A 72,089-nucleotide genomic window follows, 5' to 3' on the forward strand; every position below is an offset into this window, starting at 1 on the left:
TTGACAATGAAAACAAAGTGATGGCTACATAGAAGGCTATTGCTTGATCCTGAAAATCTTATCAAACATACATAAAAGTGATGCCAATACCAAATAAAAGATATCAAAATTTTGTGTCACATTTATCCCTCCCCAGCAGATCCCCAAGCTTTCCTTGGGGTTCTATTGGCCTGGTGTTCGATGATAAAAGATCATCACTTGGTACTTATTGGGCAAATCTAGGAATCTCTTGGCCATCTCCATCTTCCAATACATAGGTGTTATTTTCAAACTTTCCTTTACCCTAAAAGGGCCTTCCCAACATCGTAGAAGTTTCTTATCTAGTCGCTTCTCTATACAACCATAAAACCTCATGACCAAGCTTCCTTCCTTGATTTCTATCTTCTTCTTCTTCTTTGTGAGAGTGTCACAGTTTCTTCTCATCTAGTCACTTCTCTATACGACCATAAAACATGATGATCATGCTTCCTTCCTCTATTTCTAGCTTCTTCTTCTTCTTCTTTATGAGAGTGTCATGCCTTACCTTGCGCTGTTGTTGTGAAGCTTCCAAGTTTTGAAGTGCTTGAAGCCACACGTATCATCCAAGGTCTCCAGTTGCACTAGGCTTTGGGAAAAGTTTCTTTTTCATCATTTGATCATGCAAACGATGTGCGAAGGCTTGTAATTTCCAAGTCTATTGGCAAAATGACCTTCATCCCATAAACTAGTTGAAAAGGCATAAAACTAAGAGAAAGCTTATGAGTGGTTCTATAAGCCTAGAGGACCTCTAGCACATGCATATCCCACTTCCTTTTTGTGGCATCTGCTCGTTTTGACATAGATTATCTTCATTCACATAACAAAGACCATGTGGTATGCAAAGACTTGGCCGAGGAATTTCTGATAATTTCCTATTCCCAACATGAATGTTAGGGAAGGTTTTCAGAAGGGAGACCATGTAGTTAGTAAGGAAAGTTTAGTAATAAGGTATCAAGTACTACATAGTATTTGTTACATGAGACATAGGAATTTCTGATAATTTCCTATTCCCAACATGGAATGTTAGGGAAGGTTTTCAGAAGGGAGACAATGTAGTTAGTAAGGAAAGTTTAGTAATAAGGTATCAAGTACTACATAGTATTTGTTACATGAGACATGCTTATAGACGTTGGAAAAATAATCATGGCACATGGATACCTACGGATTGTGATGTAGTGGACACCATAGAGGTAGAGATACAAATGCCAGATGGTGAAATCTATTGTCTTGAGGTTATAGATCATTGGAGCTTGAAGCACATTCGAGAATATATTGCTATCACCTTTGATGACAATGACTTTTTCTTTACACTGAATGGAAAGATAGTAGTAAGGTGACTTGAAGTAACATCAATGCTCGATAAATAGAATCCTCTTTGAACCTTGGCCATTCATATTGGTATTGAATAAATTTAAGAGTTTTTGAAATGTGATGTCTTTTGTGAAGTCGAAGTTCATGATTTTTGGATTCTGTGCAATGAGTTTATATTAGTTTTTTGAATCTTTTAAAGGGTGATTTCTTTGGAAAAAGGTCATGGAAAAATATTCTCATGCTTTATAGTATCTAATCATGGTGATAAATTTCAAAATTAGTTCCTAAATGCACTAGGAATAAGCTAATATATTTTATCGCCCAATATTTTATTACCCATATTATATAAAACGTCACCTTTGCCTTTTAAGATTGTTTTAAAGAGTCCAAAGTCAACTATATAAAGGCCTTAGGGCTAAAGATTTCCTTTATTGTGTTTATTTCCTAGACAAAACCTCTTCAATGCCAACTCATACTAGCTTCCACAAACCTCCAATGGCTACCCCCCGTGAGGCATACCACAACTTTGTGGCTTCTACTCGTTATTCAAGCAGAGAGAGTTACATGAGATTTTTTATCATGAGATAGATGTGATGGCCATAGTCTAGAAGCACATGGATCTTTTCAGTGACCTTGGCCCTTCTGACCAACATTGTCTTTGCCTTTGCGTTGCACTAGCTTCTCAAAAACACCTTGGGCTTACAACACGTCCGTTCTATCAGCTTTTGATATTGTCTCAAACATCCGTGAGCAGGTTCCATGTTTGTGCAACCTAATTGACTTGTACACTTGAACGACGCCATCGTATCAGAATGGCATATCCTACATCAACATACTCATCTCGAAAAACATTAGCACATCTTTGCAACCAGATATTCCACAAAGCATGGCTATGGATTTCCATCCAACTCTTCTGCTTTCTAGACGGCATATCACCCAATAGGATATAAGCATTAGTTAAGTAGGATGGCAACAACTTGGCTGCTAATGAGACTCCAGATAAGAGTGGGAACAGTCCAGGAATAGATGTGGGATATCTTCCAAACCTCTATGGCATCTCTTATATCTGCCTTCCCCCCGGCCAATCATCCCAGCTCTATTAGAAGCCGAAACTGCCTTGTGCACTATCAGCCAAAGTAAGCACCCATGTTTCTCAAGGATAGTCTTGGTCCAAATTATATGAAGTCTCGTAGCCCACTGTGCCATGGAATCACTTCGATGCCATCTTCTACTAATAGTGATAACTCCTCTTGGCAGTCAACGCTCAGTGGAACAGGTAAGAGCTTGTTCATACTTGCCCACCTAAACTCTTTGTGCGTCAAAGGGAGTCTACTCCCCATCCACACCAAGGCTTCCCTATCTTACAGCCACCTTCTCTCTTGGATAAGTAGCAAGGGTCAAACCTGTTGAGTTTGTAGTCTCTTTTGAACACTTGATCATCTTTTTTGGTAGCACTAGTTCTATCCCATAAGTCTTGCCAAAATCTAATCCCTTTTTTTGTTTAATCTTAGAGCCCCTTTAATAGATGCTTCCTTAAGAGCAGTATTCCTCCAAATTAAAGAAAACCAAATAGAATCTTTGCTACAAAAAGTGCTCGTCTTCTTGGAAGAACCTTTCCAAATCAATTGAGGCCTTAAGATTTCCTGGGCTTTCCACACACCCTTCCATAGCTCCAAACCTTTGGCCACACATGGTTCAACCCCCGTCAGATATAAATGCCCTGGTCACCACAAGAGGTTGCAGATGGAAGCAACGGAACAGATCAATTACCATGGTATTGCCGGAGGCAAGATTTTACCAAGTCCATCGGATGCACCTTCAAGCCCTATCATTGTCAATGTTGTGTTCCACCTACACTTGGTGTATCCTAAAGAGGAACAAATCTAGTGATCTCATGTTTTTGCTCAGACGGTCAATCATGTTTTGTCTCAGTTGGCTGTCTCAAATCTCCCTTTTTTGGATGCAATGGGACAGAGTAATACTTTTGTAAAAATCAAACGTTTTAATAATATAATATAACTCCTCTTTTCACGAGGGGAGGGGAATAAGTTGAACCACTGACCCCGACCCCACAAAGATGAGTTCTTCCAATGGTGCTCGTGGCTTAGGAAGGGCCATCCGCTTTGAGAGATTTAGTGGAACCCTGGGAAGTAATTTTACAAGATAGAAAATGTGGAATTCTTTTCATATACTACTCGAATCAACGGGCGACTGCAGTTGGACGCCCAAAACCATGGAGCGCCACTAGGTGGAGCAATAGATCAACCATGGACCAACTTCCAATCGAGGAGATCTATTTTTTCTCATGTTGGCCCACGAAGGCCTACCATTGGCCATTGGCTAGTGCAAATGCATAAAGACGAGAGCTGCAATATTGCTATGCACGCGACCTAGAGATGATAGCAAATTGCTTGTGGAGCTACCATCAACCCAAAGGATCCAGTTGGGTTCTCGTAGGATATTGGCCACATTACATGTGCTTTAGGGCACAGGACTAGCTCAGGAAGCTTGGGAAGGCTTGGGGCTAGGCAAGGAATTCTCGGGTTGAGTTGCAAGGGCGCAAATGGATTAGGGTTCGAATTAGGGTTTTTGTTATTTTTAGGGGTTCAGTTTTCAGTCACGCACGTCAAAGCAAGCTTAGCTCTTCCTTGCTAGTCTGGGTCTTGGATCGTGTTGCAGACCCACACCTGCTTCCTAAGTGTAACCCAAGACCTAGCAGAGGATCCAAGGTCTTCGGGCGCACCTAGTGGTATGGGATGCCAGGCTGGTTGGGACCTGGTTGGGAGATGTGCCAACGGCTCAGCTCGTGGCTCCATCCTAGTTCTCAAGTCTCATCCTCACGGACGTCATGGTTGAGTGGTGAGCTAGCCTACACCCATCTTTGTTGTTTCTATGGTTTCTTCTTTGTGTTTGTTTGCAGGTGCGAGATTGCTGGAGCCTGGGAGGACGTGTCAATGGTGAGCTGGCCTTATCTCATGGACATCCTTCTCATTGATGAGGAGAGGATCACTAGTGAGGACCTCCTTGACGCCTCCCCGACGGCAAGCTTTCTCCTCCTAGGGGCTGTAATTGCCGAGCACCACAGCAATGCCACAAGATTTCTCCTCCTGGGGGATGTAATTGGCAAGATTCTGGCAGTCCTATCACTGCAAATTAAGAGCTGCACTACCAGACTGAGGCAAGCAATACTTCCTTTGCGAAGTGGAATTGAGTCCACCAACACCATATGAAACAGATTTGTCCCCTTCAAGTCGACCTATTTAGAAAACAATCAATATTTCTGCGGGAAACAAGTTTTAGTGGTGATGATACACAAAATAGCCTTCATGCAGTTACAGAGTAGAAAAAAAATGTTTCGGAACAAAAAGCCCCATTCATCTCTGAGTTGAAGAGAAGACAACCCTCGTAGCTTTGTATTAACAAGCAAAGTATGTTTACATTGTCAGATTTGAGACCATCGGGTAGCAGCACCTGCTTTACTGGGATTTGGATATTCTCTGTTGGTTGGACCCTTGGTTTTAACAAGACCCTGTATTGCTCTCAAAAAACTCATCTTATATTGCAACCTTCTTATTCAATCTGAAGGTTAAACACGTAAGCTCGTGCAAGTGTTACATTTAAAAAACTAAAAATGTGCAGACATCTGAATTCTACATACATAAACCTCCGCAGGGATCCCAAGCCAGCCAGCACAGAGAACAGATAGACCAATTATATTAGACTTTGAAGGGGCTACTGATTGCTACAATGGGCAATGACCTTTCCTGTTCTTGGCTTGCTCTTGACAGCAATCCAAATCATACCATTCTTGCTGTAGCCAAAGGCAAACTGCTTTCAATTAACATCTGCTTGGACAAGGATATGTCATAGCACATATTATGCAGAATGGGGCTCAGTGCCATCATGCAGCGCACAGCAAACAGCTGCCTTGTGATGCCCTTGATAAGTCCTTATTGCATCACCAGTTGATACATCCCAGAGTTTTGCAGTCCTGTCAGATGAGGCTGTAAAGAAGACTGGACAATTTCAGCAAGAAAGTAGTCATACAAAGCAGAGCTTTTGAAGATTGCAGCAGGGTTACAAGTGTTAATTCATTATTCACCGCTCACTGAACATACCAGTGACAAGGTAGGCACCGTCTACAGAGAAAACACAATCCCATACCCAACGTTGATGACCTGCATCATCACAAGTTGTTCAATACATGCTATGTGTGATCAATCAGAGAAAATGTATAATAGAATATACCTGAAAGAGTCCGTTCTAATGTAAATCCATCAACATTCCATATTTTGACACTTTGGTCCGAGGAAGTCGTAGCTAGATAACTGCATCAGAAAGTAAGCATGAAAGCCCCCACAATACTGCCGAAATTGTAAAACTCCATTAAATATAGAACTACTTTGCGGTCGATAACATAATCAGATGGCTAAAGGTAGCAAGATGAGAAACCTTACCGATTCTCACAAAACTCTGGAGACAGAAGGCACTTCAGGATGTAGGCTTTGTGAGCTTGCAGCTTGTGCAAAGGCTCAAAATTGGTCATTGTCTGCACTAAAACAAATACGTATGTTCAGAAAGCATGTGCCAAAAGACCTTCTAGAATCCAGTCAAGATCCTGGTTCTTGAAAAGGCTCCACCTGATTCTCTGTTATGAATAACAGAAGATACATGACACCTCTTGGGAAAACTTGTGAGGACCACCAAGCTTTTGGTCGATTCAAAGGAGTACATCAATGTGGAAGAGAAATTTAGGAAAGTACATGCACCTGATTCCCACGAAGCAAACGCCAAACATAGCACGTGCCGTTATTGTTTGCTGCAACTACCAAACTTCCATCCCACATCACTGTCAACGATCTAATGGCTGTGTCCACTTCTGGAACCTGCAGAGATCAACACATTCAGACCTAAATTATCCAGAACTTCACTAAAGTTTCTAAGTATCCTGCCAGCTACGAAATGTATTTTGGTTTGGGATCATTCGAACTAAATACATCTCAAAAAAAACATGAAGGATTTGCTTTTGCATTAGCAATGCTAACAATGTTTCTCTACGAAGCTCACAATGGTTTTGTAGCTTGGTGTGGGCACCATATGTGCAAGCGAAGGAGGGTGTGTCATATATGCAGAAGTGAAAAGAGAGAGAGAGAGAGAAGAAGAAGAATATATTATCGTCCTCTGAAGACCAAAACCGGCCTATCGGACCTGAGCAATACAATATCACAAGTACATGAAAGCTCCTCCCGAAGATGGGAGGGTGGAAAGAGAAACCACCTTCTAGGATTCAGGTGGATTCCTATGCTTGAAGAGCTTATACACAAATGTTCCTAAAGCTGAAGGTGACCCTTTATGCAGCAAATCAGCCAGTTTGTTATGTCCCTCAAGGAGGTGATTGAACTCTTCCCTAATGTGTGCATAGTGAGGGCATATCATTACCATGTGTTCTTCTGTTTCAACCATACCTTGATCAAGGAGGTGATTGAACTCTTCCCTAATGTGTGCATAGTGAGGGCATATCATTACCATGTGTTCTTCTGTTTCAACCATACCTTGATCACATAGTTGGCATATTCTACTCTCCCTTGGCATCTTTTTCCATCCCCCTGTTTCTATTTGCAGCTGGTGTGATCGGGTGCGAAGTGAGGCTAAAGCCCTCCGTTTATGCACTGCTATAGGTGTACATATGTACTTCTGCGTTGTTGTCTCCCTTCCTGTATAAATTGACCAATATTCGGGGTTGATATATGTGCGATAGTACTCAAATTTATCTTTGTTTTCTGCTGTTTGCCATTTCCTGTGTAGTGCATTCAGCAGGTCATAATGAAAAGCCTCTTCATCAATCTCCTCTGAAGAGTAGTTTAAATACTCTTCTACTTCCCACTTCTTGAACCATTTTTTTAGGTCCTGTGCCCATCCGGATGTCAAAATCTTGCCCTTGTTTGTCTTTTGAAGCTTCTGACTTTCATTCCATGCTCTCTTTGGTAGCCTTTCATTATCCATGCACTTGACCTTTGTGATGTATCTGAGTACTCTCTTCAGAGCATGTAGCTCTATGGGTATACATCCTGTCTCTAGGAGTAACAAAGAGTATGGTGTAGTAGCCTTGATGCCCAGGTGCCTCCTAATGAAAGACTTTTGCATTTTCTCTATCTCATTCCACGTTGATGGAGATATACTCCCACCCCATACCTCTACTCCGTAGAGTACTGTCTGTATCACATATGCCCCAAAGATCATATTTCGTACTTGCCACCTTCTCGTATTGCTATTGTTGCACTCATTTTCAAATTGGAAGTATTTTGCCCATCCTGCATCAAGTCTCCGTTGCACACAGCTGTTCCATCTATTATTGGCGGGGATTTCAATACCCAAGTATTTGAATGAGTGCACTGTCTCAATGGGTTGTCCTTTATATAAGATTTGGAGGGGGCTGCTTGGCTGTATAGTCTTGACTATCATGAGTTTAGTTTTGTTGACATTAATAGCCATCCCACTCTCTGCACAAAATATGCTGAAGATATCCATCATTTTTTGCATCTTACTTTCACTATCAGTGAAAACAACCACATCATCTGCGTAAAGAAGCAACCAAATCACGAGACCTGCTAGATGAGGGCTGTATAACTCATCTTTACATGCTTCTTCATTCACCAACTCCTCAAGTCTATCAATGCATAGGCCGAACAAAGTGGGTGAGAGCGGACATCCTTGTTTTACCCCCATATTACTATAGAACTCTTGTGACATCCCATCCTTACATTTTAGTTGACATTTTACTTTCTCATAAAGTCTAAAGACAGCAAACCTTATTTCCTCGGGCACCCCTATGCATTCCATTCTCTTAGAGAGAGAGAGAGAGAGAGAGAGTTGTATTAACCTCTTCGGAAGGCCTCACGGGCCTATGAAACAAAGTACAATCAGTAGAATAACTCATACAAGCCACCATGGGCTTTTTTTTTTTGAAAGAAAAAAAGAAAGTTGTATTAACATCTTCGGGAGGCCTCACGGGCCTATGAGAAAGAAAGAAAGAAAGAAAGTTTATTAAAGTCTTCGGAAGACCGATGGGTCTATGAGACAGAAAAACCTGATACAATGAGCTGTGGTAGTGGAGTTACTAAACGAGCATCCACACCAATGCAGAATGCAAAAAATGCAAAATGGCAGTACTAAGTCCTACAGCATAGTCATGTCGATAGTCAACTATATATCAATCTCAGCATCATCGTCATCATCATCATCATCATAATCGTCATCATCCTCATCATCAGCAGCACGACATCAGGATGGATGAGGCAGTGGAGGCATGAGGTCAGCAATAGAGCACTGTCGGCCCCTCAAGGGTGCAGTCCTAGTACGTCTCCTGGTCATAGCTCTACGTCTAACCAGGGCCACTGTGACCCCCATCAATCGGGCTCCGACCCTAAACAAGGAGGGGATGTTCCTAAGTATGATCTGTGTGTCAACCCTCTGTCTGAGCTGTAGAGTCACAGGTTCCGGGTCACGGTTATGTCGAGGTCTCGTCTCATGGGAGTCTATGTGATCTGGCTGAAAGAACTCCGTGATAGCTCTTTGAGAGGCATCAGTCGAGGAAGAAGTCTACTCCTGTCTCCGTGCTCGGAGTATCCTCTCGCGGTGTCTAAGCACCTCATGAATAAAACCAGCCAAACACCACCGGTCTGGGTAGGAGAGGAGACGAGCCAAAACCCCATAACTATCTCTGAAGAGGCAGTAGAAACACCCTCGGATCTCATAGTAAACAGGACACCTGTCTCAACCTCCTGCATGTCACACAATGTGCATATGCACCTCTCCCTGGGTAACCGCTCTGCTCTGCCACTCTCGATACGAAGTCTGTGTGAAGAGACTCGGAACTGCCTGAGAGAGATCCTCAGTAAGTGGGGTAGGCGAATCTGCCTGTATCCTGGTGGATCAATGAAACCCTCCGTTGTGATATGAAAGAAGTGATCTCAGTAGAAGCCTAGCTTCACTGGAAGATCACTCGAGCCCAACCAAGTCCGGAATGTGTGTAGCTGTAGTAGATCCTCACGGATAACCTGGTTGACCTCGTGTGATAGGAGGGGAGAGAACGGAGCATCCATGTTGTACTGGAATGGAAGTAGTCTGTCCATGTGGAGCCCTAGCCCCTCAAACCATCTCTCTGTGCGTGCATACCAGCACCTCTAGTCTCCCCCTGCTGCAAGTGCCATAGAAGAGGACAGTGCTAGCCATGGTATCCTGCTACACCCAGAGGTGTAATCCCCATACTCCCTGACTCGGTACAGGTACGTGATAACCTCAAATGCAACATCTAGCTGTAATGGGGGTGACCCAAACTCCGCCCGAATGATCTGGTGAGAAACAGATGGCTTACCACGGATCATCCGTGATAACATGAGAATCTGTAGCCGCTCCACCTTGGCCCACTCTGTATCCGACAAGTCTAGCCCCCAGCATGGCCTACCATACATCCCTGCTAGGCGGACCAAGGAGTCAAAAAGCAACCCTTTGGTCCGTGGATCCTGAAAGTGAGAGCGGAAGCACTGCCTCTCTAGTCTAGCCAATGAAGCATATCCTCTACTCAGACGTGCATGCATCGCAAGTCTCATAGTGAGGATGGGTCTGAAAAATACGACCCCAAGATAAGTGTATGATGAAACTACCTCAACAGGGGACCCATCAAATGCAAACTCCTCCTGGCATGACGGTTCGAGACGTATTGAAGATCATAACCTTGGTTTTACCCAGGTTGACCTTCAAATCATGAGACTCACAAAAGGACTGTAGTGCGTCAAGGTGTCTCTGGAGCCCCTCTACTGAGGAAGACAAGAGAGCCACATCATCTGTGTAAAGCAGTACCTAGATCAGCGTGCCCGCGAGAGAGTAACCTACCCCCCCTATGTCTGCATCACTGTCTCGAGCTCGTCAATGTAGAGGCCAAACAAGGTAGGTGATAATGGACACCCTTGTTTGACCCCGATAGTGCTCATGATCTCATCTGTCCATCCAGATCCTGTCTGGACTCTGCTTGAAACTCTCTCATAAAGTGCCGTGACAGCCCAAATGATCTCCTAGTCGTAACCCAAATCCTGTAGGCGTCATATGAGGCAGGCTCTCAGAACCATGTCAAATGCCTTGCGGAAATCCACAAAGCAACAATAAATCCTCTGCTTCTGTGCCCTTGCCTCCTCGATGATACATCTAAGCGTGAGAATGTGGTTCATGATCCCATGATCCCGCCTGAAACCGGCCTTCCTGCTACTCTAAGTCCTTGACACTCCGCAAATATGCTGACCTCAGAATCAAGTACTGATGCATAAATCTTGGACATGACACGTCCAATCATAATGGTCCTGTAGTTCTCCGGGCTCATGGGATCCCCCGCCTTGTGAATGGGTGAGATAGTGTTAACGGTCCAGGTGCGTGGAAACCCCAAGTAAATAGCTTCATTGAATAGCTTTGCTAAGATCGGGGCTAGGAGGTTAATCCCATATGCAATGAACTCAGTGCATAGTCCTTCATGATCCTTCGCTCGACCATTATGAAGTTTCATTACGGCATCCTTTATCCATACAAGCCACCAAGGGAGGGGGGGAGAGAGAGGGAGAGAGAAAGAAAGAAAGATATATTAACGTCTACAAGAGGCCTCGTGGGCCTATGAGACAAAGTGCGAATCCAAAAGGTACCTCATACAATCCACTGAGGGCTGAAGCAAAGGGTTCACTAAGACCCTTGCTGAAAACTGAAAGCTAAAGATAAAGTGCTAACATGCTAAACTAGTGAACAAAATACTAAAGTAGCAAAGTAACAGAAGAGTGTCAGGGGCTCAGGGCTAGCACTCCTAGTACATGCTCAGGTTCCATATATCCAGGTAACTTGGTGGCACTCTAATGAGAGATGTGAGAAGCTCTCGTATCTGTGTCTGTCGAGCTGTCTCGCAACGTGGGGGAGGACGTGGTCTCCTCGATCTCTGGATCCGGTGGGCTACATCAAGGGTGATGCCTCATCTTTGGCGGTTGCCTCTGAGAAGGGATGAGATAGACCTGACCTTGATCGTAGGTACTCTGGTCTCTCTCTGTGTCGTACATGGAGTGTGTGTCCCTCGTCTGGCGGCATTGTGGTGGACACTCCTACTGCTGATCCGTGATGCTCTCATCTCATCAAGCTCCTCTCCCTCAACCACACTGGCACTGACTTAGATGCATAGAAGTCTGTAACAAAAGTTTGTGATCTGTAGACGGTGACCTGTGGCATCAGTCCATGCTGCTCTCTGGCCTGTCGCATCAGTGTCTCTCCGTTAGCGCATCTCGAGCAGGTAGAGCCCAACACAGAGCTGATCGTGAAAATGTTTCAATCGTGTGAGTGGACCAAAGCCATGTCCCTCCTGAAAGAGGCAGTGATATCATCCTCGAATCTCATAGTAGACTGGGCAGACACATAGAAAATGCTCCTCCGTCTCAATCTCCCCCATCTGGCATAGTGTGCAAGTCCTCTGCTCTCTGGGTATTCCTGTAGCTCTCCCTGCCTTAGTCCGCAGCTGATGTGATTAGACTCGTAACTGACCAATGGCGATCCTCAATGCATGTAAAACTCTCATGTCCTCAAGATACTGAGATCTGATGACAAGACCATGCTCTGAGATCCTCAGGAAGTGATCATGGTAGAACTGGATCTTTGTGGAGAGCGAGAGCGAGAGAGAGAGAGAGAGAACAGAGTTTACTAATGTTTGTGGAAGACCAAAGAGGCCTATGAGACCAAGTCAAACTTATATCATTTGTAAAAACACCCCTAATTGGGGATCTAGAGGCGTGTGTTAGAAGTACAGATACACTCCATTTGTCGCCACTCATTGCTATCATGTAGCCAATTTGAGCTCCGCGTGTGTGGCTCATCTACTCTTTGTAGAAGACCCCCTTGGTACCATGTGGACCCATGTATGATGAGTGTATACCAGCCATAGCTGATATTTCATAGCCTAATGAATCTCGTAATTGTGTCAGAGTGCAAGAAGGTAGCGTCTAAGGAGTACTACTACGGTCATAGAGGATGAATAGACATACAATGTGAGTAGAACCCTGTTATTATGCGTATGAAACTACTAAGGGGCACCTTCTACAAAGAGTAGATGAGCGCCACGTGGCTGTGGGTACCATGTATGATGAATGTATACCTTCCATAGCTCATCTTTGATAACCTAATGAATCTCCTAATTGTGTCAAGGTGCAAGAAGGGAGCACCTAAGGAGGAGTAATACGGTGGTGGAGGATGAATACACATGCAATGTAGGTGGAACCATGTTACTATGCATACCGACACTGCTCATATACTCTTTGTAGAACGGCCTTGGTGCCATGGGCGGTGGGTGTCCATGTATGCCTATCATAGCTCATCTTTGACAACCTAATGAATCTCCTAATTGTGACAAGGTGCAAGAAGGAAGCATCTAAGAAGTACAAATATGGTGGTAGCCTAACTGGAAATCCCACCAAGAGCCCCAATATCTGAAATCTGTTATGAGGTCCCTTTGTAGCGTGTCCTCGTGGGCAGCATCACGCGGCTTGTCATCAAATGTTGCAATGAGAGTACCACGAATGAGGTATGTGCTCACATGGGTGTGAGTCCAATCTAACTGGGACAGTTCTTTTGCAAACTAACAATCGTCTCCCAAATTAAGTCTTCCTCAGACCTATCCTTCCACTTAACTTTGAACTCCAAAGTTAACTTACTCCTAAGTTTCCTTTCCCCGAAATAAAAACTTTTTCAGCTCATTTGGAACATAGGTCTAATCTTGAACTTCCACAAGCTCTTGGAGCAAAACAAGACTGCCTCCATCCCCCAGTACCTCTTTCGGTTCACTAACATGAAAGATTGGGTGAACTTTTATACGTGCAAGGAAGGGTCCACGGTACCTCGGGGATAACTTTTCTACTAACCCCATCCATAACATCTTTGAATCCTTTGGTATTTGCAAGTATACATGCATTTCCTCATAAAACTTTTTAGGTGATGGTAAATGCCGTCTATCAGCATAAAACTGTACTCCATCCTGAGCACACCTAACAGATTCTTGTGCAGTCACCAACATATATTGCATATCTAGCGAGAAACCTTAACCGCATCTAGCTGAATACCCTTCAATTCAACCATTACAAGAGACTTGGGTTACATACCATATGCTTGGCAATATGTAGGCAAATTCTACTATTGGGATATACTTCTCCCAATCAAATGGCCTCTTGGAGACATATGATCAAAGCATATCTACCAAGACCCAATTCACCCTTTTATTGTTTATCAGACACGGGACAAGGCAACCCATATAACTAAACACCGGCTCAATAAAATGATGATCCAACTTAGTAGCCTTCACGGTTGTCTTTGTAGGTAAAAATCTTGCATTCTTTGTCAATATATCCACCACTATCCAAATAGCATCAAGCCCTCCCTGGATTTGTGGTACTCCCACAATGAAGTCCATGGAAATACTCTCCCATTTGCTTCCATGGATGTCTAGAGGATGCCCAACGTAAAGGCGTTCAGCCTTATTTACTTGACACTGCTAGTGTTTTACCACATATACCTAGATGGATCCAGGAACATTCCCAAACTCATCCTCTAAAAACACAACATAGTGCAGTTTCAATTTCATGATAGTCACTCATAAGGTTGAAAACCATAAACTCCATCACGCATAGCAGGGACTAGCTACTATGGCATCCCCACTGATGTCATCAGCGCCCAACAGTGGGTGTAGACCATAGTATAAAAATATGCTCTCACACATGCAACTCCACACACCCACACATACTTGAGCATCCATTTATACAAAGTCTTCGTACTGAGTTTCTGTCGGCACTCCGGAGATGAAGGGCAGACTAAACGATGACAAAGGCTAGCACGAAAGGAGAAGGCAATCAAAAAGCAGTCCAAAATCTCTTCATTCAAGCTACAACTGCTTGTGAAAACGATTTCATTTTAGTCTCTCCCAAACGAGCATCTAAATCTAGCTGATAGGGCAATGCACCATTTAAGATAAAAAGAATTATCGCAATACCAGCAAGCCGCAACATGGTCAGTAATCTCGTCCCTTCATCCTACGCCAGTTAAACGTCTATTTTACTAAGTCATAGGTTGGCTGAATTCCCAGATGATCTGAGGTTGGAGAGTCATAACATTCATATAGGATCTTTTTCCTAACCTCTATGTCATTAGGAATGCAGATCTTCCCATTTTTTTAATGTAGAACTGACTACCTACCACTTGAACGGCTGGTATAATCCCTGAGTCTTGTTCTATTTGTGTGGAGCTCCCTATCTGGCCCTGCTCCCAATACCGACCAAAATGATTGTCAAATCCTACACAGCCCTCTCAGAGCTTACCTAACCAATCCAACTCAACACAAGAATGCCACATCAATGCCTAGTCGCATTGGTCAGGTAAGCTCCTATCTCGTTGAAGTCAAAGAGCTTACCTGACCAGTGCGACTCAAGCTAATATACAAAATCAATGGCTAGTAAGCACCTTAAAGCGATAAGACTTATCGTTATTCAGTGCAATGAAAGCAGAAATTTATCACAAATTGCAACCCTAAATACATGAAATGGCTTCAGTCTCGGATGAGGAGAAAATTAACATCCATCAGATTTTGCATACCTTCAAGGAACTATCATACATACCTTCATTGGAGAAATATACACATCATGCTACAACAATAAAATACTTCATGAATGAAACTAAGGCCCAAGAAAACTGGGGGAAAAAAAATCTGATGGAAGGTCCTCAAAAGGACGGAACTAACAAAATGAAAGTGAAAACTTCAGAAACAAGGCAACCTTGGTAAGCGAAGTAAACACCTTTCAGTATTACCACACATGCAACATACATCGAACTGAACCTACTATGGAAGGAATACAACCACCTTACTGGGCAATACATCAACCTTACTGGGCAGCAAAAACATTGTAGTAGAAGGGATACACACCAGTTCACAGCTACAAGAATTTGCAGTCAGATCCCACACGCGGATATTTCCATTCTGATCACCTGATATCAGCTCAGTCTGCCATGTTACAAATCGAAAAGCCAAGATGAAGTAAAGATAATTAAAAATCGAACTTGCAATTCACCATTGTCCAAACACAAAGGTACCTTAAATTCTTGACAACTCTCTCTCTCTCTCTCTCTCTCTCTCACACACACACACACACAAACAGATGGTGAGAAACAAAAAGAGATTATTTCTTAAAAGCAAGCAAGTTGAAAGTTTCAAGAAGATAAAACAAAACCTAGGGAAGTTGTTTCAGAAACTACTTGGCAATAAACCTTAGGAGAAGGAAGCCACATGGGAAGACATGATACGCGTCGTCAGAGACCTCTACGAAAGGGAGGGGAAAGAGAGTAAATCATGGCTTTTCCATCAAAGCAGCAAACAACACCATAATGGAAGCACACATAAGAAAAGGGCTGAAAAAGCTAGCAAATGGTAAGGCTCCAAACACACAAAGGAGAAAGAAAGAAAGAAAGTTTATTAAAGTCTACTAAAGACCAATGGGTCTATGAGACTGATAGAAAACCTGATACAATGAGCAAAAGGGTGGAGCCACTAAGCGAGCATCCTACCCCATGCTAGAAAACTGTGGACATAGTCAATGCCATCATCATACATATCACCATAGTCATCATCATAACAGATGCAATATGATCCGATACCATACAATACAATGCAGCACACAGATGGCATGAAATGTCAAGGTATGCCCGTTGACGGGCTAGGCCGTGTAGGCAAGAAGCCCATGATAGATTGCCGTCTACTGTCTGGAGGAGTAGTCCGTCATGCCCTCCTAGCGGCTACTCTACGCCTGACAAGCGCCACCGTAACCCCTGTCGGCCGTATCCCAGGTCTGAAAATAGATGAGAAAGAAAGAAAGAAAGTCTATTAACATCCACGGGAGACCAAAGGTCTATGGGACGATAGAAAAACCCATCTAATACATTAGCTTAGCGAGGGCGCATGGCAGCTCCCAAGGAGTGCATAAAGCAACTCCAATTATTTGGAGTACCTAAATTCTATCCTAACATATTTATGATCGGTTGTACATCATTTTAAGAATGAGAGTGTTCATGATATCCAATAATGGGGCAGCCGAAAAGGCCTCCTCTCACATATATATGTGCATAAGGAGAGGGTGTTCAAGCTGCAACTATGGCAGATTTCACCTTGTTGGGAGGAGATGTTGGAGTTGATGGGGTTTTTGAAGAAGAGAAGGGAGAAGAGGTTTTGGGCCATTCTTTACTGGCCCTATGTCCTGCTACCCCCTGCTGAGTTAACCCCCAATTGGGCTAGGGGTTTCAGCCCAGCTAGGGGTTAGGTGACGAAGGAGAGGCTGCTGTTGTCGGACCTACGTTGACGAGTTAGGCGGGACTGGCAAGGGTGGTAGGCGGAGCTAGGCTTAGGCAGGGGGCAAGTGAGGTAGGTGGGTGAGGTAGGCGAGTGAGGTAGGCAGGTGGCGAGGATCAACGGGGTGGCGAGGATGAGCGGAGGGGCTGAGCGAGTAAGCGCTGAGTGGGTGAGCTGAGCAGAGAGGCTGAGCGGGTGAGCGGAGAGGTTGAGCGGGTGAGCTGAGTGCTGAGTAGGTGAGCAGAGAGGCTGAGCCGGTGAGCGGAGAGATACAGAGAGAAGAAAAAGAAAATGCTTACCAAGCTTATGAATATGGCACTAGAGGAAGGGTTTCCCCCAGAATGGCAGCTCAGCAGAATTGTCCCAATCCACAAGGGAGGAGACAACAAGTTGGCAAAAAACTCATGGTGAGCAGCCTAATGGGCAAGCCGCATAGCACCATTTTCAAGCAAAAAATCAGCAAATGGGCGGAGACACAGGAGTCATGGCACCATCCCAAGCAGGGTTCCGCCCCAAACAATCGATAGTAGACCATTTGGTCGCCATATGGGCTGCATTACAAGGAGCCAAGTGTAGAAAAGAGGCCGTATTTTATTGCTTGTAGATTTCAAGAAAGCCTTTAGCACACGCAAGAAACTATGAGGAAGACTAGAAAATCTACAAGTCCCACATGAACTTAGAGAGGCTGCATACCATCTATATGAGAAAGTATTAGCTGAGCTAGCACAACCACTCGCGTACAGGTCATGCTCCAAAGGAAACGCTATCAAAAAGTAGTGACACTGGTGCCAAACGCGGACGTCCCCTCTCGCCAACTCTTTTTGGTCTTTTTATAGATGACCTGGAAGATTGGATGAGAATACATAGCAAAGGTGTCCAAATAGCAAGTTATGATCTATTATTGCTTCTTTACATAGATGATGTAGTCTTCTTCGCAAAGAGCAAGTAGAGAATGCAAGCACATTTGGATGCACTAGGGGATTTCAATAGACACTCAGGAATGCAAATCAATATAGCCAAGACAAAAGTTATGGTGCCCTTGTCAGATGCAGGGCCATCGCCAAGAGGCCACGACGGACCACATCCAAAAACAGCCGCAGGCGGTCTATCTCTAACCGCATGCCAGCACAACCCCACCCACCACCAGGCCCATCATGATATCCCACTCTCCTTTTGGGGGCTCCACTCATGTGTCCGACTGACCAAAGTTGACATTGGATCTGATTTGATACGATGATGATGATGATGCTCATGTAGTAGCTCCACCCTTTTAGCATATTGTATCATGTTTCTCATAGTCTCATAGACCCATCGGTCTTCTGAAGACTTTAATAAACTCTCTCTCTCTCTCTCTCTCTCTCTCTCTCTCTATCTCTCTCGCACGCGCACATCCTAGATAGAGAGTTCCCAGAGCACATCCTATTGAGATCCGACCTATGGGATCGACAAAGATGAGGGATCACTCTGGACATAGCCCAGAGAGTTCAAAGATTGAGGAGACCGTGTCCCCTGAGAGTTCAGAGATCGAGGAGAGCCATCGCTGTACCAGAGCCATCATTGTACCAAGCTTCAATTTCTGAGTCCCAGCTCCATGACTAACTTGATTCATTTTTTACTTGATTGATTATGATTTTGCTAGTATAGATTAGCACTCAACAAGGGCCCTAACGCGCCCTTTGCTCTAGACCACTGAGGCTTGTATGAGTCTATTTTTGTGTGCACTTTGTCCCATAGGCCTGCAAGGCCGCCCGTGGACGTTAATACATCTCTCTCTCTCTCTCTCTCTCTCTCTCTCTCTCTCTCTCTCTCTTATGAGTATTTTGTGTGCACTTTGTCCCATAGGCCTGCAAGGCCACCCGCGGATGTTAATACATCTCTCTCTCTCTCTCTCTCTCTCTCTCTCTCGCGAACGTTAATACATCTCTCTCTCTCTCTCTCTCTCTCTCTCTCTCTCTCTCTCTCAGGAGCAGTCCTAGGAGCAGGCGCATCTCATACATGAGCAGTCCCACGCTATCCGAGACCAAGCTGATCTTATTCAAGGGCTCAGACAGGAGATCTCGCAGCTCCGACAAGAGGTCACTGCTATACGCACAGTCCCAGGGAGCACCCCAGTCGTGGAGGCATAGATTGGGAGCATGCAATCTGCCATCGAGAAGACGTCCAGATGGGTCGACGTAGCCAAACGGGAACCTGCAAGGGTAACCGTTTCGGCTACCCTCCTGGAGCAACAGCAAAGAGCCAGTAAGGCTCTCAACATCAGAGTACATGGGATCCCACGCACTGAGGCTACACCGATAGCAGATGCGATGGCCTTTGTGACCACTACTCTAGGGACGACTGAGCACAAGATTGAGACAACATGGCGGGTAGGGAGGGACCCCAACCGAGAGCAGTCCCTTATCATACGGTTCCATGACGCTCATGCACGACTTTCGGCTTTACGTCGTAGGTCAGCCTTACGAGACCAGCCAGCGATCTCCATGGATGAGGACCTCACTCCACTACAGGTTGAGGAGAGGCGCTTATTGTTACAACAGCGGGATCAGGCCCGCAAGAAGGGGAAGTGGATAGTAGTACAAGATGGACGACTGCTTACATGCCCCCGTTGGGCAGCCACCTGTCCCCCCACATAGGGGGGCGGGGTCTATGAGACTCAGATATCCAAGACCCTATCCTGCACCATCTGGAATTGTAATGGTAACTTATGGTCAGAACCAAGGAATTTCTCGGAATCCTATACAGGTCACGACATAGTCTTTTATACAGATACACATCAAAGTCCAGAGCGCCCACTACCAGTAGTCAGCGGTTATACATGGGAGTCTGCCTACAGAGACAAGACGAGGAATACAAGAGGGATTCGAGGGTCAGGAGGAGTCGCGGTCCTTTACAGATCCACACTTTTGGGGGCCATCTCAGTGGAGCAGAGAGATGCACATTCCAGGTTTCTTTGGATCCAGATTCGGCACACTGACAGCAAGGATCTGTTTATTGTTGTTTGCTACTTCCCCCCTAAGACCTCCCACTTTGCCCGAGATATTCGAGAGGAGGATGAGACATCTCCATTTGCTGCTCTTTATTAGTCCATTGTTGACTTCTCCAACCGCGGAGAAGTCCTCCTAGTTGGGGACTTCAACGCGAGGACAGGCGCTCGTCAACACCACTCCTCGACTTCAGAATGATTCCACTCTACTGCCAGACATTGACCTTGAGGACACAGGTATGCTACGGGTTTCGGTTGATAGACGAGGACCGTTCACATCTTATGGGCAGCCCCTATTAGACCTCAATAGGATGCATGATCTCATTATTTACAATGGTCTTGACATATGGCCCGCCTCACGTGGTTTCACGTGCTTTCCACATGGGGGAGGCTCCAGTGTTGTTGACTACATCATGGGATCCCCTGCTTTGACATCTCGCATTACTGACTTTATCGTAGCACCTCTCCCCCCAGGGGCTGACCATACTTATCTTTTCTTTGGCATTTCCATTCCCCGTCGCACAGTACTTCCCACCCCGCTGAGTTCTTACTCCCCCTACCATGATATACGCTTTGATCGCGATCACTCACCTACCTACTCTGGCCATCTGTATATACTTCTCGCCTACATTGACTTCATACCCCTATTAGAGGATCGTGCTGCCCTAGTCACCCGCTCACTACACGAGGTTGCTCTTCACGCTTTCCCCCACACCACCCGCTCCACCCGCCCACTACCCCCTGAGAACGTACCCTGTAATAGCTGGTACGATGATGAGTGTAAGGCTTTACGCCGTCAACTCAGATTCAAAACCAGAAACAGTCTTCCGAGCCAACCAGAGACGCTACACGAGTACTGTCGACTGGTACGCAGAAAGAAACTAGACTTTGTTTGCCGGAACGAGGAGGAGCTACTAAACATTCTATTCAGTAACGACTTTTGGCGGAGATTTCTAGAGGGACGGTCTCCCTCACCACTCACTGACACCCAGGTGTGGTTTGATTATGCACACACACTCTATGATATCCCTAACCACCCAGCCCCTAACCTCTCACATATGCCACACCCCACATCCTGCACCCTCTTCACTAGGGGGGGGGGGGGTAAAGGATGCCGCAATGAAACTTCATAACAGCCGAGCGAAGGATCATGAGGGACTATGCACTGAGTTCATTGCATATGGGATTAACCTCCTAGCCCCAATCTTAGCAAAGCTATTTAATGAAGCTGTTTGTTTGGGGTTTCCATGCACCAGGACCATTAACACTATCTCACCCATTCACAAGACAGGGGATCCCATGAGTCCGGAAAACTACAGGACCATTATGATTGGACATGTCATGTCCAAGATCTATGCATCAGTACTTGATTCCGAGGTTAGTAGATTTGCTGAGGGTCGAGGACTTAGAGCAACAGGACAGGCCGGATTCCGGCGTGATCATGGCACCATGGACCACATTCTCATGCTCAGATGTATCATCGAGGAGGCGAGGGCACGGAAGCAGAGGGTTTAATGTTGCTTTGTGGACTTCCGCAAGGCATTTGACACGGTTCCGAGAGCCCAACTCATACGGAGCCTACAGGATTTGGGTTATGGCCAGAAGATCATTTGGGCTGTCATGGCACTTTATGAGGGAGTTTCAGGCAGAGTCCGGACAGGATCTGGGTGGACAAACGAGTCAAACAAGGGTGTCCATTATCACCTACCTAGGGCACTCCATGGAATCCACCCTCGTGTCAATATCAACAGCCATGCACCTGGAAGATTCCAAGCACTCCATGCTGTCCTTCACCTTCACAAAGGTTTCTGACTCCCCGTGCCCCACATATCAATGTCAGATGGTCGGCTGGTTGGCTGCCTTCCAGCCCTATATGCACCTCATTGAGGCACATACCAAAAACCTGTGCAATCCTGTACCGTCCCCTTCTGAATTACAGCATCCATCTGAACATGAAACCCTAGGGCACTCCATAGAATCCACCCTCGTGTCAGTATCAACAGCCATGCACCTGGAAGATTCCAAGCACTCCATGCTGTCCACCTTCACAAAGGTTTCTGACTCCCCACACCCCACATATCAATGTCAGACGTCATCACCAAGCAGTGCCTCTCTAGTCTAGCCAATGAAGCATATCCTCTGCTCAAGCGTGCCTGCATCGCAGGTCTCATAGTGAAGGTGGGTCTGGAAAAGACGACCCCAAGATACGTGTATGATGAAACTACCTCAACAGGTGACCCCTGAAATGTGAACTGCTCCTGACGCATGATGGCTCGAGATGTATTGAAGATCATAACCTTGGTTTTGCCAAGGTTGACCTTCAAATCATGAGACTCACAAAAGGACTGTGGTGCGTTAAGGTGTCTCTAGAGCCCCTCTGCTAAGGAAGACAAGAGAGCCACATCATCTGCGTAAAGCAATATCCGGATCAGCATGCCCGCAAGAGAGCAACCTACCCCCCCTTTGTCTGCATCACTGTCTCAAGCTCGTCAATGTATAGGCCAAACAAGGGTTTCATGTTCAAATGGATGCTGTAATTCAGAAGGGGACGGTACAGGATTGCACAGGTTTTGGTACGTGCCTCAATGAGGTGCATATAGGGCTGGAAGGCAGCCAACCAGCCGACCATCTGACATTGATATGTGGGGCGCGGGGAGTCAGAAACCTTTGTGAAGGTGAAGGACAGCATGGAGTGCTTGGAATCTTCCAGGTGCATGGCTGTTGATACTGACACGAGGGTGGATTCCATGGAGTGCCCTCGGGTTTCATGTTCAGATGGATGCTGTAATTCAGAAGGGGACGGTACAGGATTGCACAGGGTTTTGCTATGTGCCTCAATGAGGTGCATATAGGGCTGGAAGGCAGCCAACCAGCCGACCATCTGGTCGGTTGGTTAGGAACCAACCAGGCCAGTCAGGGCTGCCTGGTTGGTCAGTTTGAAGGGGCCTTGGGCCCTATAAAAGGAGAGGCCCTGGCACTCATTTTGTATCTAGCAACTCAGCAAAAACAGGAGCAGACAGGAGCAGCCAGAAGCCACTCCCTTGGGCCTCATACTAGAGGTGAAGGAGAGTTGAAGGTGTGCTGCAGACTGAGCTCTCTAGAGGCTGAACCTTGGCTGTCTCTCAGGGCAAGTGTTGTGATTTAGATGGAGAGTCCACATACGCTCGAGGTGGAGCAGGCAGGCTCAAGTCTAGAGATATCTGGCAAATAGTAGAAGTACCTTGTGGTAAGATCAAAGGACCACGCTCTGGTGGGACTTTGGATCTATCTCTCTTTTCTATTGTGTCCATAGCTTTGGACGGAAATATATATTCTTTTGGTAGCTTCTATATCTCGCTGGATCATTGTCTATTGATGAGTCTGCACATCTATTTGATGCACATAAGTTTAAGAAGTTTGTGATTCCACTCCCCACACACACTATGTCTCCTGGGCTATTCTATCAGTCTTCCGCTGTGTGTACCCTCTGTTGGTCAATTTCTAACAATGGTTTCTCTATGGGTGCCAACTTTGGTCTCCAAGGCTCAGCAAGGGATCTTGGAAGAGAATGGAGAGAGTGCAAAAGAGACTTATGATAGAAGAATGGACCACATTCTGCTAGTAGAGACAGGCATGCTACCATTGGAAGGAGAACCTCCATGCCAATACATTCAATAACTCGCTACAGTAGTAGCTACATATGGACATGGACAAACCCCTCGCAAGGTGATGAAGGCAACCAAACACAAAGGCTGGTTATACATAATGAAAGCCTGGTCTGATTGAATCTAGACATAAATGACATAATGAAAGCCTAGTATGATTGAATCTAGACATAAACATTTTTTATAGGCATGAGTGTTTCTGTACCCTTCTGGGCCAAGCCTCATGCTTAGACTTTCAAAACAAACATTAAACTGCAAACAAAACTTTCATGGGCCACGTCAAGGTGACAATGCATTTGATGGCATGTCATGGGGGAAAGGTTCTCGAAAGCTGCTTGCAACCTTTTGCATTTCTTCGGCAATCATTTCAGTTTATTTTCCAGTTACAGTATACCTATAGGGGGTGGTAGACATTCTACTTCCATTAATGGATTATTTCCTCATAGGTAAGGGGGGGGGGGGGGGGGGTATGTTTCCAAGCATACAAAAGCTTATGATCTTATCAATATCAATGGCATCTATGTTTAAGCAATTCCACAATCTTTTATTGACTAACCTGGTTCGGATGCAAAACCACTGTGTTAACAGCTGCCCGACTTTCATACTCTCTTTGACAGCCTGGGGTTCTGTTAAGATCATGAGGCAGCTCATTACTCAAATAAACATGAAACGGTAAACAAGTTCGTGAGGATAAAAGGTGTCCCTTAGCTTTTATTAAGTACTACAATGTGATCTCTCAATTGAAAGGTTTGTCTACAAGAAGGTTCCCAACAAAGAATGTTGTCAAGAAAAACATCACCACATAAATTCCTTGAGTAACAGCAAAATCGAAGGCAAAAAATACCGAAGATCCCATATCTTGACAGTACCATCCTCGGAACCTGAGTACATCCACTTTCCATCACACTGAAAACCCACTGCTGTAACATTGTTTGAATGTGAATCATAGCTAAGGACCTGCCAAAAAGTATAAAACACAATCAGACATGATTTGATTATCATTTATACACTCGGATAAATTCGGCATCCAGATGACCCACATGCTGAGTGTTATTTGAGTTGACTTCAAAAAGTCGAATGTGAGGATTGCCTGCTGCAGCTAAATACTGCTTATCAGGAGTAATTTCGAGGCGATTAACTTGCTGCAAAACAAATCAAAACTATAAAAAAGAGTTGAACGCTGTATGTAATATAAGAGGTTCTTTTCTAGGAAAAAGAAAACAAAACAATCAAAAGTTCATGACTCATGTAAACACCACAATGAGGTGAAAGACTAAAACAAAGACATGAATGAAACCCTATTGAAAAGGGGCCTTGTTGCAAAATGGATGCCACATTAGCGGATAACATAGAAATTGCTAGTAAAAGCTTGGTATCAATTTTTCTAGTTCTATCATACTTGAAAGCTTTTATTTCAAAGACTTAATTGAATTCATGCTTTTTTTTTAACAACACCTTAGTCACACACTTGGAGAAACTTGTGACAAGTTTAGTCCTACCTATCAAAACAAATTTCGAAGCTCCATTTAATAAAAATGGCTTAAAACCATAGTCACAAGAAACAATTTGTCTGTTTTGTCATTTCGTCATTTTGACACATTTTGTTTTGTTTCATTTCATCTTTTCGGACAAAACGGATAGCTTTCGAATTGAACTTATAATATACAAGGATAGGGGCAAATAATATATGTTACATTCAAGTTTAGAGTGAACAAAGAGAAATATAAGTCAAGATACCTAGAAAGGAAATCCAAAAAACAAACACATTCTTCAAATTTATTTAAAATCAAGCTTTCAATCTCCTTTCTCAAGTTCGGATAGATTTCGAAATGATACTGAATATATACAAGGATAGGGGCAAATAAGATATGTTTTATTCAAGTTTAGAGTGACAAAGAGAAATACAAGTCAAGACACCTAAAAAGAAATTTCAGAACACAAACACATTCTTCAAATTTACTTAAATTCAAGCTTTCATTCTCCTATCCCAGTTTCAACATCAGACCATTTAATATTTATAGAGTCAAAACATAAAAGCATATGGATTCTATAAAAAATGGGCCCAAAATGTGTATTTTGATTTGGGCAAAACAGAGGTTTCGTTGAGAGCGTTCGTCCTTGTTTCAAAATGTTTCGTCTATTTCACCCTTTTGAGGTTTCGACAAGATGAAACGGGATGTGACTATGCTTAAAACTAGTTTACTCAAGAAGATTTCATCTGCACTAGGTAACAATGAGAACCTTGCAACCAAACACTTCCCTGAACCATTACCAGCTTGCTAATTTATGACTCAAATATTTCCACAAAGAATATAATAATAGTCCAAAGGGATTGTGGAGTATTGATGCACACAATTTACATGTGAATGAGGATGAGGATAAAGTCACTTATCAGAAAACATGTTGGACTACACATATTGAACATTGAATGACAGAGAGACAAATGACCCCGAAAAAAATGGGCTTCTTCCTCCTGCTAGCTCCCTCTCCCCCCCCAACAACTTTCTGTTTGCCACCCCCCTCCGCTCCTTCCGTGCATCCTCCCCACCCTTGGCGCCCTGCTCCCCTCTACCTGTCGTGCACCTGTGTGCACATCCCCCCCCCCAACTTTTCTTCAGCCTATTGCTTTTGCGGAACAGCATCAGCCTGTTCCACTGTCCCCTGAATGGGACCACTAGTGTAGTAGCTCGTGGGGGTTTTCTCCCCTCCCTTCTACTCCTGGGTGCCCTCAAAGAGCCATGGAGGCCCTTTTTTTGCTGCTGCTGTCATCACTGCTTTGGATGCGGCTGGCTGCAAGTCTTTCCCCTGGCACTTGTTGGTTTTGAGTCAGCCTTGCTGTTTGCCAAGTTTGTAGGAACCGAGGCAGCCTGTGCTGCAGTTCCCGAGCCTGTTTCTTGGGGAGGTTGCACTTTGCACCCGCCCCCCGGTTTTCCCCTTCCCCCCCTTGTCTCCTCTTCCTAGAGACCGCAATCCTAGTGGTGACCGTTCTTTTGGTTTGGCTAGAGGGACTCTCATGGCAGCTCCCTCGACTCCCATAGCCGTTCGGATTACTCTTTCCCTAGAGGACAAATAGCAAGTGAAGATTACCATTCAGTCTCTCTAGGACAGAACGTTGGTGGGCAAGCATTGTTGGTATCACGCCTACTACGAGGAGCCAGGTTCATGATTGGATCCAAGCAAGCTTGGCCTTAGAAAGTGACCACATCCAAGGAGCTCACCATCTAAGGGCTTCTTCTCCAACCAAGCTTCCCTGTCAGCACCCAAGACTTGGCAACAAAGTCCATTCTCCTTGGCTCACACCTAGTGTTCTTCATACCATCGTATCACAGATTCACAATTGATGGCATGGACACAACGCCATGTGCCACAATTCCCATTGAAGCTTCCTTTCCCAAGGCTCCCAAAGAATGGGTCCATGTTGTCCCTGAGTTGGCACAATGCTATCGGTTCTCGCAGATGACGGGGTCCCTCAACTCAAAGTAATCATAAAGTGCTCAAAGACCTTGCCGAGTGAGACCTTACTTAAGACATTAGGTGGAGGAGTGCTTCAGCCGAGGGTGGAGATTTTCGGCCTCCCATATCAATGCCTACACTGTTGGGTGTGAGAAGTAATGAAAGGGAGTGGAATGCAAGGGAGAAAATAACAGCTGAAGGAACACCAAGTACTTGCAAATGGATAATGAGAAAGTACACAGGGGTGGCCTATATGGCCCCCAAGTCAACCATATGGTTGACCAATGAAGTCAACTCTATTAGTTGACCTGACCTACAAGGCACATACCAAGGCTAAGTGCTAACAAACCCCCTCCATGGTATGGCTGAAGTATCCTAGAAACGTCTTAGGAATACCTCGAATCTATATCAGGATTGAACACATTCGTCCAAGATGGATATATCAACCTATGAATTTAAAGGAGATCAGCATCACGTACTAAATGCAGCCAAGTGTAAGGCAAGCCGAAAAGCCTCAAACTTGGGTAGCGGCAAAGCCTTCGTGAAGAGATCTACTAAGTTGTCCTCCGTGGGAAAATAGGATAATTGTATGTCTCCACCAGCTCACAGCCGCTCTCGAACATAATGATAATGAACCTCAATGCGCTTTGTGCACGCATGAAACATTGGGTTATGCACAACCGCGAAAGCACTCTGGCTCTCACTCTAGATGGTAGCAAAAGCTGGCTAGCTGATATCAAGATCTGCTAGCAACTTGCGGAGCTAGACACTCTCTATTGTAGCTGTTAAGCTGCCTTGTACTCAGCTTCACAATGGAAAAAAGCACCTGTAGCCTGCTTCTTGCTGAGCCATGAGATGCATGAAGATCCAAGCATGAAACAGTTGCCATTGTGGGACACTCTCGTGTCAAAACAACCTGCCCAATCACTGTCCGTGAAAGCATGCAAGACCAGTGGAGACTCATCATCATAGAACAGTCCCAAATTTTGTGTGGCCTTCAAGTAACGGAAGACCCGCTTCACTACTTGCCAATGCTGCATGTTGGGCTTGTGCATGTATCTACTCAACTGGGAGATGGCATACTGAAGATCAGCCCAAGTATGACAAATAAATGAGGCAGCCCACAGCCTACTAATAAAGGGTGGCATGAAATGGGGCACTCCCATCTTCAGAGGAGAAACAGAAGCCAAGCTCCAATGGTGTAGAAACTGGCTTGCAATCCTGAAACTGGAAGTTGTCTAAGAGTTGTCCAATGTACTTGGACTAACATTATACCCCCCTTAACATATGCAAACTGGATGCCCAAGTAATAGTGCAATGAGCTCACGTCTATCATTGCAAATGATTTCTGCAAATCAGCCTCGAAATCTGCAATTTTTCCCATACCTGGCCCAGTGACAAGCATGTCATCCACACAAAGAATGAGAATTAAAAATTCTGCAGCTCTTTTGGATGAAAGCCACAGGCTGTCAAATATGCATGTATCAAGCTTGGCATACCATGCCAGTGGCAAACCTGATTTTCAAAACCTTTTTGCTCAATGCCATGTGGCTGAGTGACATAGACCTCTTCCTGAAGAAAGGTGGTCTTAATGTCCAACTGATGAGCCTCCCAATGTCTGTGGAATGCAAGAGAAATCATGCACGAGCATAATGTGTGAGGTGGGAGCAAAGGTCTCCTCAAAGTCAACGCCATGTTGCTGTGCATATGCCTTTGCAACCAAGTGGGCTTTGAAGTGGTCAACACTGCCATCAGCTTTCTGTTTGACCTTATAAACCCATTTTGTGCCTATAGCACGCTTGCATGCAGGCAAGTCACACAACTCCCAAGTGCCATTTGCATAGCTCTCATGGCATCCATCCATTCTTTGCTATCAAAAGCATCCTTGTGACATAGAGGCTCTTCATTACAAGCAGAGGCAATCAAAGCTACAGCAAAGAAATTACCCTAGATTTGTTTGTTCGCATGTCTAGTGCGAGCAGGTAAAGGCTCAGTCTACTTGCTGTTCCTAAGGGTGTCCAAAAGCCAACGAGGGACTAATTTTTGTGGTTTAATGACAGCCCTTTCCTCTTCAAATGCCTACTCAATAGCATGGAGATCAACTGGAGGCATATCAAGCTGAGCAGGAGCGACAGGAGGAGGATGTAAGCTGCTTGAAGCATGTTGCATTATGCTCTACACTGGCTGTTCTGTAGGTGATTGGAAGAGGGGCAAGACAGAATCAAAGACATCTGAGCCTCAATGGATGTCTGTTTTTTGCACTCCAGCCAAGGTAAAGGCACATTCTCAGCAAAAAAAAACATCCTAGCTGATGATAACCTTGCCTGTGCAAGGCTGATACAACTGATATCCCTTGCTTTCTGAGCAGTAGCCAATAAATATGCATTTTTGTCCTCAAGCTTATGCCTCAGCTGAGATGGAAGATGTGCATATGCCAATGACCCAAACACATGCTTTCAACCATTGGTGTATGGGGTGTTTAAAAAGAGACTGTATAGGGGACATTTCATGGGGGGTATATAAAACAAATAATTCATAGTTGGGGTGTGTGTGTGTGTGTGTGTGTGTGTGTGTGCGTGTGTGTGTGAAAACAAGTGTTTGTGTGTATGAGATACTTTTTTTTTTTTTTTTTTTGGTGTGGGGCCCACCCCCAACCCAAAGGGTAAGACCACATGGTGGGGAGTAAGCCCCCCTTGGTGGATCCTTCCAAGGGGGCCTAGATTAGGGTGAACCGGAAGAGCCATGCAACAAGGATGCAAAGAATTGTAGACACTACAACCGTCATCGACATTAGTAGGCGAGTATAAGCTTCCCCTTCCTCCTCCCCTCCTCTACCCCCCATCCGTTTCTTCTCCATCTCGCACCCCCCTCCCCTCTGCTCATCCACCCTTCCCTACACCCGCACCCACACTATCGGCCCCCCACTACTGTTCTCTGTGCAACCTGTGGTGGTCACCCTCATTACCCACCCTCCGTCCATCCCATCTTGCCCCCCCTTCTCCCGGTCCCCTATACCTGCAGTCCTCCCCCCCCTCTCCATACAACCTTGTTGCCTCAAACCCAACTAGCTTCATCGACAAAGTGCAAATAGTTCCCTATTATAGGAGATTTTGTCGTATGCCGTGACCCCATTGTGAGCCCTTGTCCAAGGATAGTCAGGCACGAGCTACGTAGGTCAATCTCTCAACCTTAGGTGAAGTCAAAAGTCAAGTCCTTGTTCACTAGTACCCACTCGAGCATAGTTGCCAGCCGAAACGGAAACGGAAGAAACGAAAACGGGAAAAACCGGAGAAACGGAGTTTCCAGTGCCCGCAAAAACGAAAACAGTAGAAACCTACAATTTATATAAAATTTTATTTTTTATACATAATACAATTATCAATAAAGTGCAAATTATACATAATACAATTATCTATACTTGAAGCATCATGCATGCTTCTATGATTCTAAATTTCTATCATGATTGATCTATCTAGTATCATCTATTATCCATGAATAATGCTTCAACAATCAACATGTGTCATGAACTAAATTCTAAATTCTAAATTCTAACTTTCTATCTTTGAAGTTACAACAATCTGAAGTTTGAGAGGGAGGATGGAGAGGTGAGAGGGAGGATGGAGAGGTGAGAAAGGATGGAGAGGTAGAAGGAGGACGGGGAAGTGAAAGAGGATGGAGAGGTAGGAGTCAGAGGAGGATGAGAGATGGAAGGAGGGTGGAGAAGTAAGAAGGGATGGAGAGCTGAGAGTAGGCAGAGGATGGAGAGCAGCTACCAGCCTGCAGGATGGAGGGATGGAGAGGAGAGCAGCTGAGGGTGCCAGGGCCCAGGAATCAAATGACAAAGATGGAGAGGATGGAAAGCAGCAGGATGGAGAGCAGCAACACAGGAGGCGACGGAAACGACGACAGGAGACGACGAATCGGTAAAAAACCTTTTAATCGAAAGAAGGCCAAAACAGTTTAATCAAAAGAGGGCCACAAAAAAACGGGAGAGGGGGGGGGGGGGGGAAGATTACGAAACGACAAAACGACATTTCTGAAAGAAATGGCGTTTCCGTTTCGGCGTTTTCGTTTCGAGACTGGAAACAGTCGTTTCTGGTAACTATGCACTGGAGAACAATAGATTAGTGTTTCCATCTTAGGATTTTAGTATGGTCTAGGTCTCAGCCTAGGGTAGGAGCCCAGACGGGCCCCCAAGGGCTGGACCAAGTTAGGAGGACAGGAGCAGCCAAGGAATGAGTCCCATAAGGGGGGAAAGCCTAATCAACCAAGAGCCAAAGCCCTGCAGTAGTCTACAATCCCAGCAGGTAAGGCCCTCAACAGAGGACAATAGCTTCCAGAAGAAAGAAAACCAGCAGTCAACTCATAAGAAAAAGGAGTCTAAGCCCAAGATGACTCTAGATGAAAAAGATAAAGCAGCGAGCATTACGAGAGGATACTTACAGTCCGACGAATAGAAGCGGTACCACGCAGAGCATCGTTGTTTCCATTGCCACCACATTGCAAGGCATGGAACGAAAGACTGCCCCAAGTGGTTGGTAGAGAAGGCTGCAAAAGCGCCAACTTCTACTATCGCCACTCCTTTGGCACTCCCAGCTCCGTCTACCTCAACTACAAACGCAGTTCTAAGGCCCTCATCAAAGCCTAAGGCATACCTAAAGGGCAACAATTTGTTGTCTTATTTGACATGGGGAGTTCAGAAATCCCCTCAACTAGTCCAAAAGATGGGGTGCACATTAGTACCTCATGAACCTGCGATGTACGGGTCACACCCAGGCTACGCACTCAGATCACGGACAAGGTCGAGAAATTTTCTTTTACACTTCAAAAGGCCTCTTTTCAGTGGGACTTCATCCTCACACCATTATTAGGATGTCACACGATACTGGGGATCCAGTGGTTCTGAGAATATTCACTTGTGCTCGATTGGCAGCAAGTTTCCTTCACAATTGTTGAAGGGCTACCTGAGCCACCCATCACCCGCAAGGACAAAAGTATCTATGACATCCCTCTAATCTCCCACATCCAAGCAGCTCGTGATGTTTGTAAAGGTGCGGTATGCGCATTGGTGTATGTCCACTATCAGCTAAATTCAATACACACAGCTCCTCCTTTGGGGATCCAGGAAATCCAAGATAACATGCTCCGAGACTATTTACCACCACAGCTTCCGCCTCACAGACCCGAGGACCATCACTCTTCCTCTCTTGTTAGAAATGACCCAACAGAGGGTACGCACAGCGGAGCTCACACAGTGTGGTGTGGGGTGTGGAATCACAAACTTCTTAACTTAATGTGCATAGATGTGCAAGCCAGTAGATAGACAATGCTCAAAAACAAATATAGAAGCAACTCTTTATATTTCCGTCCGTCCACAAAGTAGGACAGGATACAATACCAAAAGGTTCTCCTACTAGATGTCAAGCACTTCCAAATCTCTGAGCCCGCGTGCTCCACCTCGAGCAAATGTAGACTCTCTATCTAGATCCCTTCCACCTTGCTGTCCGGAAGCCAGCCTAGGTGGGCAGCACCTTGAGCTCAGTCTGCAGCCCTATGTCAGCCTCCTCCTCCTGTGTGTAGGTCCAAGGATGGGCTTGCTGCTACTGCTGTCTGCTCCCCAACTGCTGCTCCAAGTGATGTGTTATGAGGCCACATGCCTCTCCTTTTATAGGCCCAAGGGGCCCTGAAATGGACCAACCTGGTAGGGCTGACCCCTAGGTCTGTTTGGACCGACCAGTCTGCGCCCTCCCAGTCTGTAAACCAACTTGGTTTGGGGGCTGTTCCACAGACCCGCCTGGCCACATGGCAGCCCGCCATACGTGCAGGCCTCTGCCCTTCTGCTGGCCCTGTTCTAGCCTTGTTACAGGCTCCATACAAGGCCCAAAGGCCCTGCCATGCAGGTGCCTTTGGCCACTGCAGGTCCCGCCCTCTGTCAGGCTTCCAGCAGCCATGTTCTCTGTCAAAGAAGCCTCCGTACAGACCCATATAGTGGGGCCGTACCCTGCTGATGTCAGCGCACCCTTCACAGGGCCCTGTTGCAGGCCGTACGCCTGTCCTTTGCTTTAACAGCTGCCCACATGGCAGCTCATGTGCTGCCCATGTGACAGCCCAATATCTCCAGGTCTACCTCCCCCATGCTCTCCTCATATGGGGGCCTACAGATGGGGAGGTGACCATTCCAACATCTCTGTGGTGCATACACATACGCCTCACACAAAGGTTTAAAGGTCTCACTGCGAATACACAATCATTGCCCGTTGCATGTGATGCGATGGGTCTCACAAATTTTCAAATTGTCCTTCAAAAAAGGAAAAGAGCAAAAGACGGGACAGCGTACCGGTGCTAAAGGAGCTTGATGAGTATTTTATAGTTTTCCAGTGTATGAAGAGCCAAAAAGAAAAAAAAGGTATTACAATTTATTTGTTGGCATACTTTTCTTAAATGATACTCTATTATTTAGTAAAGATGAAAAAGGAGCATAAGGAGCTCTTGAAAGTTGTAGAGACATCTATTGTACATGGCTACTGCAAGCGTGAATTTTTTTTCCCCATTATCCTTAATTTCTTTTAATCGATTCATGAAACCTAGTGCAAACACATTGCTCTAGAGTTTTACTTCAGGTCTTCAGGAACCTAATGAACAAAGTATAAGACTTGCAAAGGGTCGCAAATTTCATCGATAGTAATTGATTACATGTAGCTAATGAAAGGCTTGATTTGGTGCATTTAGACGTATGTGGTCCTATGCCTACACGATCATTAGGCGGGGCTGAACATTGTGACATTCATTGATGATGCAACTAGGAAAGTGTGGGCTTATGCTATAGCTCGGAAGAGCGATGTGTTCCACGTATTTTAAAAATGACTAGCTTTGATTGAAAATCAGTCAGATAGAATACTTAAATGCATACGGACTGACAATGGTGGAGAGTATCTCTCTCATGACTTTCAACATTTCTGTGATACACGTTGGATCAAGAGGGAGCTCACATCTCCTCGTACTCTAGAACAAAATCCAATTGCAAAACAGAGAAACCGCACCATTCAAGAAAGGTTGCAATGTATGCTTTTCAATGAAAGTCTTTTCATATCAAATTGAGTTATATCAAGAGATTTTTGGATTCTCCTTTTCTTGGATGACCTATAAATGAAAAGGGAACGGCAAAAGTGAAAGCTGTCTTGAAAGTGGTTGAGGAATACTGACAGTCTACTTCTCATGACTTTCAACATTTCTGTGATACACGTTAGATCAAGAGGGAGCCCACATCTCCTCGTACTCTAGAACAAAATCCAATTGCAAAACAGATGAACCGCACCATTCAAGAAAGGTTGCAATGTATGCTTTTCAATGAAAGTCTTTTCATATCAAATTGAGTTATATCAAGAGATTTTTGGATTCTCCTTTTCTTGGACGACCTATAAATGAAAAAGGAACGGCGAAAGTGAAAGCTGTCTTGGAAGTGGTTGAGGAATACTGACAGTCTACTTCTCATTTACAAAGTTATTGGTAATCCAAACATAACAATATTATAAGTACTTCGCAAATCGGCGGCGGAGGATTGTTCTATTCAAGGCTGTTGAGTATTTCAACACTTCAGTTGACAACAGCAATATGTTTATCGATTTTCTTTATGTTATTATCATTATTTTTCAAGTCTCACAGTAGACTCATGCTATACGCATATACATGGCAATATGCTTGTTCATTAATTTAAGCAAGGACGTTTTACAATGCAATATTCCCATCTAACTGTTGGAATTCTAGAGCATACAATATGGGAACACAGTTGAGGTTATCTTAAACGATTCACATTTCTCTCATATAATATGTCGGATTTCTAAAGCATAAAATGACAGTGATATTGCACGTAATCATGAAACAAGTCCTCACATCAAAGAACGAAATATAGATGACCAGAGAAGCGCTATGTGATTATCAAAAGACTCTATGACTACCAAAGACTCCTTGCGCAACCTGACCAGGTTTGTAGCAGGATATAAGGACTCAGGACAATTGACTGATGACCCTATCGAGCTGCTCAAAGGACTCACTACACAGACGAAGACACATACAGCCTCGAGGGCTTGGACAAAAGGACCGAGGCCATCAACCCTACAAGACTGTGTAGGATGAACGTCCGCCATAATTCACCGCCATTGAATTCTAGAAGTATCTTCCACGATCGCCAAGGGTCACCATGCACTGAAACCTCTAGATCCACTAGCACTGAAACGCCAATAGCTATGATGCTTAGTCAATGAGGACAAATCTAGATCACATAGTCGTGTGAGTTGGAAGTGATCTCAAAACCCAGTCCATGTTTCTGAGAGCTAAAAGATGATTCCAATCGGTAGAATTCTGAGTTGTTTAGAGCTAGATACAAGCCGTTTAAGTTCCAAGGTAACTGAGTCCTAGGTCCCAGATTAATTAATTATGTGCATGGGTAAGGGGGTCAAAAGGCAAAATTTGTAAGAAACCTAATTAAAGTATTCAAATAACTCTTAAAAACTATTCTAACATAGAATAACAAATCAAATACTATAATTAGGAAATAAATTATTAGAAATCGTTTTTTCAGCTTTTTCAGCCTAATTTGGGTGTTTCTCAGCTTTTTGTAGCTTTCTTCTTTCATCCAAGGTCTATATAAAGTTTGGGCTCAGTTCTAAGCACTCATAATTGCTCTATGCAAATTTGCACCCTCTCCCGTCTAATCTCTTTTGCAAAATCGCCCTCTTCCTAGCCATCCTTCTGCTGTCCAACTTGATGAATTTCTGCTTTAGCCTACCTTTCTTCCTTTCCAGCACCCAAGACTAGTCACAATATAGTTGCCAGCCGGAGCAGAAACGGGAGAAACGAAAACTGGGAAAACCGAGGAAACGGAGTTTCCGACTCCCGCCGAAATAGAAACGGAAGAAACGGCAATATGGTACAATTTATATGTAAAGATTTATTTTTTTATACATAATACAATTGTCATAAACGGAAACAAAAACGGGGTTTTGTATTGAGGAGGATGGAGAGGAGAGAAAGGATGGAGAGGTAGAAGGAGGATAGGGAGGTGAAAGAGGATGGAGAGGTAGAAGGAGGATGAGAGGTAGGAGGAGGATGGAGAGGTAGAACTTAGAAGCAGGATGGAGAGGTAAGGATGGAGGGATGGAGAGGATGGAGAGGTGAGAGAGGATGGAGACTCGAGAGGTAGGAGGAGGATGGAGAGGATCCGAGAGAGGTCTCTCAGGTGAGAGGGGATGGAGAGGTGAGCGTGAGGTAGGATGGATGGGCAATTGCAGCACAACAAGCAACAACAAACCAAGGCAGAAAAAGCGACGAGCAGGCGCCATTTCGCAAAAAAAAGGCAATTTGGGGGTATTTGGAAAAAGAAGGTATTACGAAACGGCGTTTCTATTTCGGAGGTTCCGTTTCCTAGCCCGAAACGGCAGTTTCATGCAACTATGGTCATGAGGCAAGTATTCTTCACGTTTCACTTTTATCAATCACTACACTTTCTTTTACCTGCAGTTTTTCTCGCATTCAGTTCCGTTTTTTGTCGTTTAGGCTACCAAAAAGCGACATTCAGATTTCGTCTTTCACTCATAGGGCTTTCTAAAACTGATTTTATTTATACTGAATATGTTGCTTAGGTTCTAACCTCGTTTAGGTTGAAAACACTAACTGCTTCTGTTGTGGGCTATGTGTTCCAAAGTCTAAGGTTTCTATGCTAACCCTAACGAGTAGAATCTGAGTTTCCTATGTTTCAAGGATAAGTGGGACCAAGACCATTTATGAGGCTTTCTCCACCTGGTACCATGCCAAGGGTTACTTTCTTTGATGATTCTTGGTCATATATACCTCTGAGTCCCAAATTGAAAAGGAAGGTCATTGTAATAGTTCTAGATTTGAGTCTTGGTCTAGAACTTTGGATTTCCTAGAGCGAGTTTTGTCCAAAGATCTGTGCTACTATTGTATTGATGCTAAGCATCATTGAATATTTAAAAAAATACAACTGGGTTTACACAGTTGGGGGGAGCAGGCATTATTCTCACCTACTCGGGTGCCGGTGTACTTGTCTCTATCTCTTTTATTTTCCTGTTGTTATGTGGTGTGAATGCATTTAAAATTGTGGTGTTTTTATGTGGAAATTACGAAAGTTCTAAAATTCTAAGTCTATTAAGTTATTCGACTGGAAATCATGCTTCTGTGCAAGCACGACTCTGACAGATTCACATTTGAACTTGGAGAGATTAATTTTAATTTTTATCCTTACATCTTTATCTGATGCAGAGTACCTTTAGGTTCAGTGGACTTAACACTTTGAATATATTATTGAAAAGTCAAGACTGCCTTGAGATATGCTGGTAATCCGTTATATTAATTAAATTTCTGATATAAGCCATCAGCATCAAGACTGTTGGCTTTCCGTCCAAAACATGACTCAGAGGCTCATGTCTTAGCATGGATGCATGAGCAACTCAGAGGTCTAGAAGACCAATGCACCAACATCCTGGAACCCATATGCCAAGCCTGATAACTAGACCTTATCAATGCCAATACATGGCTCCCACAGTACATCCCCCTCTTGACTCCAGGGACTAACTAGAAACATGGAGTCACACACCATAAAAGAAATACATTATTTTGGGAGGGCAATCCAAGACAAAGAACCTTTATTCACTCTTCAAACATTCTTTTTAGAGCGACTACTCAAGGCTAAGAACCTTTATCTCAAACATATAAAAATATATAAAAGATTTCATTCATTTTATGCATAGCAAGGGCAAAGAACCCATGAGCCCGAAGTAGCTACCGCACAAGAGTGTGCACATCCTGATGCAAAGAGGTATGTCGATGAAGAACCAGGCGAGGATGCCCTCAAATGATGTGTCAATGAAGGCCATAGGAGCAGCTACCAAGGGTGATCAAGTCATGACTCTCAATGTGCCGATCGGAGAGTCGCCGAATGCGAAGAAGAGGCTCAAATTTGAGCAATTATGCCCAAAGAAGGCAAAATGCCTAAATGAGTGTACAAAATTAGAATGAGGTTACATGAATTTGAAGAAAGCCCCAAAAAATTTACAGGTTACAAGTTTCAATGATGCTCAAGAAAGATGCCCAATTGGAGAAGCAAATCGTGGGCAGCTCAAATCATCTTCATGACCACCAACAAGAGCCCGAACGAAGACGGTAGCAGTTGCAATCTATGGCAGAATCAAGTGCATATTTTGGCGTGGATTTCGAGGGCAGGAGCGGCTGCAAGTGGCGCTGCAATCGAGGTGGTGGCAGTCCCGAGGGCAAGCAGCAATGGCGGGTGTGCCACATCAGTATGGGCAGGCTGGAACTGTCCGTACTGTACAGAACAGTCAGTACAGCCTGTACGGCCTGTACGACAGGCTGAACGGCCTTTACGGCAGTCTTGTACAGTGCAGCAGGAGCAGGCAGCAGTCCCCACGCAGTACAGCTTGTTGAACGGGCTAATGGCGCCACTTTTGGCGAGGCATTTGGAGCTGAAGGGGTAGTTGATGGCAAGGTAGATCAGCTCCAAATCAGCTCCCGAGGTGAGGAGGCTAAGGAATGGAAGGGAGCTCTACCTTTGAGGAGAGGGGAGCTTCCATTTGCCGGCTTCTCTCTCCTCTAGGTAGAGTGAGAAGAAGGGGAAAGTGGGAACGAGGCTCTGATACCACATGAAGGTACATGGTGGAGAAGGGAGAGAGAAAGGGTAGGCTAGGGAGAGAGAGAGAGTAATACTCAAAGAGATACATAATGAATTGGAAATGAAATGACTAAGCAATGAACAAAATGAGATTACTCACATGTAGACCAAAGAGCTTGTATCTTGATACTTGATTTATTTGACACTAGACAAGTACAGCTATTATATAAGAGCACACACACACATATGAACACCTATACATTATGGAATAACTCCCAATGTGGCACGTGGCATCCATAGGACACACTAGACTAGAACTCACACTAGAACACACTAGAACACACCAAACTGACTCAACTTGGCTTCATATTCTAACAGTACCTTCATTAGTTAAAATTGCATTTGAAGCAAAATCACAACAGATTTGGCATTTACCTAACTGCTTTCTAGGGCAAAATTTCAGCTCCAGGTCAACTAGATTTGCAGCACGCGCAGCCTTTCCATCGTGGATCATGTAACTACTACTTCAAATTTGAAGCTGAATCCTACTATTTAATCAAATTTTTAAGGGAAAAAACAAATGAGTAAAAGAGTGGACATGAGACGCGACATAGGGTCCGTTAGGACCTGATCCTCCCTGCAAATGTCAGGGGTGGTGATTTATTATTGATTTTAAGATGTTCATATTTTAGAAGCTGAAGTCCAACAAATACATGAATAAGGCGATACAATAACTAATCCTCGTTGCAGTTATACAATATTGTCACATAGACTACAACCATATGAATAAAGGTGTAGTCATCGTTCAACCTTGCATCCATCTTGGATTTCTTTGCTCCCTCGTATCTATAACATGCATTAAACGAGAGGAATGTTGTAAGAAAACAAGAAATTTTGAATCGATGAGTAATTGAAAATACTTATATGATAATATATAATATATAATTATTATGTGTGGACGGGGAGGCGGCGTGCTTCCTTTCCCAAAGAGTTATAAATTCGAGGGAACGGGCCGTTCCCTAGGTGCCAAGATAACGCTGAGAATATTAGCGCCAAGGATAAGTAAGAAACAAGCATATTACCGGAATGTCAATAGTCGTAATTGTAGTCAAATGCCGATAAAATCACTACGAGCTAGGCAAAATTTAAATTATCGTCTTTTGGCGATTTCTTTGATCTTAGAGACAATATCTCAAAAACTTGCCAATGTGAGCCTGAGAGGCTCTGTGTGTGTCCTTGAGCGGGATGTTTCCAACATTCTCAGATCGTTCAGTAGAGTCTGGAGAGTCATTAGAGGAAGTCCGAAGTAGAGCACGTAACATTCCCACTCCCCACTTAGCCAGCATTACGTGCCTCTCCAACCTCGGGAAAATGGGAGTTTGAACACCGTAGTAAGTCGAGCTTTTAGGCTTGTGAGAGTAGAGCATAAGGTCATCGCGAGGCTCTCCAAAGCTTCACATGCAAGGCTATGCCATGGTAGCCTTCATCTCTTCAAGGCCCTTGCTAAGCTCCTGCTTAAACACAAATCCATCTTAGCTGCTTGTAGCTGCTTAACACCAAATCCTGGAGGCTCGCCGAACCTCACCACAGTGTGTCCACTGTAGCCAACGTGACGGATTGATAGACATATAGATAGATTGATCAACATCATTCCCATACAGCTCTAATCTTTCAATTGTCTCACAACCTCAAATCTATAAACAAAAAATACTGAATGCACATTGAGACTCGGAGAGAATCTTACCTCGGAATCTTGGTTGAAGACACTCAAGCAACCAAACCTCTCCACTGTTGCTTGAAGACACAGACAATGCTGACAATCATGTGCTTGTTATAAATTATATAGATTTATGGAAAAAGCACTTCTATGCTTTTCTCCCGCCCTTTTGATAAAAAGCTTAACTATGCTTTTGCACCTTGCTTTTCACACCGTTAGATTTGCTTGAAATCAATGCCCATGATTGTGACAAGTGGCTCAAGGAGAGCTAAAAAAACTCAAACTTCCCCTTAGGCTGCCTACCGTAAAAATTATGCAACAATTTCATAGAGCTTTGAATCACGACGACATCGTGATGTAGATTTTACAGCTAGACATCAATTTGGTGAATTATTCCCACAAATTGCAGCAAATCATCACTTTTGTTTGCATCCAACCAAGGCCAAAATGCAGCTTTAGACCAAAAAAATTCACCACAAAACCTTAGGGCTTATAATGGGATAACAAGGCGATGAGATTGATGTAGAAAACACTCAATTCTAACAACTTTGAAAATTGGGTCTGTCTATTAACTCGCACGTGTGCGATAAGCTCTAGAACATGTGCTCCGATTTCAACTAAAAAGGATGAAAAATCCCCACAATTTCCCATGATTTTGTGCTCTGATACCAATGCAATAGGACTGGCCCTATTTCTAGTTATATGTTACTAGTTTGGCCTAGGACTGAACTATTCCCTTGGCAATATTTAACGATGGGATAGATCCCAAATGCCCCATGGCAATAAGTAGCTACTTATTAAAAGCCTACTAGCTAGCTAGCTAGATAGCCTACTAACTAGCGCCTTTGTTACAGCAATGCTGAGGACATATGCTCTTGAATCATAAGAAGGTCAACAGAGCGATCCACCAAAGCTCACTGCATCTTTTGATGGATGTTGCTAACATGCCTAGTCATGTAGCAGTGCATGCTCCAACTCACCATGGTCTTGCTCATGGGGAGGAGGGGGTGTGGCAAACAAGGCCCTCTTATGCGTGGAAGTCTGTGTAACAATCGTGGACTTATAAGAACTTCTGTGAGTTTGGTGAGGGTTGGATAGGGAGTAATTTGCATCCGTGCCACAGCATGCAAAAGGCATAACTCCCTCTGTGCCCACCTTTAGGACTCACTGCATCAAGAAGGAGGTCTCCCCTCCTAGTGGGCTAGTGCATTGGGGTTTAGCGCCATGTGTGTGACTTGCTTAGCTGATCCTCTACCCCTAAGTGGATCACAGCTCTTGGAATGCCCTCCTATGTGTTGAAGCTTATGTGATGATCGTGGACTCCTTCGACTTTGGTGGGGGTTTGGATGGGCGTAATATGTATCTTTGTGAGCGCCAAGGGCATAACTATTTCTATGCCCACCTTAAGGGGCCACTGCATCAGGAAAGACGTCTCCACTCTGAGTCGGCTAGCGCACTAGTTCAGGTGCCAATGTGTGATGATCCTACCAGCCCCAAACGGATCATCAATGGAATCAATAATACATACAATACACAACTAACAGGGTTGAGCATAAATGTAATATACGCAGCTGAGATAATGTTTTTGTCACAATGTCATTAATGAGATCCTATCCCAGGGACATCAGCAGTAAACCTAAAGGTGTTCCATAAAAGTGTACAACTTCTGTAAGAAGAGAGATGGGGGGTATCAGAATACATCGTTCCTGCTCCCTTTCACTTGTATGCATTCGTAGCACCTCTTCATGAACATAGGGCTCTCCTGAATTTAAAGGACCCTATCTCGTGCAAGTTTCTTACAACATTTATTTGCAAGGGCATCTGATAATCTTAAGTGCAGTAGGGAAGGCGAACTCGGTTGCCTTTCAATACGATATGGACAGACATAAAAAATGACTTTTGAAACAAATTGCATTCAATGTGAAGGAATCATATGCCAAAAATAACAACTTTGCAAAATTGTGTAAGGCAGTGCTAAAAAGAAGAGACAGGATGAGTGTAAAAGCCGAACAAATGGCATACTGACAGTACCGTTTCGACGATCAAGCTCTTTGGACACACCTGCTGTTTAAGACTTCAAAATTTTGAACTATCAGAAAGATCTCATGCTGGAAAGCTTACTGAATCTGGATACTGAAGAGTACGATAACAGCGACCAGTTTGGGCCTCCCAAAAGCGGATAGTGTGATCATATCCTGCAGTGGCTAGCACTACTGCAGGCTGTGGCATCTCTGCAATGTGCAAATCGGGCCAGCCCGACTAGATCACAACCCTTTGCTTCCTTTTTCACAAGGGGCACATCGAATTCGATTCGATCGAGCTACAAGGTCTTTGGTCAGGACTCACTGTAACCAACTTACACTGGAGCCTGCTACAGGAGCCGATAGTGAAGGCACGCTTTGAACTTTTTTATTGGGAAGTCAATTATGAAACAGAGATTTAATTTAATTTGGTTTGCGTTTGGACAAACAAGTGGGTGTCCTGAGTTCAGGACAATTCAAAAAAAAAAACCCACAAAAAAACATTTGGGTATTGTTTTTTCACCTCCACTTGGGAGGTCTAATTGGAGATTCACATTTTCGAGAAGCCAAAAATCAGATTTCCGAATTTCTGTTTCACTTGTAAATCTTTTGTGGTGTGATTGGATGAATGTATGGTGTAGATTTTTTTTGGCCCAGCTGCAAGTTCACTCGCATCTTCTGCTCCCCTTGCTTCTCCCATGATTCACTCCTCCACCTTCTTCTTCTTCTTCTTCAACATAAGTGGCATAACATTCAATCTCTCCTCCCAGGCAAGCCTTATGAATGCCATTCAAACTTGTTAATCTTCTATGGGAAATGTGCAAGGTTTTACTGAGCCTTAAAGGATGCTCATTATAATTTTGGTGACCTGTTGGAAAAGTTACGAGGTTGGGAAGTTGGCATTAATTGATGCTATATGCCCATTGGCTATTTGGTTTAGTTGCTTGGCTTTGGCACTTGGTTGTTGTTCGTTTAGCTTTCTTCTTGGTGCTAGTCATGTACACTGCCTGGTCTCTGCGCTTCCCTCTATGATGTTGCTCAAGCTTAGACTAAGACAAAGGAGTCTTCCGCTTGGTAAGTGTGAATGGATATGTTGTTTCAATTTGAGTTGTGTACCTATCATCTGAGTTGAACGAAGGAGGTATCTTTAGAGAGTTCATTCATAGTCTACAGCTCTTTGTGATTGGTTGAGGGCATGAGGAAGTGATTCGTAGAATGCATCAGTATGTGCTCAATTGAGGGGATGCTCGTTTCTTCAGTAAGTCTAACAAAGGGTCTATTTCTGAGAAGTTGATATTGATGGTCACTAGTCTATTCGATGAGTCCAACAGGGGATTTGTTTGTTGGAACTAGATTCGCAAGTGCTATTTTGTTGTCACTGTCTCTCCCGAGTCCAAGTTTCGAGGGTGTTGATCACCTACAATCATGTCGTGGCTCGTTGTTGTATCATAGGTATTCACAAGTGTAGCATAGGTCCTCGGGTTGTATTCCAGTGAGAGGTGATGGCTAAAGCATGGAAAGTAGATCTCATACGCGCGTGGGTGAAAGAAGACTTGATCACAAGGATGGATGGAGGCTCTTGCCTCCATAGGGGTTCAAGGGTTTAGAAGGGGATTGCAGGATTCAGAAGGGGTATAGGCTTGAGAAAGTTATCTAGGAGTTCTAGGGTCTAGAGAGGGTTGCAGGGTTTAGGAGGAGTCCAAGGTTAAGGAGTGGAGAGCTAGTCTCCTTCACAACCTTGAGGGGTAAGGGTTGAGGAGGAGGGACAAGGGAGTAGGAAGGAGGAAGGAGGAAGGAGGAGGATGGAGGAGGAGGAGGAGGAGGAGGAGGAGGTGGGGGCAGGAGGAAGGAGGAGGAGGAGGGAAGAAGGAGAGAGGAGGAAGAGGGAGGAGGAAGGAGGAGGAAGGAAGAGGGAGGAGGAAGGAGGAGGGAGGAGGAGGAGTAAGGAGTGCAAGGGTAAGGGCATCCTAGAACACGATAGTGAACGGGAGCATGGACACAATGGAGATCAATTATATGAACACAATAGTGAGCTTGAACACTGAACGCCAAAGAGTGGGAGCTTGATTCCATTGAGAGAGATTTATACATGTTGGTCTCTACACAATCCGTACGTACCTCCAAGGTGGGACCTCTTTTGTAGGGGACCTTTGGGAGTCCCTCCACTTTTTGGGGGGACCTCTTAGGTCTCTACACAAAGTGGGGGGACCTTTTGAGTCTCTACAAAAAGTGGGGGAACCTCAAGATTTTGGTTATCCTCATCCTTTAAGATTCATCATACCATCTTTTAGGCTCAAGATAATACAAGCATAGCTTTGCTATTGCTATTCTACACACACGATGATATGATCATCTAGACTGCACTTCTAGCCCTTGTTGCCATAGGGTTAACAACTCCCCCAGACCGATTTGATTACTTGTCCTCGGGTTATGGTTGGGTCTATAAACAATATTGTGCTATGGTAGTTTTTACCCAATGAGTATGGTAAAGATGGCATCAGTGATAGATAGATTGGTCTTGTTGTCGATCTTTTCCTTGTAATCCATGAACACTGCAGATTGTTTGCTCAGTTTTTAAGAAGCCAATGTCAACCATTTCTTCAAACAAACACATATACCACCCTTGAAGAGATATGGCTCTTTGAAAGAGGCGACTAGTTGTTTGAGCATCTTTTTCTTGATTTGGGTTGAAACTAAGCTTGGGTAAATGATCATCAATGGTGAGAAATGAACAAATATGGAGAGAGGAGAGGAGAAGAGTGGAGATGAGGAGAGAGGGCATAGCTAAAGAGCACACCACAAATGACTAACTATACACTAGATTTTGTTGAAAATAAAGAATATATACAAACCCCTTTAGATATAGGGTTAAGGTTAGGGTTCTAGCCCTTTCCTTTTTACCACTCTTTTGGGTTAGTGCTATGCACAATATCGAACATGATGTTGAAATGAATCCTCAACACTTTCCTTAAGATCAACATCATGAAGTAAGCCTTCCCTAAAGATGATGATTATGGGGAATGAAGAAGGATTGAGCATTACATTCCATCACACCCCTTCAATGGGAAATTCCTTCCTCTACGTCAAACGAAGAGCTTGTCGGTGTTTCTCAAAAAGCTCTTGCCAAGTGGCTTGGTAAAGATATCTGCAACATTCTCTTTTATGTCACAATGTTGCTATGTGATGTCACCAAGTGACACTCTTTCTCTAATGAAGTGCTCTCTGACATCAATGTGCTTTGTCCTGGAGTGATATAGTGGATTCTTGACTGATGCTTAAGCCGATTCATTATCACAGTATATTGTTGTTGGTTTTGATGAGTCAAAGTAATTTGTTTCTTACAATAGTCTTCTGAGCCGTTGTTGGCTTTGATGAGTCAAAGTAATTTGTTTCTTACAATAGTCTTCTGAGCCATATAGCCTCACATGCACCTATTGTTGTGAGTGCCCTCCTTTATTCTACTTTGGTTGAAGACAAAGAAACAGTTGGATGTTTGTTTGACAACCATGATATAGCACCTTTACCAAGGAAAAATGCATATCCTTGTGTCACATGTGGATCTCCTAGTCTCCAAATCTCCAGATCTCCAACATAGTCACAGTATCCATGCAACCTTGGATGATTTCCTCTGTATTCAATTCCAAATTGTCTTGTACCTTTGATGTATCTGAAGACTCTTTTGGTTGCATTCCAATGAGATTGTTTTGGATTTGCCATAAACTATGCAAGTAGACTTACTGTATAACAAATATTTGGTCTTATGATAGTTAGATATATAAGAGATCCAAGAAGTTGCCGATAGTACTTGTCATTGACTGTTGGCTTTTCAAGATCTTTGGTAAGTTTCAAACTTTGCTCCATGGAAGTGGATGCAATCTTGCAATCTGCCATATAAAACTTTTTCAAGAGAGTGTTCACATATTTCTGTTGGCTTATGAAGGTGCTGTATGAGTCTCTCTATAACTCAATTCCAAGACAATAATGCATAAGTACAAGATCTTTCATGTCGAACTCTATAGATAAGTCTTGTTTTAGCTTGTTGATGAAGCTATCATTGCTTTCTGCCACAATCAGATCATCTACATACAAAAGTGCAATAGTATTGTCTTCCCCTTCAACCTTGTAGTAAAGAGTACGATCTGTATTGAACTTCATGTATCCCAGATTAGAAAAATACTTGTTGATTCTACTATACCAACTTCTGGGTGCTTGCTTTAAGCTGTAGAGCCTTTTCTTAAGATGGCAAACTTGATGCTCTTTCCACAACACACCTTGATGATTGCTACATGTAGACTTCCTCATCTAGGTAACCACCACTAAGAAAAGCATTATTGACATCTAGTTGATAAACATTCCATCTGCTAAGTGTCGTTAGTGGTATAAAAAATATTATGGAGTCCATCTTTGCTACTAGAGCATAAGTCTCATCATAATCTTGACCATATTGCTTTGCAAATCCTTTTGCAACAAGTCTGGCTTTGTATCTTTTAATGCTTCCATCTAGATTGTACTTCACTTTGTAAACCCATTTGTTTGCTATGGCCTTCTTTCTTGGTGGAAGGTCATATAATTCCCTAGTGTTGTTTTTGTACAAATCTTCCATTTCTTCATTCATAGCAATTTGCCATTGTGGCTTGTCAACTATGTCTTCGAAGTACACTGGCACTTTTTTAGCGATGATGGTAGTCCTAAGAGCATAATTGGTGGTTTCAATCTAAATTACTTTGCCTTTTTGAGCATATGTCAATCCAATTGGTGGTTTGCTTTCTTTAGTAGCCCGTCTGAGTTGTTCCTCTTCAAGAAGATCCTCTGGCAAATCTCGCTCTTCTTTCATCAACCTTTTCAGTAGGTGATTGAGTAATCGGTGTGTCTATCTCCTATGTATTTGATGTTTTCCATTCCAATTCTTCATCAAATATGGCATCTATGGAGATTATGACTTTTCGGTTGATGGGATCATTCAACTTGTATGCTTTGCTTTCTTTATTGTAGCCAACCATGATGCATTTATGTGACTTAAAATTCAATTTTCTGTGATGATCGTCATGTATGTGGGCATATTCTATGCAACCACCTCGATCAAGAGATACTTCTTGATCAAGGTGGAGGGGCAAAAAAGGAGAAAATGATGATGTGGTAAGAGGGGTCACATACAAAAACAGTGCTTGCAGCAGATAGGAAGAGATTACTATGCTAGTGGAGCATTGATGAGATGGCATTGTTTGGGTGCACATGCAAGGTGTTACTAAAGGGGTAACTATGCCTAGCAAGGGCTATGTTGAGGTGGCAGGGTGATGTGGCATGCTTACGTGGTAGATGACATGGACTAGCTAACATTGCAGATAACACATGTATGATGACGTGGTAGATGAGTTAGAAATGATGATGTGGTGCGACAACTAGTAATGTTGACATGGCACTGTGATGTGTCAAATGAGATGACATGGTAGATTGTTGACATGGCGTGTGTCAGCGAGTTGATGAGACGACATGGCAGTAGGCCAGTGAAGCTACCGTGGCAACCGGGTAAGATAACATGGTAGTTGGGTAGCATTGTTGATGTGGCAGTTGTGCCACATGGTAGATAATGTGGTGACATGGCAGATAGGTCTTGCCACGTGTGAAATCTCTAACCATAGGGTGAGAGGAGCCATAATTAGTGTGATACATACAGAATCTGCAAAAGATTATATCACAGTTGAAGATGGTTGTCGGGTTAGCTAGAGGTATTGTGCATGTGAGCTGCTACGTGGAGAGTCGGGACTAGCTGGTTGACTGGAGGCGGTGCATTGTAGCATCATTTGCTCGCTTAGATAAGATCAAAAAAGAGAGTGGCAAGATAGGGGAGATTAGATTGAGGGTGGATCACATATTCCTCGAGCAAATATTTGTTGGTTTTGGTAGGCATTGTCAGCTTTAGTGTAGGATTTGTCTTGGAATGATATCCCAGGGAAGTTGATGGTGATTGTTGCAATAAGGGTAGGAGTCCTGCTACTACCCAATGAGGAGGACTTACCATCAAGCACTCATATAGAAGTATTGCATCAGGATTTTTAACCATATGAGATTTGCATGCACTAAGAGACATAATACATTTCTCTCATCCTCATCCATCTCTTGGCATAGATCCCAAAGAGTCTTTGTGCTCAATGGCTTGGTTTAATCAAGACTAGATACTGCATCTTGACTTGCAAGTGCTTCCACTGATGCATACTCTTCCTTTGAGGTGATCTTCTTGCTGGAGGACTGCAACAAGATCTTTGTATAATGCAATGATGCCCTGTATGCAACAGATTTTGTACTGACTCCTCTACATCATCATTGGCTTGACTCATGAGTTGAAGCTCCAACTTGGAAATTATTGCCTTTTGAATTTGCAGCTCTATGCACTTTTCTTTATACTTACCCAGTGTTGAGGTGTAGGCAAGATTTAGACTATTGAATTGTTGAGCTGCTTTTGGTTGCCGTGGCATAAGCATGCAGAGTTGGAGTATCTCTTGTTCTTGAGCATTCAAATCTGCTTTGGCATTCACGATTGTCTCCCTTGATGCTATGCATTCATTCTCTAGTTCTTGAATTTGATGTTTAACCCCAAGGAGGTAACTAAGGAATATGTGTGATAGCACGTGCGATCAACAGAAGGGGTTTTATTTTATTATGGAGTTACAGAAAGTATACATACATAAGGGGTTTTCAAATTCAAAAAGTGAAAATTTTCATACATAAGGGATGCTTTAATCATCTCAAAATGTACATAAGGGGTGTATATAGGTTATACAAATTCATAGGTAGGGTTTTTTTTAAATACCCCTTGATCACACGTGCTATATGGGGTTTTTTTAAATACCCCTTGATCACACATGCTATATGGGGTTTTATATAGTGGCTCCCCTGCGTGTTTACCTTCTTTGAGGCTGTGCTACAACTCATTGTTTATGTCTATTGTGGCATCCTCTTTAAGTAGCAAGATTTCATTTAAGTGCACCATTTCTTTTTTAAGATCATCACAAAAGACTTGCATTTGGAAAAGGGATAGCTAGACCTCTTCCTTTTTGCTCAAGACAGCAGATAGCTATAGATGTCTTTCTTGGAGAAAATTTGTAGCTTGTAAGACATCCTTCCTAATTTTTGCTAGAGCATTTTGTACAAGGAGATATTGTTGCATTTGCTCTACCATGCTTTCCTTGAGCTTATTAATTTCAATCTCAGCACTTGTAACTTGGTTTGCAGCAATGGGATCATTTGTCTTTCCATTTCTCATTGTTGCTCATCTGATGCCATCCTAGCAAATAATTTTGACCATTGTTGCAATTGTTGATTGTGATGATGTATGATTTGAAATGTGCTATTGCCTTGCTTGTATTGATCATATAGTTGGCTCCCCTGTGCCAATGTGGAATCTTAATCTTTTTCCTAAATAGCAACCTATTGCAAAGTGTCATTAGAGATGATTTGGGGCTGTGGCCCTAGAGCCGTAGAGTTGTCAACTTTGTTGACTTGTGATTCTTGAAGAGGCACGGTTGATGGGTATTTTGGCATTTAGGCTATCATAGGTTAGGCATAAGTCCTAGGAAGATCATGGGCCAACAACAATATGAGTAGCCATTAGTAGACACCAAGAAAGCAATTATAACTACCTTTTAGCATGTCTTTTGAACTTGTAGTCTAAATCATGGTACTCTAATAGCAGTCTGGCAGTATGAAGACTGTGTATACCTTTTTGGGTAGCCTTTATGTAGATACTATGTACTATTCTAGTGTTATGGAATGAAAAGGATGTATCTTTTTGCAGTTCCAATGTTCAAGATTGTTCTTTGATGCAATTTGTATTTTTATCATGACTTGTCTTTCCAACTATGATTCGACTGTTTGTACTTTTACTTGTTATTGTTAATGGTTGGAAAGAGCTAGTGCATGAATGTTCAAGGCTGAATGTACCCTGAACACATTTGGTGATTGTACAATTGGTCCGGATCCTAAAAAGGATTATTAGTTAAAGAAATGAACAAAATCTGATGCTACAGTTCTACCAATTTCAAAAAGGCACATGGAGAATGAATCACATACAATTCAGAAGGAGGCACCATAGACCACGCAGCTTACCGCTTGTTATCCACAAGGGAACGGGAAAGTGGAGAGGGCAAATAGAATTCTTGTGAACATCTTGCACGAGTTTGTAAAGAAGGCTGCAAAAAAGGAGGACGACAGTGATCAGATGGTGATTCTACCACTAGGGCACATGCAGTTGTGGTGTAAACATAGGGGGGAAAGAGGCATTCCTATTGTGCACTATAATGCCTACCTTGGTTTAGACGCTCAAGCACAAGCCCCAGTTGGGGTGAATGTTGTGGTATTGGAGACAATCATGGAAGAATTCGAGGGACTCTACATGAGGAGAATGTTTAGACAATAACAATGGTTCATTAAGCATAAGACACATAATCTATTTCCAGATGTGAAATGGGATTCTATAGCATGTGAAAAGGAGGATCTGCCGGTAACTCAAGCTAATGTGGAAACATTGGTAGTGACGAGATCAAAAGGTAAAGAGCCGCTTTTAGGTTTGGCGGAGTCTCCTAGGGGTTCTTAACAAGCAATTAAGTGGGTTGAACAGGAGGCTATTCAAAATAAGGCCCTGGAAGCTATTTTGGAAATAAATGCAGCCAAGGATACTCAAGAGCATAAATTGGATAAGGATAAATTCATTCCAACTCCACCTTGATTGCCAGCCCATTTCAATCCAGACACAGCTTTGGCATGGTCCCGTGACTCCTTTGGGACTCCCATGGGAGTCATATGCACACGAAGAATGATACTGAAGATATGCCTAGTAAGTAGGATGAAGTAAGTGAATCCAAAAATCCACAAGCACAAGTACAGGTCTCGACATTTCCATCTGAGTCTTCTAAGGTAGATATTTGGGCTACTGTCAGAATTGGGTAGGAAAGTGTCCCACAAAAGGTAAGCAACACCATTAAGCATTCAAAACCCGTTGTCCAAGAAGGGGAAACATCTAGCATGTAGAAAAATCCTCTAGCCATGGAGGAGAGTCCTAATAAGCCCAAGCCCCAAGCCCAAGCCCCAAGCCAATGTCAGCCATTTCTTAAAAATACAACTGATGGAAACATCACAAAAATTGTGGATGAATATAAAAAATTTACTACACATCATTGACAAAAGGCCCTATGAAGCTTTTGCTTTTGTAGCATACAGTTATGAGATTATGCCAGAGGAGATTCAACAATTGCAAAACAAGCTGAAAATTGCCTTAGGAGAAATCTCGCTATAGTAGGCTAAAGACAAAGCTAATGTCTTCACCACTCCAAATACAAGACTTCATTTTTCTATGAAGCAAGAAGTAGGGGAGACAAATGGTGATGATGCTATGATAATCACCACCAGGATGTAGATCTACATATGAGCATGGAAAAGGGAGACCCAGATTAGCTGACGTTGCAACAACTGAAGTAGACGACACTCCACACTCCAAAGTAACTAGTGAGGTTGCAGGTGTAGCAGACCAGCACACTCCAATGTCACCCTGAATATGTTGATTTGACATCTGTCAAGGAGAGCATCGACTTCAAGAGTTCCGAGACCATTGACCTCAAATGCATGAAAGAATACTTGATCTAAAGGGTTCGAGTCTTGGGATTTTTGGAAAATTCTCTCCACCAGAAGTGCTAGGTGTTGAGGGGTATTTTGGCACTTAGCCTAAGTCATAGGTTTAGCATAAGTCCTAGGAAGATCATGGGCCAATAGTAATATGAGTAGCCATTAGTAGAAACCAAGAAAGCAGTTATAACTACCTTTTAGCATGTCTTTGGAATTTGTAGTCTAAATCATGGTACTCTGATTGCAGTCAACAGTATGAAGACTGTGTATACCTTTTTGGATAACTTCTATGTAGATATTGTGTACTATTCTGGTTGTTCTAGAATGAAAAAGGACGTATCTTTCTGTAGTTCCAATGTTCAGTATTGTTCTTTGCTGTGCAAACTGTATTTTTATCATGACTTGTCTTTCCAACTAGGATCCGCCGACTGTTTGTACTTTTACTTGTTTTCTGTTAATGGTTGGAAAGAGCTAGTGCATGAATGTTCTAGGATGAATGTACCCTGAACAGGCACCCTATCTGGCTCACTTGTAAAGTCATTGTGTGGTAGGGTTCCCTCTTGGGTTTCTTCCCTCAAGTCATTCTATTGTGGTAGCAATTCTGAACTAAGTTGCAGAATTCTTTGGCAAAGATCCACATTGTCATTCTTTGGAATCTGCTCAGATTGTCATCCATCCATGTCATCTGCATTGACAGTAGGTGGAGGATCTAGTTCCCATTCTGGAGATAATATTAGTGTTCAAAATCTTTTATTTCTTGTGTTAAGAGGGGTGTAGAGGCTTCCTCTTGCTGAATTGCAAAACCCAATTATAATGGCCAATAGATGGGCTGTAAAGGCTTTTCATTATATGTTGATGTGCCATACTTAACCTTCTCCAACTTTTGCTTTTATGATGTTATAAATTGAATGATATATTCTGTCATAGTAGGTGTTAGTAAGAAGGATTGTAGCTTCTCAAAAAGATTCCCCTAGACCCTTTGACTACAAGAAGCTGCATGCATTGCAGAGCTGGACATGTGAACATTGAGACTCATGGCCATACAAGCAGTATTGTTCCATGTGTTGTTAGCTCTTTGTTGGCTTCAGCATCAAGATGTTTAGCAGCTACATTTTGCATAGTCAATGGCTCCTGCCTCTAGCTCTCCTGACTCTAGGGCTCCTCAGTTCTGTGGCATATCTCCTTGGCATGTTGCATTATTTTGCTCATCACTGTCACTATCCAAGACCACCAGCCATGGTCATTTTGGTGTTAGCCTCAAGGTTGTAATTATGAATTTTGTAGCGTGCTTGTGTTCCCTTTGTGGCGGCTGGATGTATGCATCCCATAAAATCAATCCCCCATTTTTCAAATGGTTGTTGAGGGTTAATTTTGTCAGCGAATTGAAATCCTTATGCTGGGGTTTGATTGTTCTTTGGCATACATCACATTGTTTGACATAGTCGTAAGCATCTGCCCAAAGGGTCAGCCACCATTATATAGCTTACTCATCCTACTCGATCGTTGCCATAACGCTATCCCCTCGGTTGATGGGATACTAAAAACTATAAAAGGACCCCTTATCCACCCGATCGTCCCCTTAGCAAAAATAGCTAGACTCTGTCAGGTTTTTGCCAAAATATCCACAGTTTTCTGCCCCCCTCCACACTGCCTACCATCCTCCATTTGAATGTCCTCTGTCTCTTCCCCCTCCATAGACTCATTTGTTATGTGCTTGTCCTCCTTCTTCCCAATGGATCTCGAAAATAAATTCTTCAAATTCGAAAGGGAACTTGGCTTCCACCCCCCCAATACAACACCTGCCAATCCATTGCCCAGTAATCCATCTGAGTCCCAGAGCACTCCCTCAGGATCAATCAGGATGCTGTGCGATGTACCTACATCCGAATTACAAACTAAGGAGGAGTTAGTAGACCTCTCAAGAGCCAATAGCAATGGCTTCCACCCCGCCTTCTTGATCATCCAAGAAGCACATGCTAGCTCCAACATAGGGAAAAATATATGCACAAGAAGAAGCTAGATGAGCCCCTCAGCAAAATTTGCAAGTATGACATAAAGAAAAGAAAGAATTGCATCAACTTCTGAGAGCACATAGTGCTAGGACTGGATAAATCAGCAAGAGTGCTCCAACTATTGACATAGGTCAAACATACGGACCACCACTAGTCTATAGTGCCAAACATCCTCGCCAGGCTAGTAGAGCCGCAAGTCACAAACTAGGTGGATTATTTCTGCACTCATATGAGGGAGGACCTAAAAACACATGGAAATGTCTTGGGCAACCCAATGTTTACATGCCCGTCATCTACCACATGTTGGAACAGTAGTCGCAAGTCGGGTTTGGGCTAGCCGACAAAGAAGCCATAGGATAAGTTTCAATGGAAGATGAGACAGTAGTGGCCAACCCCAAAAGGCTCGGGCTTCATCTGGGTGCGACCCCATCAAGCCGCCCTAATCAACATGCACTTGACAGTCAACTGAGGGAGCAATATGAAGATTGTCAATTTGTGGGAATTCCTGGCAAGAGAGAGACATCTTGAGGTCTCAAACCATCAATCCAAAGGCAAGGCAACAATCCATTCCCCCATTGATGTGGACAAGTTTCAAGGGGAGGATACAATAGATATTGGTCACCACCTCGGGTCAAAATCAATTCCTCCCACCTCCTCCACCCCCCAAACTATAGCCACCACCCCCGTACAGGCCCAAGTGCCATCTTATTTTATCCTTGGCTCTTCTTCCTCTCCATGGGCAAGGCTCATAGAAGCCTTACACTTTTGCAGTGCACCTGAGTACTGGGCGCCTGGAGGTTATAACAAGATGTTTTCTGAATAAATGTCGAAGGCAGACAATATGGAGCTCCATTTACTGGATTCCATGGTACAACTCCCTCAAGTATTGCACACAATTTTATAGTGGAGGCAAGAGCATGACTCCCAACGTCCTCCTCTCTATTGCAAGCTCAAGTCAAGACACGTGAGAGCCACACACTCATGATCATCGCACATGCTACCGGGTAAACCGCCTTGGACAAAGCAGCAGAGTATAGGGCCAAGGTTGAGGACCTAGAGGTGACCATCACAAAGCTCAAGGATGAGCTCTCTGCAAGTGAATCCCTAGTTCAGACCATGATGGATCAGTTGGACAAGGCAGAATCAAGCCTTAGAACCATGGAAGAGCGATGGATAGAGGATGGACACAGGCCGAGGAAACTTGCCTTGCAGATCGAAAATGAGCAGTTTCGTACCTTTGGACGCCCAAAGGAGTCCACACTGGAAGACAAGGAGCAACAAAAATTCACCATGTATAGGGAGGTAGCTCGCTACCTACACACTATCTCCACACACAATACCCCAAACCCTACAGATGCACTTTGATGCACTTCGTGCACAAAATACTATCTTCCACATTGACCTCACCACCCCTCTCCCACCCAACACACTCCCCACCATCCTTTGCCAAAATCCCAACCATTGTCGCCTTGTTCTAGCTATGTCCTACTTTTCACTAGATCTTTAGCTCACCAGCCTATCTCTAGTCCTCCCCTGCAATCTTCGAAAATTAGCCGCCCACCCCATTCTCTTAAACTTCTAGGTGTGGTGTCGAATAATCACCGAGTCCACCAATTATCCATAGGACGATGACGTGATGTAGGTAGCCAAGCTCGAAGAGCTGAGCCCATGGGTCTGTACTCCCAAAAGAATACAAGCTGTCATTGGATGTAGACCTATGGCCGAGATTTAGTAGTTCAAACTTAGAGCCTTTTAGCTACCTATCACTTCACAACCTACCACCCCCTCGGCATCATCATTTTGTTCTCGACAGGGTGTTACAAGCTCTCTAGGACTCACATGAGTCCTTAGTGAGCAATTTTGATAGAATCCATGTAGCATATCCCGAAGTTGTCACTAAGGAAGATGGTCAAGAAGCCATCTCAATCTTTAACACCACCATCCCAACCACGGATATTGCTAACCCCGATCCCACATGCCCCATAAGTCTCGCACACCCCCCTCAGCCACCCGTCAACCCTGTCCCGCCTCCCCTTCCCCACACAAACTGGCTCGAGTACTCCTCCAATGCCTCCAACACTAGCAATGCATAGCACGAGACCTCCCCATCCATGTCATCCAATGCTCTTGTTGACCTATCAGACGATGCTATCAATACATTGATATAGTTGGCAAATCTAGTTGTGAGGCCGATCGACCTTTCAGCTACTACTGCAGGGCATGCAGAGGAGGACCCCATGCCAAATGTTAATGACGATGTTCCTCGAGCACCCCCCTCATCAGCGCCAAAATATATACAATGGCGGCCTAGCATCCAATCCTTCTAGGACTTACCCCGACAATGCACTCATGCATCACTGGAAGGCCCAACTTGAAGGATCCCGCCTTCATCTATAGAAATAATAGAAGTTTGCCCCCTCATGCATCACTGGAAGGCCCAACTTGAAGGCTCCCCCCTTCATCCTTCAACAACTAGAGGTGAGCCAACTCGAAATTCACACGTGGCAACTTACAACTTAGCTCCACATGTGTCTATTCCCCTCATCAACTCAGACGCAGGTCTCCAACCCTGTTGGCGCATCCCCTTTTTGAAGAAGGAGCAATTTTGGTGCTACTATCACAGCGCACCCCTTGAGTGGTGGATCCATCCCCTCTATATGCCCATGGAACGACCTAGGCCCACTTAAGGAAGCTCCAAAAGAAAGATCCCAACATCATATACAACTTCCTTAAGTACAACTTCCCCAAGGAAATGACTCAAAAAGGATTTTGCTTCTGCCTTCAATCATTCAATGATACCTATGACTTGGTACCTGACCCTATGATGGTAGTAGTAGTGCACTTCAATCGCCTTATCCTCTTATTGCTTTGTGATCTCCCTGCCCACAGTCGTCCAATTGATGACAAACTTCACAATCTCAGCAACCAGATTGTCTTTGACTCTGACCTTGGCCCCTCCCAATTCCAAGACTTGCGCCTATACCTTCGGGTCCGAAATCTCCATGGCCATCACATTCGAATGTTCGAGGACATGCATGCCATCCACTTTTGGAAGTAACTGGCTTATTTCACATGGATCAACCCATGGCAGTTGGAACACTACGCAATACTCTAGATGGTCCTCTCCACACACTTACTGCAGCATGGCTGAGCTAAGCAATAGGAAGGGGGGCATGTTAACAGCCATTGACCATGACGGATTTGGCCCATCCAAACCCTACAGGTTTTGAGCCACAAATGGCTCAGTTTTGAAGTAGTTTCCTGGATCGCCCAAATTGGGAAGGATAACACAAAAGCCATTGGATCCCATTTATGGATAACACAAGAGCCATTTGAAAATAGAGAGAAGGTTGTGAGAATCAGCATATGCCTTGGTGCCATATGGGTGCAAGGGGTTGTAACAAAAGAGAGAGAGAGAGTTTTGACAAGGAATAGGGTTGGCCCTCCCTTCAAAAGGTAACATATATAAAAGTCCAAGTGGTGTTTGCCATGATTCCCCTTCACCTCCATGATTCCCCTTCACCTTCGTCTCCTTCTCCATCCCCTTCCCTTCTTCCCTGCCCCTCCCATCTCTCTTTCTCACCTCCTTCTTCTCGGTGGAAACCCCATTGTAATGATTCGGTAGGCACTCGAGTGACACGAGTTAAGGCTTCACTACGCAAGGATCCCACAAGGAGTAACATGGGAGTTAGGAGCTCCATCGGCACACTTCCAGCATCCCCACAACACGTGTGTCTTCATCAAAGAACACATAATTCCCTTTCATGTAGCATTGCAAACTATCCCACCTTGTTGCATCATCCTTTAAGACCTTAGTAATGGCCTCCTATTAGTTGGATAATAATCCAATTGTAGTGCCACCCTTTCCTACTTCATGATTTTTGTAATACTAGAATCTCCTTTTGTCTATTGCTCCTAATCTTTAATCAAGAACTTGCCCCATAACATTTATCTCTTGTAGAGCTAAAAAGGTTGGAGACAATGAATTAGACCTCAACCATGAGGCTAATTCCACCCCTCTATCACGGTCACATAAACCACCTACATGGAAAATTGAGGAAAGACAATGGTTTACTTACCATTCTTTCTTTTTGCCATTTTAGCCTTGGGGGATGGGCTTTTAGGGGCTTGGGTTTCCTCCCTTCACTTGAGATAGATGTCTCTTATTTTGAGATATTACTAGGGCTTTACCCTTGAGGGTGAAATCCTCCTCTGGGCCCTTAGGAGGAGGAATCTTCTCCTCTGAGCTTTCATCATCCTGTATATCTATTACCATTGCATCCTTCTAATTAATATCATTTTCAAAACTACATGACCAGCCTGACTTGACTACAGTGTCCTCAACTCCCTTTTGTTGTTCAACAATCCAATCATTTGTCTCTCTACTATCAGTGCCTCAAATGCATTTTTTAGTTGAGACAGGCATTATTTCCTATTACTTTTGATTAGCTTTAGCACTTGTTTTAGTTTGCATGTCTTCTAGACACTTCCTTCTCTTTATTGTTCTTTGATACCCATTTCATTTTGTTGCAACGGGTTCCCGTGGGGGGGTGGGTGGGTTTAGAAACACCCTTAGATTTGCCCTTTATCTAAAGGCAATTCGTAATAATATGGGAGAATAAAAAGCTAGAGTTGGTACAAGTAGACACATATGTTTTCTTAATCTCTTTTAACTTGGGATCCTAGGTTTAGGTACTGGCTACCCTATGCACTCTCAAACATCAAGCATAGGAAATATCCCATGCATAGCACAATTTGTACACAAGTGATAGGATTGCACAAACAAACCCCATTGAGTATAGAAGGGCACAAAAAATTATGCAATCAATTTTAGAATAAGGTCCAAGTCATCAGGTGAATAGGTGATCAAATTTAAGGACCTCCTTTAGGTAGCACAAGGCACCCAAAAACTTTAAGAGTGCAGTTGCACATTCCATACATGATAAAGGAAGCTGCCAAGAGCATAATGGATGACATAAGTACAAATTAGCACAAGAAGCAGATACACTTAGTTCAAAACCATTAAGACAAACCAGAAGATTATCAGTGGGATCAAAAATATAAATGCAAGTCCTAAGCCTCATCATTGACAGCCTCATCCTTGTCTCTCTAATGACTATCCCTCTCCACTAATAATAAATTAAACGCCAAGATCCTTGGAACTTTTTATTGTATATACACACATAATACATAAAGTCTTTTTGATCCTAAATTGATGCTAGCAAACAAGAAAAATTCAAGCCTAAGGACTATAGATATGAGGATCTACATGCTAGGAAAAAGACAATGGAGTGACTTGACAATCATTATCAATATTCAAAATCTTGTACACATGATTTTCAATACCCTCAAGCTCAAGTACATGACATTGTATCATGTCATTGATGTGCAACTCATCAAGATAACTTTGGAAATGTTCAGTAAAACAAAACAACATTTAGACCTTTTCAAACATTATCTTTCTTTCTGATGTGGTCATTGTTGTCAAATTAGGCCTTGCCTCTTGCTAAGATGGCTATTTTAGGCTACCCTTTTTCTTTGTTCAAAGCTTGTAGTTGATGAATTTGAGTGTCCAATCGATTGATTGTGAAGAAATCCAATTCGGACAACCAAAGAACTCCATGGAAAGAACAAGGTGCAAATATTTCCAATTAGAGAGCACAAGGATGGATTGTCTAATTGATCTAGAAGAGTTTTTAACTCTAGCGACAATGGTCAAAAGTATACATAAGTGCGGTCATCATGTGATCATTGAGGTCTGTGGAGTGGCTACAAAGCTTTGATAAATGCAATCCAAGGAGCTGGGAGAAGATAGGATCATTAGTATTTAGTTGTTTCTCATCCTCAAATTTTGGAGAAGGCAGGAACCATGAGGATAAGATACTCTAGAAACACTATCGTTGGCTTCCATCTCTATGCGATTTGAAACCTTCTCATACCTGTTGTTGGCGAGATGGAAGGCTCATAGTCCTTAAGGTAGATGGGACAATAGATTTTGTGGTCCACAATACATTTGCAATGTATTAATTTGATTTTAAGTAGGAAACTATTACTTCTTAACTTTTTCATGCTTGAAGCTAATATATAATAGGGATGGTAGGCATTCGAGTCCTTTAATGTTGGGTAGGCAAGGAAAGTCTTATGGTAGTAGACATATAATGCAAGTCCTTAGTCTTCAATTGCAAGTCCACCTTGAACTAAGATAGTCCTTATTAAACAACATGTAATCAGGTCCCTAGTACTCAATTGTAGGCCCATCTATGGACTAAGACAATGTGGTTACTTATCCTCATGAATAAAGGTGGCTAAAAAATGGAGATAGAGTGAGCATGTGGCATACAATGTGCCCCTATGGCATGCCACGTTGACCTCCATGCCATCAACAACTCCTCGTCCCCCTATGAAAAAGCAGAATTGTGACTTTTAATAAGCTAATGGATGAATCAATTTAGTCCTATGATATAATATCTTTAACAAAATGATTATGAATACATATTAATTCACTACCATTTTGGCTCGAGTGAATCCACCTCGTCCTGCTCCATTCAAGGGTTACCTTTATAAATGGCTAGGTTAGTTCCACCTAGTGTTAAACTATCACTAATGGGATGTAAAACAATAATTGCATGAGGTGACAACTTTGTTGAGGGCATCTTGATTACATGACTTCAATTGGGATGATCAACCCAAGGGCTTCTTGAAATACATGAAGGGGCTCACCAAGATTTTTAGCAATGCCAATGCCTCATAGTTGGCTATTGTGCACTCTCAAACATTTATCATGAAAGTTAGTCAGCTACTTGGATGAAGAATTAAAACTACACTAGTTTTGGTTAAACTTTTAGCTTGATTTGGTTGCTCATGCTCAATTTGGGACCAAGATATTCTCTAGGGCTATACAAGTCATTTAGTGTTTTGAAATGAATAATCACACTAAAATAAGCTTTGCAACCCTCTTCTTTGAGATTAATACTTATATCATCAATGGACACACCCCTCCCCATGGATCTTGGTCATGTGCCCTCTTAATGCAATGATAGATCCAAACTTGTAGCCTCTTTCGATAATAGATGATCTTTTGGATTGTTTAGGTAAAGGAGAATATGTATATTCATTGGATTTGGTATCATGTTATTGGATTCCCCTTAACTTTTCATATGCCTTACACATCGTATCAATCATGCCATTTGGTCTTTTGGAACCTTTGAGGACTTTCTAAAAATTAACTATTGAATTTAATAGTACAAAGAGTTGTGAAATTTGGGAACAGCATTTGTTGGTGGTAGAAGTTCTGAAATGGTTCTCCAAACAAATTTGGAAGTGAAGGAAACATGAAAATGGGATAGCAAGAAGATAACGCATTTCCACTAATTGAGAGAAGGTACAAAGAATAAGGGACTTCAAATGCCTAGGAACTGGAAGCAATGCTAGAAAAAAACTTCTTTTGGAACCTAATAAAAAACAGCTCATCTTTTAAGGCCACTGGGTTTTGTGAAATCCAATTGATGTGCCATGCATATGACCATGAATAGAGAAGCATATACATATAGATAATTTTTAACAAGAGTGCATGCACAGGAGCACTGGCTCCTGTTTGTGAGCTGTGCAGATCTCTAGACACATGGAAGACTTATTAGGGCATGTAGTTCCAATCAATTGAATAGGGTACAAAGTCTTTTGTTAAAGGCTAGTAAAATCGATACTTAAAAAATAAATAAATGGAAATGTAAGTAATGGAAGGTAATTGGGAGCTATTTTGCTTTGAACATTAGCAACTACACTGGGAATTGGTATGCGATGTAGACAAGGTCATGATCAGACCAGTACGCTTGCGTTGTTCCAAAGAAACTGCTCATCAAAGTGCGTTTGTGCAAATGTGGTCAATTTGAGACCCATAAATTGTTGTGGAGGTTTTGTTCACTAATAGCAGATGATTTTCTTCCATGAGATTTTGTAGTTGCATTTGCTTTTGAGAAGGTTGTAGCATATTAATGTTGAAATCCCCCAGCACAAAAGTTGGATAGAGCGATGGCCTTTGGTGTAACACATGTGCGATTTGTTCCAGGAAACTTTGGAGGTTGCATGCTTCGGTACGGTATATTGTCACTATAAACATCGCTTGCCTCGGATTTGGTCGAAAGTGAGCCATGATCATTTTGAGGCCGGACATTGTAAATATTTGATGCGAAACCAAAGAAAGCCTACGTTTGTACAAAAGTGATGTACCCATTCCTGAAAATGCTATAATAGTAGCGAATGTTGCTGTGTTGATATAGTGTTCTGGGTCTATCATTCTGGTTTCATTAAGGTAAAGCAAGTCGTTGGATGTTATAGTCTGCATTAATAACCTCAAAATACAACTATAAAGAGCAAGTATTTAAGGTTTGTATAATGGTATGTGTTTGGCTCTAGTTTTTGAGACAAGGGATGTCAAACTGCCAAGTTGCAGTTGTAAGGAGTTTTTCCATTTCAGCGGCCACAGTTACATCCACGTGAAAATGTTTGCAATCCAAGGGTTTGAGGAGGTAAAGGTTTTCTTTAGAACATACTCTTGAGAGTGCAGTATATGCGATGCCGTGTTGTGGATGGATTGTAGGTTCAAAACACAATGTTTCTAGTGTTGAGCCTTGTGCACATTCTTGCTGAAGCTGGTTGAATTGGGAATTGCATTTGTGAAATAACGTAGTTGCTATTGCTCTAGGCTACTTGTATTTCCTTTGTGATTGGGCAATATTGCAGCTGAGGATTGCTCAATATGATTTTCATACAAGTGTTGAGTTTGCTGACGTGTGCATGCTCCGACGATGGGGCTAGAGAATCGCACCCACATAACTACGTTTGAGCTGGACGTTGTTACAGCCTTGAAGTGGCCATCGGCCCCATTCACAAGACCATTGGCTATGTTGTAGTTGCTGCCTGCACATAGCTTGGCAACAATATTGGGATTTAGCTTTATTTCTTTGTGCAAGCTAGTAGTCTTGCTTGGGTCATTTTGTAAGGAAAGAGTGCCGCGGCAATTGCCATGTCTGCTATCCACTGCTTGGAAAGTGTTAATGTTACCGGTTGTATGATAGAGAACCATTTTGTTATGCACACGCACCAGTTTGTTTGTGTAGAATAGATGAGATATCATCAAGTCTAGTGATGGCTTACGGTAACATACCGAATTGATTGTGTCAATGTCTTGCTGAATTTGTGTGTTTGTCTAGAATTTGTTTAAGATGTTAGTGAACAATAAACGATTTTGGTGCATGATAGTGTTGAGTTGGTAACACTTGATGCGTTCTTTCCAAAAAATTTTCTTTAAAGGGTTTCGATGTTGGAATACCCACTTGTCACGGACAAGGGGTAACTGGTATAAGTCTCTTGTTATTATGATGTCCAAGCCCCCAAACGCGATGTTGTGAATGTGCTTGATGGCGCATAGCCACTTATCCACACAAAGTTAAGTATGTGTTTCCCAATGAGTGATATGAGACCTCATCCAGGATAACTGTTCAAAGGTCCAAGTATTGTTTCGTGAGAATTTCTAGCTTGTTAGCTACCAATTCAGGCAAGTTTTTGCTGTTTATCAGTATATTGAATGTAAAATGGAGAGTAGCACCATTCATATGGCAAGCATGTTGAGATATGGTGCCATGAGCACATATTAGAGGCTAAGATATGGTATAGGAAAGAATTAAAGTAGCCACCCTAGGATGTGGACTACATGATGTGGAGATGTGGATCAAGGATATCCACAAGGAGAGATGTGGATCAGAGGATCCCACAAGTGTTGACTATTCAAAGGGCACCCTCTATATAAGAGGCCTATTGTATATTGTTGAGTACACACATTGGAATAGATTGAGTATTTCCGTATGTCTCTCATGGAGTTTCTTCTATGGTTTGATTCCCCTTGATCTTTTGCTAATTCCATGTTGCACTAGGAGAGCATGATCCACACTTTCACATGGTATCAGAGCTTAGGTCTAGCTCTCCTTGATTAGTTGTAGGCACACCTTATTTTCTCATGTTTTCTCTTGAGTGATCTTCTTGAAATTTTCATGGACTCTTTGCTAGTCATTTCCTTTTGAGAGAATAGAGAGATTTCCGGTGTTACAGACTTGTGTGAGAAAGATATTTTCTCTTATGTCTATTCAAAATTTTACTCTAGGTACACTGAAAGAGACACAGAGAGTTCTCTATCTTTTGAGGGAGAGAGACCAAGCCTCCTGGCCCTTCATCTGAAATTCTTGAGGACTGAGTGTTCTGCCATTTGGAGGAGGAGGTAGTTGTAGCTTGGATTTTGATTGTGAGCGCCTTGCTCCCCCCCCTGCTGCAACTCGGCTAGCTTGATCACTACCCTCCACGATTGTTTGCCCCCTTGCACATTGTCAGGCTTGTGCATCTTTCCCATTGACTTGGCTAGAACGAAGCTCCTATGACTCAACAACTTAGCTTCAGCTCACAAAGGCTCCTCACATAGCTGCTACAGCTCATCATTCTGGCCACCAAAAACTACATCGACCTAACAACCACACAGTAGCCTTTGTTGTGGCTATCAGCCTTTGTTTGCTGAGGCCCACACTAGCAGCCAACCAAGCATGGACACAGCACCGATTGATGGATTGAACGTAATGCAGGTACCCACCCCTCAATACCAACAGCATGACAACGCAAGCAACTAGCATGCTCCATAGTCCAAAACCATCGTAGATGACCTACAAGCTCCAAATCAACGACTCGTAGCCTGCTCTTTGCCAACGATGACCAAAACGAGAGCATAGTCGACCAACAGCTCCTCTAGCTTCCTCTCGGGCATCTCCACCTCTTCACAACTATTGTCTCTGTGCCAACGTGGACTTAGGTAGAACATAATGTGTGTGTAGAGTAGCGGCAAAGCTTCGCTTGTACTTGTATAAGGCTAGAAATAATCCCTCTTAGAAATCCAACTTGCATGTTCTACATGCAAGTTCTACATGCGAGTTGTACATGCAAGTTCTACATGCAAGTTCTACATGCGAGTTCTACATGCAACTCCTACATGTGAGTTGTACATGTGAGCTCTACATGCAAGTTTTACATACGACTTGTACATGCGAGTTCTACATGCAAGTTCTACATACGACTTGTACATGCGAGTTCTACATGCAAGTTCTACATATGACTTCTACATACAACTCCTACATGCGAGTTGTACATGTGAATTGTACATGTGAGTTCTACATGCAAGTTCTACATACGACTTCTACATGCAACTTCTATATGCAAGTTCTACATGTAGAGAGAGAATGTGTTACAATTCCTACATGCAAAGAGCGAAACTCTCCAACTTGTATAAATACCCCATAATGGAATGAAGCCCACACTCTTTGGGGCCTCGTGTTGAGTTCGACTTTGGTATTCCAAGCAATTGTCTCAAGTGTCCATGCTTCCTTGCACTCCACGTCCAAAAGCATGTCCTAACCTTGCAACTCCTCCTCCCCTCTCCTCCAACCTTGCAACCCATCCTCTCCCTCTCCTCCTCCCTCCTCCTTCTCCTCCTCCCTCCTCCTCCTCCTCTCTCTCCTCCTCCCTCCTCCTCTTCCCTCCTTCTCCTCCTCCTCCTCCTCCTCCTCCCTCCTCTCTCCTCTTTCCCCCATGCTCTTATACCTTCTTCCTCTCCCACTCCTATGCTCCCCCTAAACTCTTAGTTCCTCAACCCTTAACCTCCATGATCTACGAGGGAGACGAGTTCTCCACCATGTACTCTACCTTGAACCTTGGATCCTCCTTCTAACCCTGGAACCTCTTCTAAACTCTGGAACCTCTCTATAAACCTTGGAACCTCCTTCTAACCCTTGAACCTCCTTCTAAACCTTGGAACCTCCTTCTAACCCTTGAACTTCTTCTAAACTCTGGAACCTCCTTCTAAACCTTGGAACCTCCTTCTAACCCTTAAACTCCTCCTAAACCCTACAACCCCCAATGAAGACGAAAGTCTTGATTACCTCAACCATGATGACACACGTTCCTTTTACACATGCATGCACTATGTTTGCTTACCACACTTAAGCCTACGTCTCTCAACGAAACACGACTCGAGGTCCTAAGCTACACGTATACTACAAACGACAACCCTGATATATCTGTAGGTGACAAAAAGCCTCGGAACCCTACATATTGAGAATACCTTGCTCTTTCTATGGAAGTTGTAGAAAAGAGCCAACATTTGGCGCCGATATCGGGGACCAAACCTGGGTCACCCGCATGACAGGCGGGTATACTCACCACTATACCACTATACTCAGAACCCATCCCAAGTTCTATGCAGTTCCACGGCATAAAAAATGGGAAGCCAACATACACACTTTGACTGAGGATTGAACCATTAATTGGCCAATGATCGAACTATACTCTCATGTAGAATGGAATATCCAAGGCACAATGGTCTGAGCACTTCAGCAGCATGAGCAAATAATGCGCGGCAACAGTGATCGCTTCCTTCGCCTAAGTGCTATATTCTGTAAAACATTGGAATTCATTTTGGAAGTCCCATGTTATTTCAATTCCCATTTGCCTCCACTCAGTTTCAATCCCAATGAATGGGTCGATGCTCAGATTACAAGCTGACTCTATCAAAGAGTGATCTTCTTAGAAGCACGCCACATATCTTTATTTGAGCAAATGGTGGATACAGGCTACCTGGAAATTGAGCAAAAATTGTATGGTGCAAAGGCATTACAGCAGGAATGACTCGCATGCCACAAGCTCAACAGTCACTGGGTTACGCACATGGCATCCCTTCTCTGAAATCAAAATCAGCCATAACCTGAGGACTGGTAATAAAATGGATCCGGGAGTATGTTGTCTCTGTGCCAACATGGACTTAGGTAGAATAGAATGTGTGTATAGAGTAGCGGCAAAGATCTGCTTGTACTTGCATAAGGCTAGAAATAATCCCTCTTAGAAATCCAACTTGCATGTTCTACATGCAAGTTCTACATGCGAGTTGTACATGCGAGTTGTACATGCAAGTTCTACATGCGAGTTCTACATGCAACTCCTACATGTGAGTTGTACATGCGAGTTCTACATGCACGTTTTACATACGACTTGTACATGCGAGTTCTACATGCAAGTTCTACATACGACTTGTACATGCGAGTTCTACATGCAAGTTCTACATACGACTTCTACATACAACTCCTATATGCAACTCCTACATGCGAGTTGTACATGCAAGTTCTACATGCAAGTTCTACATACGAGTTCTACATGCAACTTCTATATACAAGTTCTACATGTAGAGAGAGAATGTGTTACAATTCCTACATGCAAAGAGCGAAACTCTCCAACTTGTATAAATACCCCATAATGGAATGAAGCCCACACTCTTTGGGGCATTGTGTTGAGTTCTACTTTGGTATTCCAAGCAATTGTCTCAAGTGTCCATGCTTCCTTGCACTCCATGACCAAAAGCATGTCCTAACCTTGCAACTCCTCCTCCCCTCTCCTCCAACCTTGCAACCCATCCTCTCCCTCTCCTCCTCCCTCCTCCTCCTCCTCCTCCCTCTTCCTCGTCCTCCTCCCTCCTCCTCCTCCTCTCTCTGCTCCTCCCTCCTCCTCTTCCCTCCTCCTCCTCCTCCTCCTCCCTCCTCTCTCCTCTCCCCCATGCTCTTACACCTTCTTCCTCTCCCACTCCTATGTTCCCCCTAAACCCTTAGTTCCTCAACCCTTAACCTCCATGATCTACGAGGGAGACGAGTTCTCCACCATGTACTCTACCTTGAACCTTGGATCCTCCTTCTAACCCTGGAACCTCTTCTAAACTCTGGAACCGCTCTCTAAACCCTGGAACTCCTTCTAACCCTTGAACCTCCTTCTAAACCTTGGAACCTCCTTCTAACCCTTGAACTTCTTCTAAACTCTGGAACCTCCTTCTAAACCTTGGAACCTCCTTCTAACCCTTAAGCTCCTCCTAAACCCTGCAACCCCCAATGAAGACGAAAGTCTTGATTACCTCAACCATGATGACACACGTTCCTTTTACACATGCATGCACTATGTTTGCTTACCACACTTAAGCCTATGTTTCTCAACGGAACACGACTCGAGGTCCTAAGCTACACGTATACTACAAACGACAACCCCGATATATCTGTAGGTGACAAAAAGCCTCGGAACCCTGCATAATACTGAGAATACCCTGCTCTTCCTACGGAAGCCGTAGAAAAGACCCAACAACGACACCTCAACAGCAGCAGCCGGCAATCGAGGCTTTCGTTTCCCTCTAGTATCCTCTCTGCAATCTCATCTTCTCTCCAGTGCAGTTGATCCTCTGCACCATTATTTTTTCAACAACCCGCCATCAATGATTTCCTACCAACAACAGCAAGAGCCTCGCCATCTACCTCTTACGCATCACCTTTGTTCAATAAGTCTGTCGTCTCTTGCTCTTATAGGATGCATCTTGTTTCGAAATTGAGGTGGCCTGTGACATTTGATAAGTGTCGTCATCTTTGCGCCTCTGTAGCCTGCAACGTTTTTCTTTTTGTTTTCTAAGGTTGAACCTTAGCCCACGTGGCAGTCCCTTGATAGGACATGTGGCAGATAAGATTGGGTGTGAGTGTGGTTAAGTTAAACCTTGGTTAAGTTTATAGTTAGGTTCAGTTTAGTTGGACCATGGATAAGTTTATCTAGCCTTGGGTTAACTTAGTTGAGTTAAAAGATTACCACGTGGCACAGGGCCACCTCAGCACAGTAACCCCTTGCCAAGAATAGTTTGCAAGCAACATGTGAATCCATATGCCACATCATCAAAGGCCACTTTTTGATCAAAACTTTGACAAGCCGTAACTTCCAATCTAGGAAGAATTCACACGTGCTCCAAAAAAGGAAAAGTGATCGTCTTTTCAAGCTCTATGCGCTGTCAAGTCACAATCATTGTTAGCAATTAGACAATGCCAATATTGAAAGTAATCAATTGGTAAGACCTTTGCAAAAAATGACAAATCAAAGCATGAATGCACACATCGGTGTCATAAGCATGCCAAAAGCACAAGTGTATGAGATGACCATAGCATAGAACATGGCAAAAGCACAAGTGCATGAGATGACCATAGCATAGAACATGGCATCCACACATAAAGCATTAAGGCACATGGTAGAACAAAGCATTATGGATTAAGCTACATCAAGCAAAGAAGACAACGACATCGGCAACATGTATTGAGAAGCAAAAACCTTTCCACCTTCAGCCCATATATTTGTAAATCAAACCTGACCACCTGAGAGTAGCCATGTAAACACCCAGGGGAGGATTTGTTGAGAAAACCACATCTGACCACCTTAAGTAGCAAGGTATGCACTAAGGGGAGGTGATGGAATGTAAACTCACATCTAACCACCTTGCAGTAGCCAAAGGATCATGGCACAAAGGGGAGGTGTTGAGATATGGTGCCATGAGCACATATTAGAGGCTAAGGTATGGTATAGGAAAGAATTAAAGTAGCCACCCTAGGATGTGGACTACATGATGTGGAGATGTGGATCAAGGATATCCACAAGGAGTGATGTGGATCAGAGGATCCCACAGGTGTTGACTATTCAAAGGACACCCTCTATATAAGAGGCCTATTATGTATTGTTGAGTACACACATTGGAATAGATTGAATGTCTCTCATGGAGTTTCTTCTATGGTTTGATTCCCCTTGATCTTTTGCTAATTCCACGTTGCATTAGGAGAGCACGATCCACACTTTCACAAAGCGGCCCTTCCTGTGTAAGCCATTTTTAGTATTTTTATAGCCAATGGGTTGGAGGTAGAACCTTTATTATATAGACGTAATAGGTCCTAGTAAAGAGCATGTATGAGTGTTGTCTTGCCTGTTCTAGCTCTTCCAGTCAAGAATATGTAAATTGGCTCATTTGGTCTATTTTTCTTTTTCCACATTATGTCATCAAACACATGCCTTTGTTTTGCATTCAGTTGTTGTTCTTGGGAGTAATGCTCTTCTGTGGAGATTAATCCTGCTAGATACTAGTAAGTGTCAGCACATTCTCTTTTCTTATCATTTCTTGTTTCTAGAGAAGGAATGTCAATTGGTTGATCTTTGACACAATCGTAATGAGTCACATCTACCATATCGGACGAGTCCAACAAAATAGCCTTGTTGAACGTTTTAGCCCATACATTATCATTTGCATTCATAGCCATCTCATGCACTTGTTGCTCGAAGTTTGACCAAGCTTTCGTATTTTGCTCATCTGCATCTATCCGAAAATCGAATTTTTTACGCATGTCGTCAATTCGATGGGTGTGTTTGCTGTAAGCGTCTTGCCATGTTTCATGTGGCCATTTCAAAGTTTCCTCTGATTCACGGTAAGGAATGTAGAGCATCAATTGTTCTCTATATCTGGGTCCTAATGTTGATCAAAATGTGTGAACCTAATCATCTGCGGTTTCTTCACCTTTTTGCATGTTAACCTATTGTATTTTGATACGAATTTGACAAGCAAAATTAGCTCGAGACTTGTTGGTTGTGCAGCGTAGCAATCTGTAATTGAAGTGCACATGATGTTGGTTGAGTCATCGGGTAATATTTGTAAGACTTTATTAGGTTTTAGCACAGCTGCATGCTGCTGCAATGGTGCTGTATTTATAAACTGCACTGTACGAGAAGCGTGGTGCATTGCATTGCCAGTGAAAGGGTTAGGTAGACTGCCTACTGTGTCGACATATGTTGCAAGTTTAGAAATGAAGCTCCCATTTTCTTGATTCATTCAACCATGTCATCAATGTCTTGGTTTGATTTCTTTATTATATCATTAAATGCTCTAGTTATTGTGTTGTCTGCCTTTGTGAGGTACAAAGTGCAATATGCGGCCATTGCATATGGGTCTAATATGAATTGAACATCAGTGTTGGCATCCCATAATGGTGCCATCAACTTTGCAAATGGGTTTTTCCAAGCATTCGATGGCTTCCTCTATAGAAAGAGCGTTGGCAGCTTTAAATTGGCTCGCAAACACAGCATATATTCTTCCTTGGTTAGTCTTAATTTATTAAAAAAATCTATGAAACTATGCAATGAAACAGAAGTCAAGTCGTTCAGCTCCCTATACACACTCGGAAGGTTAGATTTGATATGTAAGGAGTTATCATGGAGAAGTTCCAAGATTGTTTTTTCATCCATTGGTGGTATTGGAAAGTGAAACCTGCAAATTGCCCTGCCTTTTTTTTGGCATGTGCGTGCATGTCTATGGCGTGCTACGTGCAATGACTTGGGGAGCAATGCCAAATCACAGGATATGTATTGATCCATAAAGCGTGTTATAGGCTCACTTGATTTACCATAAAAAATAGGGGCCCCTTCCACCCAAAGCAGAGCATGATCATGCTTGGTACCACGGTTTTGAAATTCGTTGCAAAGTAGAGATCTGTGATCTTCTCGAAAAACTGTGAATCATCCTTCAAAAGCTTTCTCAAGGCTTTCATTCGGTGATCATAATACCACACGCATGGGGTCATCACATGAACTAGCTCGTGCGTTGGAAGCTAGGTTTTATTATTGTTGCGCTCAATTGACCGCAACTCCCTCAGTCCATCCAACAATGCTAACCAATTGTTCTCTCCACTTGTAAATGTCATGAAGAATGTCGGTGGGCCTAGTTGGCGAATCATTGCAAACAATTTTTTTTGCTGGCGTTGCAAGTAGTGTGAAGATGTCCAGATGCTTTCAAGTTCTTGGTAACCAATATCTAATTTCAAGAGTACATCTAAGTTGGGTCTGGTTTTACCATTCAATTGTGCCTTCCGCATACGAATCCACACTGAACTGGCAACAAAGTGTATTAAGATCTTTACTACTTTAAAGAAAAGATTTTGGATGTGAGTTGCAAAGCATCGGTCCTTGTACAGGGTTTCCCATTGGGTAACTTTTTGGTAGCTAAGCATATTGAGCATATGCTCATATCTTGGCTAACCAAAGAACAACGTTGGGTAGTTTAGCTCCTTGCAATGCTTGTCTTTACATATACCCATTGGCTTTTGGTTTTCTCTTGGAGCGATCGATGTGATGGTTGAGATTGTATCAAAAATCTCGGTTGTGTCGACATATCCATGTACTAGTGTGTCTGTGAGGGGTCTACCTCTTGTTCTGGAGTCATACTTTCCTATGTAAGGCAGGTGTTGCTATTGCATTGTGCATTCATCCTAAGCTGGGAATGTGGAAGCCACAATTGTGAGATTGAGACACCCTCTTGCTTGTACAAGGGTGTTTCAACGAGCCTTTTTAATGATTTCATTAC

General features: G+C 43.4%; 1 protein-coding gene across 2 annotated transcripts; it reads right to left on the minus strand.

Annotated features, from left to right (window-relative positions):
- Positions 1–4,699: 4,699 nt before the first annotated feature.
- Positions 4,700–42,615, minus strand: LST8-1 (Transducin/WD40 repeat-like superfamily protein). Of its 2 annotated transcripts, XR_015543866.1 has the most exons (11): positions 42,289–42,615; positions 24,394–24,495; positions 24,198–24,310; positions 23,910–23,979; positions 15,311–15,388; positions 6,099–6,215; positions 5,787–5,878; positions 5,578–5,657; positions 5,448–5,507; positions 4,840–5,333; positions 4,700–4,808 (listed from the first exon to the last, which is right to left on the minus strand). XR_015543866.1 is itself a non-coding variant. In XM_087400577.1 (10 exons), exons 1-10 carry the CDS (start codon positions 42,394–42,396, stop codon positions 5,206–5,208), a joined length of 948 nt encoding a protein of 315 aa, XP_087256703.1. In that variant the 5' UTR covers positions 42,397–42,420; the 3' UTR covers positions 4,711–5,205. The 2 variants fall into 2 exon arrangements, 1 of the variants encoding a protein (XP_087256703.1); XM_087400577.1 differs by having other exon boundaries at positions 4,711–5,333; positions 42,289–42,420.
- Positions 42,616–72,089: the final 29,474 nt, after the last annotated feature.

The sequence above is a fragment of the Dipteris shenzhenensis genome, chromosome 29 (genome assembly GCF_047967505.1).
Source record: "Dipteris shenzhenensis isolate YYH24624 ecotype China chromosome 29, Dip_SZ_1.0, whole genome shotgun sequence".
Classification (NCBI taxonomy): domain Eukaryota; kingdom Viridiplantae; phylum Streptophyta; class Polypodiopsida; order Gleicheniales; family Dipteridaceae; genus Dipteris; species Dipteris shenzhenensis.

Coding starts and splice junctions, on each gene's coding strand:
- LST8-1 (XM_087400577.1), bottom strand. CDS start 42,396: ATGCCACAGCCTGCAGTAGTGCTAGCCACTGCAGGATATGATCACACT. Junction 24,311..24,393: donor ACTCAAATAACACTCAGCAT/GTGGGTCATCTG, acceptor ACTTTTTGGCAG/GTCCTTAGCTATGATTCACA. Junction 15,389..23,909: donor TGGTTTTGCATCCGAACCAG/GTTAGTCAATAA, acceptor GTAACATGGCAG/ACTGAGCTGATATCAGGTGA.